This window comes from Argopecten irradians, chromosome 5 (genome assembly GCF_041381155.1).
Source record: "Argopecten irradians isolate NY chromosome 5, Ai_NY, whole genome shotgun sequence".
Classification (NCBI taxonomy): domain Eukaryota; kingdom Metazoa; phylum Mollusca; class Bivalvia; order Pectinida; family Pectinidae; genus Argopecten; species Argopecten irradians.
In genome coordinates this window covers 5,447,525-5,519,613 of record NC_091138.1, presented here as the reverse complement: position 1 = coordinate 5,519,613, position 72,089 = coordinate 5,447,525, and the positions used below count along the sequence as shown (strand labels likewise).

The following is a 72,089-nucleotide window of genomic DNA, read 5'->3' as shown; positions in this document are numbered from 1 at the left end:
ATTTGGTGATTTAGTGATAAGTTACATATGTACCCAATTGTTTTAACGTGATACACGTAGTAACCAAATATGTTTACAATGTCTTTTGGTACACATAATTATTACTATATTATATATAAATTAAAGATCTTTTGATTTGAAGAACATAAGGGATTTTCTCTTAAACATAAAATATATACGGTGTATGTCGTTGCTAAGTTTGGCTTTTTATATATTTCTTACAAATTTTATTTAGCTTAAAGCTTACATTTTATCATGTACTAATTTCTAAATGTACATATATATTATCTACATTTGTATATCATATAAAATATTATATATATTTTCATTAACAGTTTCAGAAAGCCAAAGGAAATAGGTAATATGACGTAACACGATAACAATGGCTGACATACTCCCATTATTAGAGGTAAGAACATCCATTCAGGTATACAGTGCGTGAATGTAACAATACGATTAAGTTAAGGGTTTTCTTCGCTATTGTTCATTTTTGTCTCGGATTGTTCTATTAATATTATTTGTCATCGAGTGAAAGCAGTAATATTTAAGTCCCCATAAATGTTAATATCAATTATAAATTTACGTTCATAATCATATAAATATACATCATTGTAAACATTTTGGTAATCGAAGACCAAGATTTGCCTCCCTTGCATTAGTTCAGCTCTGATCATCGGCTTTATTTCAGAAGAACGAATCGATTTTTTCTTTAATTTTGATTGAGTAAACCTACCAGTTTTCATTCTTTCGATAGCTAACATATCAACTTAAGTTGACCATTGCTTTTTACCATTCACACTTATAAACTTTTGAACATATATTCTAGTATTATTTATAGTTTGAATAATCACTTTATTTTTCTAACGAAATGTTTTTACTAAATAATGCACTTTTATACACACAAAGTAATATTCAATATACATAGGCTAATATAAACAATCTCTGTTCCAAATTGGAACAGAGAAAATAGGCTAATATAAACAATCTCTGTTCCAAATTGGAACAGAGACGGTATATATTACATGTATGTATATCGTAAATTATGTTCCCTTTAAATTATGTACACTTATGAGAAGTTATACAAAGTAATATTGTTAAACAGATATTTATATTAAACTTAGTTTCAATTTTTCAGAATACTTATTTAAGTTTATATGAAATTTGCAACGTTTTGCATGCCATAATTTAATTATTAGTCCCCTGCCGGTGAAACCGGACTATAGTGTTTGTTTCCATCTGTCTCTCTGTCTGTCGATACGATAACTTGAGGGGGGGGGAGTCAACGGATTTTGATCAAACTTCACACAATGGTAACATATGGAATATACAGCTTGGGATTGAATTCGGGGGCAAAAGGTCAGCTACATCTACAAAGGTATAAAGATATCTCAAACCGAGTGAAAGATTATGGCTGGTTAACCCGAGGCTTGCCGAGGGTTGATGGTCAAAATCCTTCACGAGGGTTGAGATGTCCCTGTCCACCTGACAGGCCCATGTTTGATTCTTTTTCTCCCATACTATAACGAGATATTTTGAAGAACGTCGCTGTACGTAAAAATGGTCACCGCATACGGTATATTGATGACGTCACTGTCTAGAGCGTGTGAGCTGACTTTCCCCTACCCCGGTAAAAGACAAAGTTATCTTTTCCCTAGCAACCGCGGGATAACCCTGTCAAGTATGGGAGAAAAGGTATATCAACAGGTACAGGTATCTAACACAGGTGTCTAATGGCACTGTCCATTATCTATATAGGGGTTTTAGTGGTCACACCTGACTGGACGTAATGCACTATAGGCTACTAGTTTATCTGTAGTTTAAATGTAGTACACTCCAGGTGCACTAGGGTGTAAAGGTTAGCTTACACTCAACTCTAACAATCAAACTGATATTTTTACTGTCAATGCTGCATTCCGATTGTTCAAGAGCGAGTGAAAGTATCAAAGTTGATATTTTCACTGGAGTGAACTATATCGCTTTTATGTTCACCGTAAAACCTTATATTTCACTGCGAAAAATGAAAAAGATTAATCATTGTATCTTTCTTCATCAAGGAGTTACCTCCCCTATCTTCATAACCCTCACCATGTATATGTGTTATGTTGGTTTTGTTTCTTTGTACTACAATGTTTATTTCTCGTTTGATTATAAAGATATAATGAATCAGTGTCGTGATTTATTAACCTTTTCATAATTCATTATTCACTTCGTTTATTATTTTATTATTACTTGTCATCAATGTATTAATTTCAATTTTATTCTGTGGCTATAATGACAGACGTTCCAATTACTTCAATAATTCTGTTTCTATTCCCGTATGAACATTTTTGTAATTTTCTTTTATCAAGTAGTAATGAAAAAACAATTGTAACCATTGATGACACTATTTTTTTTTTAATTTCATCGTTTTATGAAATAAAGTCTGTTTGCAAACTTTTGTGCGAATTATCCGCTACTTGGATTCACACAGTTTGTAAAGAAAACTTTTTTCATATGAATAAGGAAATAGCGACATTGATTCTTTAATAATCTATTATCTCTTCAATTTACAGACTCTTCTTGAAAAGCAGAAACAGGTTCAAGAAGCTACAAGGACCAACAGTGTGAATATAGCCAATTTGCGCGGTGAGCTCACCAGCAACCTAGGCGGCATCAAAGCTTTACTTCACGTCCTCAACCATCGAATAGAGACTAACTTATTCTCTCCGTCTGCCTCCCGACATTACGAACCCCATCGTCAGCTACACTCGGCTCCTCCCCGTTCAGGTATAATAGGAGACACTTCCTACAATATTACAAATGTATAGTATCTCCCTAAATCTACAACACACAAACAGGTTCCTTGTGTTGTTAATCAAACTTTTCTATGTGATATACATTTTCTTTTGACAGATTTCACAGTTCTAGAAATAAATATGACGGTAATCTATTAGCTAAAATGTCTGTACAAAATTTAGAATTATTTGTTGTTATAATTGCATTGAACCATGTGTATATAATACGTCAATACAAAGAGCCTTTCAAGAAGAGGCAAGGGAATTTAGTTGATTTCACCTGGTTGCATCGCTACCCATTAAATTACGCTTTATTTAACCAACCCTAAAATATCATATATTGAAATTATACAGTGCCTGGAGTAAGCATACTATGGGTACTGGCAAAAACGTATTGGATTCTCCTAGTTTGCTGATATATTCATGAGCCATAATGAATTAGATGATTTAAAATTTGTCATAATTTTGGTTGTGGATATTGTTTCTCAATTGACACTGTAGAACGTTTATAAAACTTGCATTTGGCGCACAATCAGAATAAACGTCATGTACCGTTTGGAGTTAGAATACTCAACCCAGTAGGATGATGCCACGACACGACGCCATTGCTTTCCTCTTGTGTTCATTCCTAGTTTTAAAGAAAACTCCACCTCTCTTTAAAGATGCTCCACCGCCGACAGAGTATAAATTGTATTTATCATTTGAACAATAATTGGCGTTTAATCGTGTATATATATGTCTAGTTAACATAAAAAAAAAAAAAAAATAATTTGTTTTGCATTTGGTGCATGCGTAATCAGTACTTCATTCCATATAGGATATAGTGCCACGGAATTTTTTCGAAATGCAATTAATTATTTTTCATATTTTTAACTTGAAGTAAAATTAGAAGCTCAAACTTTTCAATAGTGGTAAAAGTGTAAAGTAAGTAACTTTTGTAACTGAAGAAAAATACTAAATCGTCTGCTTCTGTTTTTGATAGTGAAAAAATACCATTTGTCAGCGGTGGAGCATCTTTAACACTACATACATGTACAATGTACATGTGTATTGTTCCCACTTCCAAGAGATGTTATATATGTTATTGACACTTAATGACACAAACATCCTGTGATTTATCATTTGTAGACGGTGGCGGAGATATCAGTGGGAGCGAGGGTGTTCACAGAGAATGTCTACAGGAACATATGGAGTACATCATGAAACAGATGACGATCGACGGCACAACGCTTATTGACGAACTGCATGAAGACAGTTGTCTGACAGAAGGCGAGGTATCCGACATTCGATACCAAAGAGACACCAAATCCAGAATACGGAAGCTCATTTATGCCATTTACTTGAGGGATAAACAAACCTTTGACAAATTCATGAATAGACTCCAAAGCGATAATGCCCATGTTCACGAAAAAATAAAACAAGCTTATTCTGTCAAGTTGAACGAGGGTCCTAGATCATCCGAATGTTTGATGTGCGTTATCAAACGGGACGTTGATATACAACGCGTAGCGTACAAGCTCTGTAGCTATTTTATTATAGACATGGAATATTTAAATACAGTCTTGTCGTTTTCAGACGTTAGTGTACCGGATTTGCGGAAAACATTCTGGACACATGTTTTCTCAAAGATTAACCAGTCATCGTCGAGAGAAGAAATGATTCGACAGCTACGCAATGCATTGTCCGAGGGTAAATACAAAAATCTAGCAGAGAAACTAGAAAATTGGTCTAGCGAAGAATTGTCATGCGGTTGTGAGTTTACCTCAAGACTGCATTTTCAAAAAAACCTTAATGAATCATGCTCTTCTACAAGTATCGGTGATCTGAGCACTACCTCAAATATTCGATCAAAGAGTCAAGTGAGCCTGCAGTCTTTATCTTCCTTGGAGGAAGAAGACTTCTCCCATGGTGGGAACCTACCTTATACAGTTAAATGGGTGAATAGTTCGCCAGCGACAGGAGGTGAGGGTCAACCATGGGAGTATCCAGAGCACCAGGAACAAATGCTTTGCTCACCTCCACTCCAAACAGAGGCAGACCCGGAGTGTGAACGATCTGATAGCATGGGAAATGGAAAAGAGAGTCCGTTTGCATTGAAATCAATTGCTAACGCATTGAATAACGAAGTTGAAACAGAAATACGCGAAATGCGCACTCCACCAGCACTAGCTAATTCAGACGAGGTTAAAACAGTCCCCGCGGACATGTCTACAGATGAGCAGGAACTGACGAAACCCCGTCACCTGAAACTGAACATAAACGAAGCAAATCAAATAAGACAACAACTCTTTGAAGTAATAGTTACGCCTAGTCCTTTACCGGCTGTAGATGCGTACACCGGTAGGAAAAAAGTTTACAAAAAGAAACGGCACACAAGAACCAAATCTGACGACACTTCCAAGATTAGACTCGACCTTGACCTATACAAAAAAGGAGAACATGATAGACTGCGACTGATAAGCGGCTTGGTGGACACTCCACAACGAGGCATATCGGAAAAGTTCTACAGCAATCTGAAAAGTATCCGACCACGACATGTGGAATCTATTCAGAATGGCGCATCAGGGGATTCAACAGGCATTGGAAATCAAAGTGAAATGCGTGCTCAGTCCAGTTACGATAACGAAATACCGGGAACAGTATATGTATCTCCCGAATCCCTATCACAATTACACAAAAACAGCGAGACAACATCCCAAGCCCAACATGTAAAGGGTTCGGATGGAAACAATAATCCGCAGTATGTCACTGACCAGATAATTTTGACCCCGTCCAGATATATTAACCCCCTTTCGTCTGGCTTGGGGACGAGATCAGACCAGACGCGAACACGTAAAAAGGGTAGACAGAAGGAACGATACCAGGATGGCCGTCACAGGCTGGATACCTACTAGCTTGTAAATTTTTGTCAAATTAACTAATGAAATGATCTATTTTTATACACACTACCATTAAATTATGTATTTTAATTGCTTGTAGAATCTTTGTCTCATTTCATATTCGCCGTTTCATAGTTAGGTTATAGACGTCTTCTGACAAGAATAGCTAGCCATAGTCCTAGATTGACCTTTACCAAATAAATAAAAAAAAATATTTCTAATTCGCAGGTAATTCGCAGGTTTTCGGCCTCATTGGAAGTCAGGAGACTTATGGAGAGGCATTGATGGGCTCCGTGATTGCGGTGACTGATAGGGGTTTTTTAACCCCTCCCTACACCGACTAGAAATTGAGTTCCGGTTGCGCGCGCAATTAAAACGTAGTATTTACAGTTCATATAATACAAGTTAAAAATGCTAGTATAGCATATTGAGTGGAGCCGAAGGATATAGATTTGATTTCTCATGAGGTATAATGTCATAATTAATATTTTAAAATATAGTATTTGGCATTAATATATAAATTGGTGGTAATAGTGGCGGGGCTTTCCCCAGACATCTATTGACACCAGTTGGTATAGTAAAGTTTGATAGTGGACACACTTTAACTTAAATTCTAGATTAATTGGGTAGATACTTAAAATTTTAGGCCAGTATTAGATTGTCACTAAAATGATTTGGCCTTATACTTAATTATTTGGAAAACGATCCTTGGTTAACACACAGAATCAGTCGGAGGCGAACTTGCTTGGATGATGTTTCCAATGGTTGTTCAGTCTGCTTTTGAAGATATTGACATTTGGTGCACTCGATACGTCGGTAGGAAGACCATTCCATAGGTTTACCACACGGTTCGAAAAGAAGTTTCTGCTTGAGTTTAGTCTGAAGGACTTCTTAAAGATTTTATTGGCATTTCCTCTAGTAGCTGTGTATGTTGGTTTTTGAAACATCCTTCTTGAGTCTATAGAATCTATTTTATTGATAATTTTGTAGGTTTGAATCAAGTCGGATCTTTTTCTCCTATACCCAGCGTTGGGAGGCCAAGTTTTCTTAGTCTCTCACCATATGGGATGTCCTTTAGGGAGGGTATCCTTTTAGTTGCTCTTCTCTGGACGTTTTCAATAGCTCTTTTGTCTTTCTGGTACATTGGTGACCATATAGTTGAACCATACTCTAGGTGAGGTCTTACAAGTGTCTTGAACAATATATTGAATACATTTGGGTCCATGTAGGTGAATGTTCTGAAGATTACCCCCATGATTTTGTTTGCTTTCGCTGTTGCGTTGTTTACATGTTCAGTAAAAGTTAATTTGTGGTCTATAGTCACCCCGAGGTCTTTTTCAGATGTAGTTTTCTTGATTGTTATCTTCGAGTTGCTATCTCCAATAGTGAATTTTGAATTTTTGATTCCATTTCCGATTTCCATATGTTTGCACTTATCTAGATTGAGTTCCATAAGCCAGGTGTTTGTCCACTTAGTTATGTTGTTTATGCTGCTTTGGAGCTCATGAATATGTGTTATAGTACTTGATGCTGAGTATAATTTGGTATCGTCTGCGAAAAGCTTTGTGATACAGGTAGCAGCTTCTGGTATGTCGTTAACATATATTAAAAATAGTACTGGTCCAAGTACGCTGCCCTGTGGGACTCCACTGCTTACTGTTTGCACATCTGTTCCATTCCAGATAGAAAGTCTTTTATCCAAGATAGTAGCTTCCCTTTAATTCCGTAGCTTTCAACTTTATGGAGAAGCAGACGGTGAGACACTTTGTCAAATGCCTTTTTGAAGTCAAGGTAAATGACGTCGATGTTATAACCGTTATCTAAAGCAGTTATCCAGTCTTCTAGTGTCTCTAGTAGTTGAGTTGTACAAGATCGCCCATGTCTGAATCCGTGTTGTTCTTTAGTGAAAAAATTGTTGGTATCCATATGTTTGATTATTGCGTCACGAATTATACGTTGTAAAACTTATTAATTACTTTACTAAACATTACCACATTAGAGTTACCTCGGCTATCATTGGTTTGATAGTCAGACCACTTGTTTTGACATCTACTATAATGCCTGTGTTACCTCGGCTATCATTGGTTTGATAGTCAGACCACTTGTTGTATCTACTATAATGCCTGTGTTACCTCGGCTATCATTGGTTTGATAGTCAGACCACTTGTTGTATCTACTATAATGCCTGTGTTACCTCGGCTATCATTGGTTTGATAGTCAGACCACTTGTTGTATCTACTATAATGCCTGTGTTACCTCGGCTATCATTGGTTTGATAGTCAGACCACTTGTTGTATCTACTATAATGCCTGTGTTACCTCGGCTATCATTGGTTTGATAGTCAGACCACTTGTTGTATCTACTATAATGCCTGTGTTACCTCGGCTATCATTGGTTTGATAGTCAGACCACTTGTTGTATCTACTATAATGCCTGTGTTACCTCGGCTATCATTGGTTTGATAGTCAGACCACTTGTTGTATCTACTATAATGCCTGTGTTACCTCAGCTATCATTGGTTTGATAGTCAGACCACTTGTTGTATCTACTATAATGCCTGTGTTACCTCGGCTATCATTGGTTTGATAGTCAGACCACTTGTTGTATCTACTATAATGCCTGTGTTACCTCGGCTATCATTGGTTTGATAGTCAGACCACTTGTTGTATATCTACTATAATGCCTGTGTTACCTCGGTTTCATTGGTTTGATGTCAGACCCTTGTTGTATCCTTCGTATCATTGGTTTGATAGTCAGACCACTTGTTGTATCTACTATAATGCCTGTGTTACCTCGGCTATCATTGGTTTGATAGTCAGACCACTTGTTGTATCTACTATAATGCCTGTGTTACCTCGGCTATCATTGGTTTGATAGTCAGACCACTTGTTGTATCTACTATAATGCCTGTGTTACCTCGGCTATCATTGGTTTGATAGTCAGACCACTTGTTGTATCTACTATAATGCCTGTGTTACCTCGGCTATCATTGGTTTGATAGTCAGACCACTTGTTGTATCTACTATAATGCCTGTGTTACCTCGGCTATCATTGGTTTGATAGTCAGACCACTTGTTGTATCTACTATATAATGCCTGTGTTACCTCGGCTATCATTGGTTTGATAGTCAGACCACTTGTTGTATCTACTATAATGCCTGTGTTACCTCGGCTATCATTGGTTTGATAGTCAGACCACTTGTTGTATCTACTATAATGCCTGTGTTACCTCGGCTATCATTGGTTTGATAGTCAGACCACTTGTTGTATCTACTATAATGCCTGTGTTACCTCGGCTATCATTGGTTTGATAGTCAGACCACTTGTTGTATCTACTATAATGCCTGTGTTACCTCGGCTATCATTGGTTTGATAGTCAGACCACTTGTTGTATCTACTATAATGCCTGTGTTACCTCGGCTATCATTGGTTTGATAGTCAGACCACTTGTTGTATCTACTATAATGCCTGTGTTACCTCGGCTATCATTGGTTTGATAGTCAGACCACTTGTTGTATCTACTATAATGCCTGTGTTACCTCGGCTATCATTGGTTTGATAGTCAGACCACTTGTTGTATCTACTATAATGCCTGTGTTACCTCGGCTATCATTGGTTTGATAGTCAGACCACTTTTTGTACATGTATCTACTATAATGCCTGTGTTACCTCGGCTATCATTGGTTTGATAGTCAGACCACTTGTTGTATCTACTATAATGCCTGTGTTACCTCGGCTATCATTGGTTTGATAGTCAGACCACTTGTTGTACATGTATCTACTATAATGCCTGTGTTACCTCGGCTATCATTGGTTTGATAGTCAGACCACTTGTTGTATCTACTATAATGCCTGTGTTACCTCGGCTATCATTGGTTTGATAGTCAGACCACTTGTTGTATCTACTATAATGCCTGTGTTACCTCGGCTATCATTGGTTTGATAGTCAGACCACTTGTTGTATCTACTATAATGCCTGTGTTACCTCGGCTATCATTGGTTTGATAGTCAGACCACTTGTTGTATGTATCTACTATAATGCCTGTGTTACCTCGGCTATCATTGGTTTGATACGTCAGACCACTTTTTGTTGTATCTACTATAATGCCTGTGTTACCTCGGCTATCATTGGTTTGATAGTCAGACCACTTGTTGTATCTACTATAATGCCTAATGTTACCTCAGCTATCATTGGTTTGATAGTCAGACCACTTGTTGTATCTACTATAATGCCTGTGTTACCTCGGCTATCATTGGTTTGATAGTCAGACCACTTGTTGTACATGTATCTACTATAATGCCTGTGTTACCTCGGCTATCATTGGTTTGATAGTCAGACCACTTGTTGTATCTACTATAATGCCTGTGTTACCTCGGCTATCATTGGTTTGATAGTCAGACCACTTGTTGTATCTACTATAATGCCTGTGTTACCTCGGCTATCATTGGTTTGATAGTCAGACCACTTGTTGTACATGTATCTACTATAATGCCTGTGTTACCTCGGCTATCATTGGTTTGATAGTCAGACCACTTGTTGTATCTATCTACTATAATGCCTGTGTTACCTCGGCTATCATTGGTTTGATAGTCAGACCACTTGTTGTATCTACTATAATGCCTGTGTTACCTCGGCTATCATTGGTTTGATAGTCAGACCACTTGTTGTATCTACTATAATGCCTGTGTTACCTCGGCTATCATTGGTTTGATAGTCAGACCACTTGTTGTATCTACTATAATGCCTGTGTTACCTCGGCTATCATTGGTTTGATAGTCAGACCACTTGTTGTATCTACTATAATGCCTGTGTTACCTCGGCTATCATTGGTTTGATAGTCAGACCACTTGTTGTATCTACTATAATGCCTGTGTTACCTCGGCTATCATTGGTTTGATAGTCAGACCACTTGTTGTATCTACTATAATGCCTGTGTTACCTCGGCTATCATTGGTTTGATAGTCAGACCACTTGTTGTATCTACTATAATGCCTGTGTTACCTCGGCTATCATTGGTTTGATAGTCAGACCACTTGTTGTATCTACTATAATGCCTGTGTTACCTCGGCTATCATTGGTTTGATAGTCAGACCACTTGTTGTACATGTATCTACTATAATGCCTGTGTTACCTCGGCTATCATTGGTTTGATAGTCAGACCCACTTGTTGTATCTACTATAATGCCTGTGTTACCTCGGCTATCATTGGTTTGATAGTCAGACCACTTGTTGTATCTACTATAATGCCTGTGTTACCTCGGCTATCATTGGTTTGATAGTCAGACCACTTGTTGTATCTACTATAATGCCTGTGTTACCTCGCTATCATTGGTTGAATCAACTTGTTGTTACTAGCTGTGTACCTCGCTATCATTGGTTTGATAGTCAGACCACTTGTTATCTACTATAATGCCTGTGTTACCTCGGCTATCATTGGTTTGATAGTCAGACCACTTGTTGTATCTACTATAATGCCTGTGTTACCTCGGCTATCATTGGTTTGATAGTCAGACCACTTGTTGTATCTACTATAATGCCTGTGTTACCTCGGCTATCATTGGTTTGATAGTCAGACCACTTGTTGTATCTACTATAATGCTGTAGTATCTGCCTGTGTTACCTCGGCTATCATTGGTTTGATAGTCAGACCACTTGTTGTATCTACTATAATGCCTGTGTTACCTCGGCTATCATTGGTTTGATAGTCAGACCACTTGTTGTATCTACTATAATGCCTGTGTTACCTCGGCTATCATTGGTTTGATAGTCAGACCACTTGTTGTATCTACTATAATAATGCCTGTGTTACCTCGGCTATCATTGGTTTGATAGTCAGACCACTTGTTGTACATGTATCTACTATAATGCCTGTGTTACCTCGGCTATCATTGGTTTGATACGTCAGACCACTTGTTGTATCTACTATAATGCCTGTGTTACCTCGGCTATCATTGGTTTGATAGTCAGACCACTTGTTGTATCTACTATAATGCCTGTGTTACCTCGGCTATCATTGGTTTGATAGTCAGACCACTTGTTGTATCTACTATAATGCCTGTGTTACCTCGGCTATCATTGGTTTGATAGTCAGACCACTTGTTGTATCTACTATAATGCCTGTGTTACCTCGGCTATCATTGGTTTGATAGTCAGACCACTTGTTGTATCTACTATAATGCCTGTGTTACCTCGGCTATCATTGGTTTGATAGTCAGACCACTTGTTGTACATGTATCTACTATAATGCCTGTGTTACCTCGGCTATCATTGGTTTGATACGTCAGACCACTTGTTGTATCTACTATAATGCCTGTGTTACCTCGGCTATCATTGGTTTGATAGTCAGACCACTTGTTGTATCTACTATAATGCCTGTGTTACCTCGGCTATCATTGGTTTGATAGTCAGACCACTTGTTGTATCTACTATAATGCCTGTGTTACCTCGGCTATCATTGGTTTGATAGTCAGACCACTTGTTGTATCTACTATAATGCCTGTGTTACCTCGGCTATCATTGGTTTGATAGTCAGACCACTTGTTGTATCTACTATAATGCCTGTGTTACCTCGGCTATCATTGGTTTGATACGTCAGACCACTTGTTGTACATGTATCTACTATAATGCCTGTGTTACCTCGGCTATCATTGGTTTGATAGTCAGACCACTTGTTGTATCTACTATAATGCCTGTGTTACCTCAGCTATCATTGGTTTGATAGTCAGACCACTTGTTGTATCTACTATAATGCCTGTGTTACCTCGGCTATCATTGGTTTGATAGTCAGACCACTTGTTGTATCTACTATAATGCCTGTGTTACCTCGGCTATCATTGGTTTGATAGTCAGACCACTTGTTGTATCTACTATAATGCCGTGTTACCTCGTATCATTGGTTTGATAGTCAGACCACTTGTTGTATCTACTATAATGCCTGTGTTACCTCGGCTATCATTGGTTTGATAGTCAGACCACTTGTTGTATCTACTATAATGCCTGTGTTACCTCGGCTATCATTGGTTTGATAGTCAGACCACTTGTTGTATCTACTATAATGCCTGTGTTACCTCGGCTATCATTGGTTTGATAGTCAGACCACTTGTTGTATCTACTATAATGCCTGTGTTACCTCGGCTATCATTGGTTTGATAGTCAGACCACTTGTTGTATCTACTATAATGCCTGTGTTACCTCGGCTATCATTGGTTTGATAGTCAGACCACTTGTTGTATGTATCTACTATAATGCCTGTGTTACCTCGGCTATCATTGGTTTGATAGTCAGACCACTTGTTGTATCTACTATAATGCCTGTGTTACCTCGGCTATCATTGGTTTGATAGTCAGACCACTTGTTGTATCTACTATAATGCCTGTGTTACCTCGGCTATCATTGGTTTGATAGTCAGACCACTTGTTGTATCTACTATAATGCCTGTGTTACCTCGGCTATCATTGGTTTGATAGTCAGACCACTTGTTGTACATGTATCTACTATAATGCCTGTGTTACCTCGGCTATCATTGGTTTGATAGTCAGACCACTTGTTGTATCTACTATAATGCCTGTGTTACCTCGGCTATCATTGGTTTGATAGTCAGACCACTTGTTGTATCTACTATAATGCCTGTGTTACCTCGGCTATCATTGGTTTGATAGTCAGACCACTTTTTGTACATGTATCTACTATAATGCCTGTGTTACCTCGGCTATCATTGGTTTGATAGTCAGACCACTTGTTGTATCTACTATAATGCCTGTGTTACCTCGGCTATCATTGGTTTGATAGTCAGACCACTTGTTGTATCTACTATAATGCCTGTGTTACCTCAGCTATCATTGGTTTGATAGTCAGACCACTTGTTGTATCTACTATAATGCCTGTTGTTACCTCGGCTATCATTGGTTTGATAGTCAGACCACTTGTTGTATCTACTATAATGCCTGTGTTACCTCGGCTATCATTGGTTTGATAGTCAGACCACTTGTTGTATCTACTATAATGCCTGTGTTACCTCGGCTATCATTGGTTTGATAGTCAGACCACTTGTTGTACATGTATCTACTATAATGCCTGTGTTACCTCGGCTATCATTGGTTTGATAGTCAGACCACTTGTTGTATCTACTACTATAATGCCTGTGTTACCTCGGCTATCATTGGTTTGATAGTCAGACCACTTGTTGTATCTATCTACTATAATGCCTGTGTTACCTCGGCTATCATTGGTTTGATAGTCAGACCACTTGTTGTATCTACTATAATGCCTGTGTTACCTCGGCTATCATTGGTTTGATAGTCAGACCACTTGTTGTATCTACTATAATGCCTGTGTTACCTCGGCTATCATTGGTTTGATAGTCAGACCACTTGTTGTATCTACTATAATGCCTGTGTTACCTCGGCTATCATTGGTTTGATAGTCAGACCACTTGTTGTATCTACTATAATGCCTGTGTTACCTCGGCTATCATTGGTTTGATAGTCAGACCACTTGTTGTATCTACTATAATGCCTGTGTTACCTCGGCTATCATTGGTTTGATAGTCAGACCACTTGTTGTATGTACTACTATAATGCCTGTGTTACCTCGGCTATCATTGGTTTGATAGTCAGACCACTTGTTGTATCTACTATAATGCCTGTGTTACCTCGGCTATCATTGGTTTGATAGTCAGACCACTTGTTGTATCTACTATAATGCCTGTGTTACCTCGGCTATCATTGGTTTGATAGTCAGACCACTTGTTGTATCTACTATAATGCCTGTGTTACCTCGGCTATCATTGGTTTGATAGTCAGACCACTTGTTGTATCTACTATAATGCCTGTGTTACCTCGGCTATCATTGGTTTGATAGTCAGACCACTTGTTGTACATGTATCTACTATAATGCCTGTGTTACCTCGGCTATCATTGGTTTGATACGTCAGACCACTTGTTGTATCTACTATAATGCCTGTGTTACCTCGGCTATCATTGGTTTGATAGTCAGACCACTTGTTGTATCTACTATAATGCCTGTTTTACCTCGGCTATCATTGGTTTGATAGTCAGACACTTGTTGTACTATATCGTGTACCTCGGCTATCATTGGTTTGATAGTCAGACCACTTGTTGTATCTACTATAATGCCTGTGTTACCTCGGCTATCATTGGTTTGATAGTCAGACCACTTGTTGTATCTACTATAATGCCTGTGTTACCTCGGCTATCATTGGTTTGATAGTCAGACCACTTGTTGTATCTACTATAATGCCTGTGTTACCTCGGCTATCATTGGTTTGATAGTCAGACCACTTGTTGTATCTACTATAATGCCTGTGTTACCTCGGCTATCATTGGTTTGATAGTCAGACCACTTGTTGTATCTACTATAATGCCTGTGTTACCTCGGCTATCATTGGTTTGATAGTCAGACCACTTGTTGTACATGTATCTACTATAATGCCTGTGTTACCTCGGCTATCATTGGTTTGATACGTCAGACCACTTGTTGTATCTACTATAATGCCTGTGTTACCTCGGCTATCATTGGTTTGATAGTCAGACCACTTGTTGTATCTACTATAATGCCTGTGTTACCTCGGCTATCATTGGTTTGATAGTCAGACCACTTGTTGTATCTACTATAATGCCTGTGTTACCTCGGCTATCATTGGTTTGATAGTCAGACCACTTGTTGTATCTACTATATAATGCCTGTGTTACCTCGGCTATCATTGGTTTGATAGTCAGACCACTTGTTGTACATGTATCTACTATAATGCCTGTGTTACCTCGGCTATCATTGGTTTGATAGTCAGACCACTTGTTGTATCTACTATAATGCCTGTGTTACCTCGGCTATCATTGGTTTGATAGTCAGACCACTTGTTGTATCTACTATAATGCCTGTGTTACCTCGGCTATCATTGGTTTGATAGTCAGACCACTTGTTGTATCTACTATAATGCCTGTGTTACCTCGGCTATCATTGGTTTGATAGTCAGACCACTTGTTGTATCTACTATAATGCCTGTGTTACCTCGGCTATCATTGGTTTGATAGTCAGACCACTTGTTGTACATGTATCTACTATAATGCCTGTGTTACCTCGGCTATCATTGGTTTGATAGTCAGACCACTTGTTGTACATGTATCTACTATAATGCCTGTGTTACCTCGGCTATCATTGGTTTGATAGTCAGACCACTTGTTGTACATGTATCTACTATAATGCCTGTGTTACCTCGGCTATCATTGGTTTGATAGTCAGACCACTTGTTGTATCTACTATAATGCCTGTGTTACCTCGGCTATCATTGGTTTGATAGTCAGACCACTTGTTGTATCTACTATAATGCCTGTGTTACCTCGGCTATCATTGGTTTGATAGTCAGTTGTATCTACTATAATGCCCGTGTTACCTCAGGTACCATTGGTTTGATAGTCAGACCACTTGTTGTATCTACTATAATGCCTGTGTTACCTCAGCTATCATTGGTTTGATAGTCAGACCACTTGTTGTATCTACTATAATGCCTGTGTTACCTCGGCTATCATTGGTTTGATAGTCAGACCACTTGTTGTATCTACTATAATGCCTGTGTTACCTCGGCTATCATTGGTTTGATAGTCAGACCACTTGTTGTATCTACTATAATGCCTGTGTTACCTCGGCTATCATTGGTTTGATAGTCAGACCACTTGTTGTATCTACTATAATGCCTGTGTTACCTCGGCTATCATTGGTTTGATAGTCAGACCACTTGTTGTATCTACTATAATGCCTGTGTTACCTCGGCTATCATTGGTTTGATACATCAGACCACTTGTTGTATCTACTATAATGCCTGTGTTACCTCAACTATCATTGGTTTGATAGTCAGACCACTTGTTGTATCTACTATAATGCCTGTGTTACCTCGGCTATCATTGGTTTGATAGTCAGACCACTTGTTGTATCTACTATAATGCCTGTGTTACCTCGGCTATCATTGGTTTGATAGTCAGACCACTTGTTGTACATGTATCTACTATAATGCCTGTGTTACCTCGGCTATCATTGGTTTGATAGTCAGACCACTTGTTGTATCTACTATAATGCCTGTGTTACCTCGGCTATCATTGGTTTGATAGTCAGACCACTTGTTGTATCTACTATAATGCCTGTGTTACCTCGGCTATCATTGGTTTGATAGTCAGACCACTTGTTGTATCTACTATAATGCCTGTGTTACCTCGGCTATCATTGGTTTGATAGTCAGACCACTTGTTGTATCTACTATAATGCCTGTGTTACCTCAGCTATCATTGGTTTGATAGTCAGACCACTTGTTGTATCTACTATAATGCCTGTGTTACCTCGGCTATCATTGGTTTGATAGTCAGACCACTTGTTGTATCTACTATAATGCCTGTGTTACCTCGGCTATCATTGGTTTGATAGTCAGACCACTTGTTGTATCTACTATAATGCCTGTGTTACCTCAGCTATCATTGGTTTGATAGTCAGACCACTTGTTGTATCTACTATAATGCCTGTGTTACCTCAGCTATCATTGGTTTGATAGTCAGACCACTTGTTGTATCTACTATAATGCCTGTGTTACCTCGGCTATCATTGGTTTGATAGTCAGACCACTTGTTGTATCTACTATAATGCCTGTGTTACCTCGGCTATCATTGGTTTGATAGTCAGACATTGTTGTCTATTGACCACTTGTTGTATCTACTATAATGCCTGTGTTACCTCGGCTATCATTGGTTTGATAGTCAGACCACTTGTTGTATCTACTATAATGCCTGTGTTACCTCGGCTATCATTGGTTTGATAGTCAGACCACTTGTTGTATCTACTATAATGCCTGTGTTACCTCGGCTATCATTGGTTTGATAGTCAGACCACTTGTTGTATCTACTATAATGCCTGTGTTACCTCGGCTATCATTGGTTTGATAGTCAGACCACTTGTTGTATCTACTATAATGCCTGTGTTACCTCGGCTATCATTGGTTTGATAGTCAGACCACTTGTTGTATCTACTATAATGCCTGTGTTACCTCGGCTATCATTGGTTTGATAGTCAGACCACTTGTTGTATCTACTATAATGCCTGTGTTACCTCGGCTATCATTGGTTTGATAGTCAGACCACTTGTTGTATCTACTATAATGCCTGTGTTACCTCGGCTATCATTGGTTTGATAGTCAGACCACTTGTTGTATATACTATAATGCCTGTGTTACCTCGGCTATCATTGGTTTGATAGTCAGACCACTTGTTGTATCTACTATAATGCCTGTGTTACCTCGGCTATCATTGGTTTGATAGTCAGACCACTTGTTGTATCTACTATAATGCCTGTGTTACCTCGGCTATCATTGGTTTGATAGTCAGACCACTTGTTGTATCTACTATAATGCCTGTGTTACCTCGGCTATCATTGGTTTGATAGTCAGACCACTTGTTGTATCTACTATAATGCCTGTGTTACCTCGGCTATCATTGGTTTGATAGTCAGACCACTTGTTGTACATGTATCTACTATAATGCCTGTGTTACCTCGGCTATCATTGGTTTGATAGTCAGACCACTTTTTGTACATGTATCTACTATAATGCCTGTGTTACCTCGGCTATCATTGGTTTGATAGTCAGACCACTTGTTGTATCTACTATAATGCCTGTGTTACCTCAGCTATCATTGGTTTGATAGTCAGACCAATTGCCTATCTCAGGATCTTCAACCGGTGCTAAAACCAGAAATCAGAGTAGCAGACAGAGTGATGCTGGACTAGATCCACATTCCCAGAAGAAATCAACAGATGAGAAACTTGAGGAAATTCACAGTATGCTCTCCATGATGGTTACCAAAGACTTTATGGAAGCAAAGATACAGGGCTTGAAATGTGACATCAAGCAGGAGAATAAGGATATGATCGAAAGACTTGAGGGACGTATCTATGATCTTGAGAATGAGAAAGACGATCTGAAGGAACGAGTACGTTTTCTTGAGGAGCAGTTGGATACAATGGAGACCAGAAACAGTGAACTAGAGTCTAAGCAGAATGATCTTGAGCAACACGGCCGGAAAAATTCGCTACGGATTGTTGGACTTAAAGATACGAAAGAAGGAGAAACTGTTGATGAGTGCATCGAGAAAGTGGTGGAGTTTGTATCGGAGACTGTAAAAATTCCGTTAGAATCCAGAGATATTGACATTGCCCACCGACTTGGGAGATACGGGATCAACAGGCCAAGACCGATTATTGTGAAATTCACCCACAGGACCAAAAAGGCAGCTATTTTGCGCGCGCGACGGAACTTGAAAGGGTCAGGGATTGTGATTTTCGAAGATCTTACAAGAGCCAATCAAGGGAAATTAAGTGAAGCTTACAAACTTAACTGTGTGCAGAATACATACAGTTTGGACGGAAAACTTTTTGCTGTTTTGAAAGACGGGAGGAAACGAAGACTTTCATATAACACCGTACTCTCGGAGGAGTATTTGTTAAACAATGCCAACTTTCATCTTAACAAATAAGTGTCGAAGTGTATTCTGTTAGTTCAGCATGTGACTTTAGATACCACATGCCTGGTGTCTGGCTGAACTCATTCCTTGAATAAGCCTTTTTGGCAAGTTGGATATTATGTGCATGAGTGTGATTCGGTGTGAAATTCTTTGTGTTTGGATTATATGGAGTATTATTTCAAAACGTACATAAGTACATGTACTATATAAGGTAAGCCCTGTCCACATACTTGAACCCATTATATATGCTTTTTTTCGTCTTTAAATAACACATATATAATATATTTATTTATACACGATGTACTTGTGGTTTATCCGCTTTTATTCTCTGTCTGATATTGATATACAATATTTACATATATATACATACTGGGATAAATAAAGCATTTAAAACTATTATTAGCGCTTGTAACTGTTAAAGCGTCCGTAAATAGTAAAGCGTCCCTGAGTAAGTTCGATCGCAATTTTCAGGTCCGGTATACGCGGGTGGTCGATATTCTAAGTATATTTATTTTTAATAAAAAATTTTTTTAATTATCCGTATATATCAGCTTCATTTTGTTATGCATTTTGTTTACAGTCAAGGTCGTCTACTAACTTATTTTAAATGATTTGCTTATTTAAATATGTATATGCTTATATTGGCACTAATACAGTTGGACCTTTTCGCATTGCAAGAGTACAAGTATTACAGGCAAGAAATTAATCTTCGTAGTACGAGTTACCTCCCTTGGAAGGGACTCCCCTTTACATTCTCACTAATGTTACATCTCTGTTCGTGAAAGTCTATACGCTAGTTTACCGTAATGTCAATGTTAGTGTTTCCTTTCCATTTATCGGCTTTACTAAGCTTTTCTGATCTTTTTTTTTATTATTATTATTATTTTCTTTTCTCATATGTATTTCCGGAAAAATAGTCGAGCTCCATTTTGCAGTTATAAGTAGTAGTCCTGATCGTGTAAACGCTTGATTTGGGTGCGAGTGCTCTTGCGAATTTGTCAAGAATTCAGGTGATCGAAATTAAATATACTCCATTTTCCGGGACGACGAAGCATGACGAGTCGGTAAAACAAATCAAGAATATCGTGCTTGTGGCGTAGGTGGTAGTGTGTCACCATATCCTCTTTTGATATTGGTGAAATGTTTTACTCTTTCTCTCTCCTTGTTCTTTTCTTTCTTTTCCTTTGTTCTTTTTTTCCTATCTCTGGAGGTACATTGCTAAGTCTGCTTCTGTCTAGAAATTCCTCTTACAAATCTGAATGACATCACAATACTATCGGCAAATTCCCATGGTCTAGGTGATATGCTCAAGAGAAAAGATGTCTTTGCTTACTTAAGAGATAAGAAATATAACATCTATTGTTTACAAGATACTCACTTTACTTTAGAACAGGAAAATATCATCAGGAATGAATGGGGATACCATATTTATTTTAGTTCCTTTAGATCCAATTCTCGTGGGGTGGCTATTCTTTTAAACAATAATTTTGAAGTAAAAGTATATAAAGAGAAGAAAGATCTCAATGGTAATTTTCTTGCCCTTGATATGGACATTGAGGGGTCTAGAATTACTTTAATTACACTATACGGACCTAACAAGGATACCCCGGACTTTTATAATCAAATAACTGACATGGTAGATAGCTTTGGGAACGAGAGAATAATTATATGTGGGGACTTTAATCTAGTTCTAGATCCATTAGTTGATTATGATAACAATTATAGACATGTCAACAATAATGCAGCTAGAGATAAACTTCTTGAAATTATTGATAATCATAATCTTATTGACATATTTAGGGAACAACATCCAGACACCAGACGCTACACATGGCGGCGAACAAATCCAATAAAACAGGCTAGGTTAGATTTCTTTCTTGTATCAGAATCTCTTTTATCAAGTATTAACAAGTCTAGAATAGAACCTGCATACCGCTCCGATCACTCTAGTCCGATTATATCTTTAACTTTGAATGAGTTTAAAAAGGGGAAGGGTTTGTGGAAATTTAACAATTCTCTTCTGTATGATTCTGAATATTTGGACCTAGTGAAAACCTGTATCAAAAACATCAAGCTGCAATATTGTCTTCCTGTCTATAATTTAAATAATCTTAGTTGCATTCTTGATAGTGAATTAGAGTTTTCAATAAATGATCAACTATTTTTAGAAACATTATTAATGGAAATAAGGGGTAAAACAATATCTTATTCTTCATTTAGGAAAAAGCAAAATAATCGCAGAGAAGATGAGCTAAAAAATTCTATTGCACTTCTTGAGGCTGAAGCTAATCCAGATCAGAGGCAATTAGAGGAACTTAAAAAAGATTTGGAATCGATTCGTTTAAAAAAGATCAAGGGGAGCTTGGTTAGATCTAGGGCAAAATGGGTGGAAGAGGGAGAAAAACCTACATCATATTTTTTTAATTTAGAAAATAGAAATTTTACTTCAAAAATTATACCAAAAATTCAAAAAGAAAATGATGAAATTGTTACTAAGCAAGAAGATATTTTAAAAGAAGTAAGGTCATTTTATGAGAACCTATATAAATTTAGGGAAGTAGAAAATACTGACTTAGAAATTCATTTGAGTAATTGTAATGTTCCAAAGCTAGATAACAGTACCTCTGATTGTTTAGAAGGTAGAATAACATTAGAGGAAGCTGGGCAGTTTCTTAAAGGTATGAAAAACAATAAAAGTCCGGGGTCCGACGGTTTTACATCAGAATTTTTTAAAGTTTTCTGGGGATTTTTAGGTAATTTTGTTGTACGTTCATTAAACTATGGTTTCTCAATAGGTCAGTGTTCAGTCACCCAGAGACATGGTGTAATAGTCTGTATACCCAAGGGAAATAAGCCACGCCATTATTTAAAAAAACTGGAGACCAATTACTCTGTTAAATGTCACCTATAAAATAGCTTCTGGTATTATTTCTCATAGAATTAGATCAGTTTTAGGAAAAATTATAAATGAAGACCAGACAGGATTTCTATCGGGAAGATATATCGGGGAAAATATAAGAACAGTATATGATGTAATGCAATATTTAGAGGAACAAAACCTACCAGGTATGTTAATGTTAATAGATTTTGAAAAGGCATTTGATTCAGTGTCCTGGAGGTTTATTGATAGAGTATTAAATTTTTTTAACTTTGGAGAAGACATCAGAAAATGGGTTAAAATATTTCATTATAATGTAAGTGCCTCAATTAATCAAGGTGGCAATATTTCTGAAAATATAGAAATTCAACGAGGATGTCGTCAAGGAGATCCGATTGCACCCTATCTATTTATACTATGTGCGGAAATTCTAGCAGCAAGAATCCGAAATAATATTGATATTAAGGGGGTAGATATTGAAAATGTTCCAATTCTAAATGTTCAGTATGCAGATGACACTGGGCTAATTTTAAACGGCCAAGAGCAATCGCTTAACGAGTCCATTTTCGAGTTGAATAGTTTTGCCAAAATCTCTGGTCTGAATATCAACACCAGTAAAACACAAATTATTTGGATAGGGAGATGCAAATACAGTGATGTAACTTTCCGCCCTGACCTAAACTTACAGTGGGGTAAAGATCAGTTTACTTTCCTTGGAATAGACTTTTCAGTTGACTTGAGTCAGATTCCTAAAATGAACTTTGATAAGAAATTAGTCAAACTTAAATCACTTATAAATACTTGGAAAAGAAGAAGTCTGACTCCATTAGGCAAAATCAATGTCATTAAGTCACTATTAATTTCACAACTAAATTATCTATTTATTACCCTGCCAAATCCACCTGAGAAATATATTAAACAAGTCAACACTCTCCTATTTGATTTTTTATGGAATGGAAAATGTCATAAGATTAAAAAAGATATCCTTATTCAAAATTATGTAGATGGTGGCCTTAAAATGATTGATCTACATACTTTTATTCATTCACTTAAGTTAGGCTGGGTAAGAAGAATAGTATTTTCTTCTGGAAAATGGAATCTGATTCTAAAGTCAAATATAGATTTTAGCAAACTTTTTAAGTGTGGGAAAGAGTATATTAATTTCTGTAGAATAAACTGCCAAAATTTATTTTGGAAAGATGTTTTTAAAGCCTGGAATACTTTAAATAGCACACATTCTATGAGCACTGTTAAACCAGATACTATTTTAAAAATACCTCTTTGGTATAACAAAGATATCTTGGTTAATAACAATTATGTATTCTTTCCAAACTGGTTTAGGGCAGGAATAACTACTTTGAATGATCTGATAAAAAATCCTCGTAATTTAACTTTCTATACTTTTGATGAATTTTTACAACTCTACCAAATTAACACTAACTTCTTGCAGTATCTTGGGCTTGTAAATGTAATTAAACGTTTTCTAAGAAATCTTGAGTTTCAGTGTGAAAGACCTCCACAGCCTAGTATACCTCTTAGGTTTGAAATCTTCTTCAAGAGCAGAAAAGGCTCCAAAGATTTTTATAACTGTATGGTTGCTCCAGTGTCTACACCTACTGGGGCCAGAAAATGGAACCAGGAGTTTGATTTTGATAAGGAAAAATGGTCAAAAATATTTAAATTACCCTTCACAGTAACCAAAAATTCCAAGTTACAATGGTTTCAAGCTAGAATCATTCATCACATTTTGGTAACTAACACTTTTCTTGTTAAAATTAAATTAAAACCTAGTCCATTATGTTCTTTCTGTAATTTTGTAAATGAAACTATTGTCCACTGTCTATGGGAATGTGTAGAGGTTCAAGCACTTCTTCAGAGATTTGAAAACATATTGGACATTTTTCTTATCCCATTTGCTTATAATAAGGAATCATTTCTGTTCGGAATAGTATCGGAACACTGCAGCTATGTTGATAATGAAATATTACTTGTTATTAAACACTATATTTACAAATCTAGATGCCTTAGCAAATCATTAAGTATCAACGCCCTTTTGAATGCAATTAAAAACAATTTTTTAACTCAAAAGTATATAAATAACAGTAAAAATGAAGACGTCAGAAGGCAATTTGATTTAAACTGGAGAAAATGGAAACCTATCCTAGATCTGTAAGATGTTTGTATTATTATACATTTGTATCAGGGTATTTGGTACATGTACATGAATATTGCCATACCACATTATATACATATACATACATGTAGCTATGAGATTTTGCCGATACATTCTACTATAAATAATATATCAAATAATACATCATAACATGTACCTCCCTCTCTCTCTCTCTCTCTCTCTCTCTCTCTCTCTTCTTTCTCGCTTGCTCTCTCTCTCTTGCTTACAAAAAATATTATTTTCAAAAATATATTTGATTGATAGTGTATAAGGGCATGTATGTGAAGGTGTGCGAGTGTGTATATGATGAGGTTTGTGAGGCTTGTGTGGGTGTGATCTGTAAACCTTAGTACTATTGTGAAGTGCGAGTGGTAAAGATACTTATACACATATAGGGGTGTTGGCAATATAATTATATATAGTACGTGAATCAATGTTCCCCACCCACCTAATCCCTATCTCTCGCTCTCTCCTTTTCCTTTTCATCTACAGGTATGTATAAGTAGTGCGAGTGTCGATGCAAGTACCTGAATGAGTGAGACTTGAGTGTGAGTATGGATGGTAGAGTAGAATGCAGTTGTCTGATATAGATTTCCATTTTGTGTTGGTTTTTTTTTTTTAAATAGAAAAAAAAAAAAAAAAATTGTACCTGTATAGTTTTTATCAATTGATATAAGATGTTTTGATGTGAATGATCATAGCTAAGTATTTTATGATGATGAATCTTTATCATGATGTTACAGATGATGATGATGATGATAATGATGATGACTAATGTTTAAAAAATGATGATGATGATGATGATAATGAATCATGATCTACGACAACATGATGGTATGATGATGATTTATGATGATATCAAGATGAAGATGATGATGACTGATTATATGATGGTGATGATGATGATGATGATTGTGATAATGATTCTGTTGATGATTGATGATGATGATGATGATTGTGATGATGATGATGATGATGATGATGATGATGATGATGATGATGATTGATGATGATGATGATGATGATGATGATATCATGATGATGATGATAATGATGAAGATGACATGATGATGATGATGATATCATGTATTGTTTGTGTTCAATATTGATGTAGATATCTATTTGTGAGGATAATTATTGTTTTGTAAGGATGATTGATGATGTGAATGATGGGAATTAATTGATGAGGATGAGGACGATGATGTGTGAATGAGATATTATGTATCAATGAAATTGGAAAAAAATAAAAATTATAAAAATTTTTTTCAAAAATGCGGCTGTAGCGGCCATCTTAGAGTTCGGATCGACACGAAAAATAACAACACTTTGTTCGGACAATGTAAGGATCATTTCATGCAAGTTTCAGCCAAATCGCACAGGTAGAACTTGAAGAGAAGTTTAAAATGTGTTTTCAAGATTGGACTGTGGCGGCCATCTTGGAGTTCGGATCGAACCGAAAAGTAACAACACTTTGTCGGGACCATGTCAGGATCATTTCCTGCAAGTTTCAGCCAAATCGCTCAGGTAGAACTTTAGAATAAGTTCAAAAGGTGTTTTCAAGATGGTGGCTGTGGCGGCCATCTTGGATTTGGGATCGACCGAAAAATAACAACACTTTTTTGGGACCATGTCAAGATCAAATCATGCAAGTTTCAGCCAAAAAGCATCGGTAGAACTCGAGAAGAAGTTCAAAATGTGTTTTCAAGATGGCGACCATTTTGGATTTCGGATCGACCCGAAAAATAACCACACTCTGCCGGGACCATGTCAGGATTATTTCATGTAAGTTTCAGCTAAATCTCACTGGTAAAACTTGAAAAGAAGTTCAAAATGTGAAAAGTTACGCACGGCGCACGGCGGAAGACGACGGACGAAAAATATGACCTAATAAGCAAAAAAGGCTTATTGACAAGATTTTCACATAGCATGATTAATGCATATCTGTGAGCAATTTTGTACAGCGTGAATTATACACAACTATCAGGACTCAATGGTATCGAGTACTCTCATTATATGAACTTGTCAACAATTTTAATCTTCATAAATATACAGATTTGAAAATTGTTAATTGGAGTTGGGAGAATGAAGTGGCACAAATTCCAATAATACATGTATTTAAATTTTGTTAGTGAATTTTCATTGTATGGCAGTTGTTCAAGTCTGTCAATAGGTATCTATCAGTTATACTAATCCGGAGTATTAGTGTTTAAAAAGACAAAGTAATGTTAGGATATTTTGACGTTTGTATCTCAGGTAGGCTTCTAATAACAGCATCTTGTTGTAGCATATCAGACCATGTAATAGGTAATGCTAGAAGGCCAAGTACCTGGTTATATGTAAAGTTCATGTGTGTGTCTCGAGAGTAATAAAAACTAGTTAAAATATATCGGCATGAAATTGCCCTATAACCAGGAATGACGTATATACATGTAACCATGGTTGCTAGATCTTATACCTTTTATACTACAGGTGCATCATCACGTCTTCGAAATTCTTGATAAAAATTTTCGGAGTAGCGTCAACAAAGCCTTTGAATTAAGCATACTACAATGCAAAACAACAGATATTTAGACTTTTTGAGAAGGCGACAAGTATAAATGTGGCACCGGACAGTATTCACCTGATGAATGCTTTATATTACTACCACTCTATCTAAAAACACACACCTCAGGAACTTTAAGGTAGAGTGAGATATATTGTATTATGCACTTAATATACTGTAAAACAGGGCTTTTTCGTTAAAAAACATTTTATTATCCCATGGTTGTTATGAAAACACAAAATCCTAACCATTATATACATGTATATATATATATATTGTAATATTGTATATATATATATATATATATATATATATTCTAATCATAGTGTAATTTGAAAACTTCAGACCATGCGTGAAAATACTCCTGCTAAAAGGTATCTCAATGCTAGAAAAAATATCAGAAATGAGGTTGAGTGAAGTTGAAAAAGTAGCGCTCCTGGAATCGTGTATCTGTTGTGAAATGAGGTTGGTAGTTATTAATGAGAGTTGATATTTCAGCAGTGATGTTAGGGAAATGGTGTCCACTTTTCCTACCTACAACAAAAATTGGATTGTCAAATTGTCTAAATCTTCTTACCAACACTTCATTCTCACAAGAAAAAGGGAAAGTATCAATATTTTCCTATTATCTTATAAGACATGGCAAGACACCAATGTGAATAATGATTATTATCGAAACTATAGACTATAACTTACATTCTTCCACAAAGAAGTCAGCGAAGTACTGTGTAACCTTCACTCCCCTCCTGGTATGGGTCAGAGCGTCGTTGAGATCCCAGTCATACGGCACCTTCTCTGGATGCCATTGGACTCCATAGAACGGGTATTTTATGGCTGGAAAACAAAGCAGAGATGGGGATCTATACCAGACTTAACATTCAACTACAGATTTCACAACAGCAAAAAAATATTTCTTCTAAATGTAACTTTTCTTGGCAATCAATGAGAAGCCATTAATGTAATGTAAGTAATGTGGTATACAAGTATCCAGAATACACGTTGTTAAGTTTTGTTATTGTATGTTTTGGATGAGATCAGCTTACCTTCAAATGTTGATATGAATTCTTTGCCATTATCAGCCACATTTGTCGACATGAATCTGTAAAAGGTCCGGAGGGCCTGGTTCTGGCTGAAAGTCTGGAGTTGATAAATAAAATGTAATTAACATTGTTTACTATCATAGCATGCTTTGTTTTAGATACCATCAAATAATGCTTATAAACACAGTAATAATATAATCTCTTTCCATCTGTGGACTTTATAATATAAGTATAAAGTAATGTAATAGTTGTATATAATGAGAGTTACCTACCGTGGGAGACAGTCCATAGTTATGGTGATTTGCTGTTACATTATATGATATCAGTGAAGTAAGAATATATTTTGGTAGATCTGCAAATAGTCGACTTTGTCCAAAATCTACAAAACAATTTTTCTAAATATTAAATGTGAAAAATATGACTTAAATACAAATATTTCGAATTTGTTTTTTATACAAACCTGAACACCAAATTACTATTATTTGGTAGTACACTCATTAAAAAATAACGAAATATAGAAGGAGTATAATGTGATTCTTTATGTTTTTTTGTTAGATTTAGGTTATCAAAACACCAAAGTGACCAACGTACTGTTTGACGCAAGGTGTAAGGCAATAAGCAGGTTCTTATCAATAAATACGTACTGTGTGTCAGATTGAGAGACATTCTGTGAGACAGTAAGGCAATAAGCAGGTTCTTATCAATGTACACGCACTGTGTGTCAGATTGAGGGAAATCATTCTGTGAGATGGTAAGGCAATAAGCAGGTCATTTTTATGCATACGCACTGTGTGTCAGATTGAGGGAAATCATTCTGTGAGGCAGTAAGGCAATAAGCAGGTTCTTATCAATGCATACGCACTGTGTGTCAGATTGAGGGAAATCATTCTGTGAGGCAGTAAGGCAATAAACAGGTTCTTATCAATGTATACGTACTGTGTGTCAGATTGAGGGCCATCATTCTGTGAGCATGTAAAGCACTAAGCAGGTCCTTTCCTGCAGTAAGAACAGTCAGCTGCTGAAATCCCTGACAGGTGCCCCATAAAGGGAAGTAATCTCCAGCATCATTTGCCTGAAATATTGGGATTGAATAAACAGTACACTTCAAGAGTAAATGCCACTAGAATGTCTTCTGAAAACCTTAACATATAGCTGATACTTCATGGCTAAGATCAAATATGCATGCACACAAATATGGATGAAAATAAAGTATACATAAAAGTTGTTGCTTACTGGTCGTCTTAAGTAATTTTAGACCCTAAAATTGTCTCTGGCAGGAAATAATCAAATTAACAGTATATGCCAACCATTCAAATAGAAGTCCAAATGTATTAAGAGTTCTGACATATTATCACCGTGTTACAGTTAATAACTAACACATATATGTATGTTATAAGTAAATAATGAAGGAATATGTGTTTACCCTCAGAGCCATGTTGTACAGAATCTTCGCTGCCTTAGCGAAGTAGGAAGTCACGATGTTGACCCCACCACCAGGAAATACAACTCTGTGGAGAAATTCATCTAGTAGCATGAACAATACGTCTGACCTCATGATTTCTTCATCTGGGAAACATAACTTTCTGCTCCTACAACTTCAGCTTTAAAGACGACTTATAAGATACTGTAATTATTTTTAAACTTTTGTAATAAAATTCAAACGCGTGTTGTAATGAAGAAGTTTATAAACACATTGTTTAATGTATAAGCCATGCATCATGCATTTACATGTATTATCATTCTTATGTACATGTATTTAAAACTTTCATTTAAATCTATCATGAATAATTCTTATTCTTCAAGCAGCTATACATGTAAATACAAAAAAAATGTTATGAGATAACTAATAATCACACAATACTTTAATCTGACTATATACAGTACATGAAATTTTTAAACAAACAAAAAATTACCCGTTGATACTTTTGAAGAGCTTCTCATAGTATTCACCACTTTTCCCTTACTCTGTAAATAAACAACATGCTTTTCATTAAAAACATTATGGCGCGTTTTGAATATACATTATTGAATGAAAAAAATAGTCATTCCCCCAGTTAAGGCATATAACTTTAAAACTTTCATTTAAATCTATCATGTATATACTTTTTAGACTAAGTCATTATCATAATAATACTACAACTGCTTAGATAACGGAACAAAAACTTTAAAGAAACAAAAAATCTTGATTACTTTTTAGAAGAGCGTCAAATACCCCTTACTCTAAGTACTGGTTTAAATAGCTTAGATTACAGTATATATGTTTTAGAAAATCATTATCATCAATAACTACAACTGCTAATGAACAAAACGTGATCTTATCAAATCTCTACCATCTAATACTCGGAGAACATGAGTTAAGAATTATTTCCCTCGAATAAATATCAAAATAATTATCAAAATTCTCAATTCTACAAAGTATAAAAACTTGATACCCATAAAAGATCATACATAAAGAGTGATAATATACATATCTCGTCCATATAGAATTAAGGTATACTATATAGTTTTGGATCACAATATAACAATGCACTAATGTATACCCAAATGATCACATGACATGTGTATTCACTGATACCATATTTACAAGCCTGGACACGGATCATCTACCTTATGGGTACAACCCTGGCTCCTCCTGACTCCAGCCATTTGACATAGGCACTAGGAATGTATGTGTCCCCATAGTAAGGCTGAGATTTGGGGTCAGAGCTTTGAGCCAAAACACCTGTAATGTCAATATCAAATTCAGACATCTCTTAGTCACTCCTACGTATGTTCCTTCTGAAGGTGAGTCAAGATATTATATTGCCAATAGTTTTATCATTTGTTGTTTCTATGTTTGGCGAGCCAATATTTATATGTAAATGTCAAGAATTTAACTCATCCTCTCATTACCACAAAGAATTTGCGTTATTTAGATGGGATGAGGCAAATACAAAAATCAGAATTACAGTTGGAAATAAAGATAACTAAAAAGTAAATCAGACCAAGTGTATATTTATAATGAATTATTCCATACCAATGATGGGTCTAGAATTGAGGCTTCCGTCACAGATAGAAGGTCCTACACAGATCATGGTGATGAGGCAGATTGTATATAGAGTCGCAACTGGTATCTTTTGTATAATATCCATCATTGTAGGCTACAATGCTGCTCAAATATTAGGTTTAAGATTAGATCAATGTACAAAATATTTGAGACTAATCCAACAAAGTTAGAGGTACATGTATAGAACACGACGAGGCAAAAATGTGTCTAACAAAACAAAACAAGAGGCCCAGTGGCCTTAACGGTCATCTGACTACCTTGGCATTAACCATATAGGAAATAAATTAGATACAGTGTCACGGTAGCTATCTTCGAATTGGGATCAGCCAGAGATGTAACAACACTTTGTCTGGACCATGTCAGGATAATTTCATGCAAGTTTCAACCAAATCGCACTGGCAGAACTTGAGAAGAAGTTCAAATATGTTTTCAAGATGGCGGCTGTGGCAGCCATCTTGGATTTCGGATCGACTCGAAAAATGACAAACTTTGTCGGGACCATGTCAGGGTGATTTCAGGCAAGTTTCAGCTAAAATCGCACCGGTAGAATTTGAGAAGAATTCAAAATGTGTTAAGTTTAAGGTTAAACGTATTATATTGCAAACATATTCACAAAAGGGTCGTGCACAAGTTATTACAACTTATAAAAGCCCTCTCCCAACAACAATGACATATAAATAATTACAATTGCTTTAAATACATATAAAGGTAGATAATGAATAAATATATAAAATATATTTTCATAGAGAGAGAGGGAGAGTGAGAGAGAGAGAGGAGAGAGAGGGGGGAGGGAGGGAGGGAGGGAGGAGGAGAGAGAGAGGAGGGAGAGAGAGAGAGCATTACATCTTTATTATGGATGGGCAAAAATAAATATTTATTATGTGCAAAATAATGCAAGCAACAACGGTATATTTTCAGTATATATTGTGTAACAAACAAAGGTGAATAATCTATTTGACATGTCACAATGGTTACAATATTGATTTCTAAAAACCTTTTGCTGCCCTTTATAAAATGCTGAACTCATATGAATAGTTTCGAATTGGTATTTGAAGATAGTTCTTGACTACCAAATAGCAGTAAGTCAAGATCTAAGGGAATATTCAAATTTAAATTATTTAGTCTCTGAACTCAAATGTTTCTTTCTATATCAAAAAGGACACACTCAAAGAAAAAATGATACGCATTCTCACATAAATGTCCACACAAACAGCTCGGAGTTTCTGCAAGGCCAACTCGAAATAAATCATAATTTAAGGAACTACACTGGTGCCTGAGCTTAGTATGAATAATAATAATTTTGCGGTCGCCGATACCAAAGAAAGGAGGAGGAGAGACATGGTTAATAGGTTTTAGAGAATTTTTGAAAATACTAATTGAAGCTGACGATCTGACAGAATCGTCTAGGGAGTTCCAACAACGAAGTGTTGGCGGTAAAAATGAAGATGAAATTTGACGATAATCTATAATATGGGATTTACATTTCTCAATGGATATCTGACATTATCTTGAACAGTAGAAGGAAGTAGGGAAGAAAAATATTCTGGAGTTTGATCGTTATGCATCTTATACAAAAGTAGAAGTTTTCTTCTCTTTCTTCAATCCGATAAAGTTTCTAAACCAGTTTCAGATTGTAAGACATGAACACAGGCATAAAATGGAAGACCCGTGACTATTCTTGCAACTTCGCGTTGAGCTTTTACGATTCTTTCAGCTTCTAAAATAGTACAACCATCCCACAATTCACAAGCATACTCTAAGATTGGTAAAACAAAAGTTAAGTAAATTCTCAAGAGAGCATCTCTTCTTAATATAAATTTCCTCATAGCATTTATTTTCTTCATAACTGTAGAGTATATAGCTTCGACATGGTCCCCCCATTTTACATTTATATGTATTTACAACAATATAACCATATTTGGTAACAAATGTGCTTCCTGATCCGCTTAAACCAATACCCATACAAGTGCAAAATGGAAATATACAAACCAAGTAACGTTGAACTACTTCGACATACGAACATGCATAGGACTGGGATATTTAGCTCACACATGGATATGACAGCAGGGCTTCTCAGAACACAACACCGTATACATTTATCATTGGAATTTTGCAGTCCAATGTCAGTGGAGGTGTTTAATCGTTAATCTTAAGGAATACTAGGGTTTGTTGTATGGTTAATTGGTGCAACATTTCACCGGTGATCGGGAATGCTTTCATATCATTTATGTTTAAACACTGATTAATGATCTATGTTGGTAAGAATGCGTGTGGGAAGTCCAGTAGTTAATTCAGTCATTGAGCTACTGTTTTAGTATGTTGATCCAAATTTCTCCAAAATATAGAGTTTACTACTGACCAAACGAGTCACGTTTGTTTATTTATCAAGTGATATTAGATTGCATTCAAGTACGCGATCAAATGTACAATGGAGTGATTAGTTAATGTCACACAATATTCAAATCATTAATTAGATATTATTTCTATGGCTACATCAAGTGCAATAAGCTGAACAGTTTTCTGTAATTAGTATCTATTTTAAAAACTCAATTTCTTCAAATATGTCGTAAATGTGCTGATGTAATTAAAAGTAACGGCATATTATTCTTTTAAATACCGCCCGAAAGTCTTTTAAACCCTCTACTAGACATTGTATTGCAGTGCTGCAACATCTAGGAACATCACAATCATAAACTACCCGTCATGTACGTGTTTCACTGACGTTTTATGATTGGGGTAAATACTTTATGATGCGACTTAATGGCATGCCAAATTGTCATTTATTCATGGAGTCATGTGGATCCAAAACAGGACCAAAGTATAGATATATCAATATATCTTATAAGTGCGAGTTCGAGGTCCGGATAGGGCACACGTCATTAAATTGTATTCTTTCGACACTTGTTTTCTCTCATTACATGTTGTTAATCTGAAGTTGAGGTTTTGAATTTCCAGTCGAAATGAGGCACACCTAATGGTCAATAGATCTAATCAGATATTGGCACCATTCACAAGATATTTTTGAACGAGATATTTTTAAAGTGAACAGTCGGGCAAGGATGGATAAAGTCGGTAAAAATGGTGTGAATGTATCCAGAATGGAAAAATAAAAATCTCTCGTCAAAATCTGTCTGCGTACGAAGAAATTAATTTAAAGTATGGAAATTCTAAAACGTCCTCCCGGCTCACTATGTCCGTGGTTACATTTCCACACAGCCTCGTTTTCAATGCTTTCAACTTTTCTTTACTTTAATTGTCAGAACTGGGAAACTAAGCAGAACTTGACCGTCGTATTAATATGCGAGAACTTTTGGAAGGCCAATGAACGCATTTAGACTGGTTTTCTTTGCCCGACTATTCACTTTAATATTTTGTTATGTTCATTGGGCACCTTTTATGAGATAGCTTATATATTTTGGAGAAATTTGGATAAACATACTAAAACAGTAGCTCAATGACTGAATTAACTACTGGACTTCTCACACGCATTCTACCAACATAGATCATTAATCAGTGTTTAAACATAAATGATATGAAAGCATTCCCGATCACCGGTGAAATGTTGCACCAATTAACCATACAACAAACCCTAGTATTCCTTAAGATTAACGATTAAACACCTCCACTGACATTGGACTGCAAAATTCCAATGATAAATGTATACGGTGTTGTGTTCTGAGAAGCCCTGCTGTCATAGCCATGTGTGAGCTAAATATCCCAGTCCTGTGCATGTTCGTATGTCGAAGTAGTTCAACGTTACTTGGTTTCCATTCCTACTTTGTCCAATAGATAAGCGATGGACCCAAATGAATATAATTGCTTCCATTTAGTTTCTCCTCATTTTGCTCTTTACAAAGCTATAATGCATGTTCGTTAGCTGTGTCCAGCATTTCGTCAGTGTTATTCCAAGTAGATATGGTAGTCAGGCACTTTAAAAGCTGAATAATGCAGACAAAATTGGTAACGGTTGCTCCACTCCTTACCATTCCTCTTTGAATCTTACTAATTGGAGATTTGTGTTTGTATACATAGGCAATGCGCATAACGATCTAAAGTAAATCATACTTCATTTGTACCCTGTTTGCACTTGTACGGGTATTGGTTTAAGCGGATCAGGAAGCACATTTGTTACCAAATTTGGTTTTATTGTTGTAAATACATGTAAATGTAAGTCCAGATAGTGCATATGATTCTATTATAGACCTTTGTTCATGTAAATATGATGTTATACTTCCTTGGAAGCTTTCTACACACTGTTTTTTATTAATTAAAAAATAATCTTTTTCTCTGGATCTTCAGATATCTTCATCATGATCAATTATGGATTTTTATTGAAGTCAATATGGTGTTGTTCTTCCTTTGTAGAATTGAAAAAAAAATCGAGGGTGTAGTCCGAAGTCAATATTTTAGATTCTAACAGGGCTTTATAACACTATCACAAAGATATTTTGTGATAAAAAGCGTAGTGCTAAAATTGACTTTGAACTGTTCAAAATACGTTTACTCATAAGACTCTTTGTCAAATATATTTTTAAGACATCACAATAGCTAGTATTCCTACTGTTAATATTATCAAAGTATATAAATAGAGACCGGAAGTCCATGTCAACATTGATCAATTCTTTGTCGTATAGGTATAACAACTCAGCTACCCTGTCCATTACATTACGTAATAGGATTATCATATTAATCCACTGGTCATCTTCATATTGCCTCAGTATAATTTAACACCTATAGGTAAGCGACATATGTCAATCACAATGCTAGAATTGTATTGTCTGTATATGCATTTAACCATGCTATGTTTTATTTGATGTTAGTTAGGTCCAAGACCTTGTACGGAACACAACGGCTACATTCTGGACACTCCAGAATAGCCATCCGTCAAGTCAAACGTATCGTTATTAAATTTTAAAGTTAACTTCAAGAATTCTTACGTCATCATTTCAACTTAGCAAAACGTACGGAACTTTCCGTTGTGATAAATTGGTGTGAGATATCCGGAGTAACTTGCCACATTTATTTGTGTAAGACGAGTTACGCACAAGATTCCTAGAACCTCTACTGCCAAGTGACATTTCCCAAAGGATCATCAGAATCGCATAGACTGGAAAGCAAACCAAGGCTGTGTTCGCCAAATTTTGGAACCCGCCAGAATTACGTTTTTCATGACAGTAACAATCAGGATGGCGAATGTCGCATGTTACAGATACGGTGATCAATTCGTTCCCAATCATGTGTTGTGGTGTCCTGCGAATGGCTGTTACTGTTTCCGGTGTGGAAATATTGGCCATTTATCTCGAATGCGCTTACGTCGGACTAGACATCGTACTGAAAACTTCAGTAATACAGGATCGTCTCCCTGGACTAGACAGCGTCCCAAACCTACTTTACTTCCTGTTCCTGCTCCGAATAAATCTTCGGACAGAGAGTCTAAGAGTCTGACAGCGCCGAGAAAAAAGACCAAATCCACTTCAAAACGGAGGCGAGATTCTGCACGACTCAGGGCATTCCGAGACAATAAGAAGGTACTATCTACATTACCATTCACAAATGTGCTGAACGAAGAACTAAGAAATGTTATTAACTCCGACAACAACAAAATCATTCAGAATTCCTCGAGGGCTAAAATTCGAAAACTGAAATTGGATGTGAACTTTATTACTAGTGAATATGACCAGCAGATGTACGAGAAACTTGTATCGCAACGTGAATTAACAAACATCAAACAAATATCTGAAACCAAAACTTCAAAACCCAAAACCCTGGAATATGAGCTAAAGCAGGCAAGAGACACCATTGAAATCCTGAAAGTGCAAAATGACAATCCATCGACTCAAATTAATAAGTTGAAAAACGAAATGACACGACTGAGAGACGGTGCATGTTTATTTACGTGTTCAGCTCCAACCTTGATACATATGCATAGCGTCCCAACACATTCAGCCAACAGGAGATCTACGAATCGGAATTCCCACATGAACAATAACGGCCAAGAAACAAGCAATTGTACTAGAGCTCGTCAAAACGTCGCGGCGGCTATCCGCGGAATAGCGTACATGTACCTTCCCAATAAATACTTTGAGACGGGGACGTCTCATTTTCCTAAGCCGGAGGAATTTATCATGAAGAATTTTATGATATAAGTGCTACTTTATGTATTTTTTGAACATTGGTTAAAATTTTAATTCAGTATTATTTAATTTGATTTCCACAATCTTTCGTAACTTTATTTTCTTCTTGTGACATGATATTTTAAAGCTACATTTTGTACATGTATCTATTCACTCTGTTTCAGTTAATTACTCTATATATAACACATGGTTTATTGTAATTTATTCATCACGTTTTTATAACTCATCTACCCTTTGAAGTTAATTATCCGAACTGGTCTTACTAGTACTATGACACTTACGACTCAGACAATACATAAGCTAATTATCTCACCTGTCCGTGTACCGACCAGCCATAATAGAGTAATATACATGTCAGGTGTCACCCATGGTATCAATTGTACATTTAATTCCATGTCTCATATTTTGGCATCAGTTAGGATCTTGAGCTCGGTCTCTACGGGTCGATTTTCGGACACTCCGCCTTCCGACTCATAGAAAAGTGATATAATAAATTCGTATTTGAACACCTAATCAACGTCTTTGGATTTTATACCGCGACAAGAAAAATATTACAACTACCGGAAATTCCGTTGTGATAACACGATATAGACCGAATAAAATGTCATCTTTTAATACGCATGTAAATCACAAGAAGAAATGTGGTCTTTGGACACCGAATGAATGTGGTCTTTGGACACCGAATGAAGGAACTCAATGTTTGGACACGGGAAGTTCACGAGCGCAGTATCAACCCTAAGGTGATGTCATAACTGGAATTTTTGCTCGGTCTTTCTAAAAAAAATACCGGAAAGACAGAGTTGACATATCAAATATCTCCCTTCACGTGAGCATATATTAGCCAATGAGAAAAGTGCAAGTCTAATATTGAGTATTTTACTGAAGTTTTGGTAACTGGCAATATTTAATTGTTTGATATTCGAGTGTGTGGCGGGGTTATACCTCTTTTACTCATTGGTTTAAGTCATAAACCCAAAAACTAAAAAAAATCTAGTTTTTGAAATATAATTATATTCTTAATATGTGTCAAAATTTAGAAGATAAAATTATTATTTTTTTTTTTTAATTTATTTTTTTTTTTTTTTTTTTTACATTTGTTCTTATTTCGAATAAATATCTTAATAACAACACTTGGTCGGGACTATCTGAGGATCATTCCAGGCAAGTTTCAGCTCAGTCCCAATGGCGGAACTTGAGAAGAAGTTCAAAGTGTGAAAAGTTTACGCACGGCGCACGACGGACGAAACACGATGGTGTTATGTATGACACTAAATACATGTAGTTATTAAATAAGGGAGATAACTCTTATAGCTATATTATCAATACATCTATTTATATAGGTCATATCATTAATTTAAGTTATAGAACTTTCTAGAATATTATCATGTATAAACATATAAGTTTGTAAACATGTTGATTATAAGTAGGGATCTAGAATGATCTATTTCCAGAACGTTCTGTGTGTTTATTTGTTTACTGTTTTGAGTTTGATATTTCTAGAAGTAGAAGGTTCTCCAATATTCTTGAATTAGGGTTTAGCTATACATACTCCAGCTGCCCAAGGCTAATCAGAACTGTAATGAGACCTGTAACTGGACATCTCAAGAATTGTACAGCGCAATATCAGATTCAATTGGGAGAGCTATTGTGACTTTATCTGTGGAGTGTTACAACGCATTGTGTGGATTTATTCATATTGCCTGGAACTTTACGAATATCTGTGGACATTCATTTTCCTCGTGGAGTTGTGAACAGTGTTAATTAGGAACCTGGAAGGATTAAGAATTATACCAGGACACTCACATACAGATAAGTAACATTTTAAATTCACGTATTACTTTTGTACCACCACCAATTACTTTGGATATTGTGAATCATCTCTGTATAATATTGTATATATAATTAAATAGTGTTTTGAATTTAGCTCATTTCTGTTATTTTTGGTCGTAATATTGACCTCACGATCATTGGAGGTTTTGCGAGAAGGTCTATCGTTCATCCACCGCTTCACTAGTAGCAATATCCGGTGCACTTCTATATGTATACACGAATATTTCTCTGTAATGTCAGATGATCGCATATCGGTGGAGTTACACACGGATATCTTGGTTCTATATCTATTGTCTATTGTTTGCGGTCCTATTGTCTTTGAATTTTATTGTTCTACTCATAAATGACACACCAGCATTGCATAGATTGCATCGATATTACTTTCTATGCCCAATATATTAAAGAAAGTTTCTTCGAAGTACTTTAAGCAGACAAAGTCAAATATACATCTAAAACACTTAATGCTACCTCCTTCGAATGGACTCTAAAAGTATATGAAGTAAAAATCACTTCTCAGACGTCAGACGAAATGATATAGTACATGTAGAACTAAAATAGTCATTTGTTGATGTGTATATGTTATTCGTCAAATGAAATTTATCTGGTGTACAGCGTATTGATTTGTTTGCTTATAAACGGTATGCGACATGTTGCTTTGTATAAATGAACATATAAATACAGTAAAACGCCTTTAAAACGAACACGCATACATCGAGTTCATGGTCATAACGTAGTAATGTTCGTTCCCGTCAAGTTTTCCATAATATGTCTGAAATATTTGTACAAATAACTATGCTTACCACGAATTGATTTCGTTAACAACCAGAGGTTAGTTATAATTTTGGTTTAATGTATACCCTTATATATCATTCGTAGGTAATTGCAGCAAATTAAAATAGGTAAACTTTGATATTCTACCGGCGGAAATACAACACTGAACAATAAAAACGTTGTAACATGATTCAAGAACTTGACAAACTTTACTTCCAATAGCAAATATGAGGGGATATGGAAACGGTGCCATGCTGACTTGTTAAAAACCTGTGCCACATGTGTCAATAATATGGTGGTCGATGATGATGTTTCACCTTGAACGGTAGACTGGGCAAGTTCAACCATCAACAAACACAATAAGAGAGTACATAAGTAGACGACGGATTGTCAGAATTGTGTCAACATTTTTATGACGGTTTACATGCAAAATCCGATCTAAAGAGTAATTGGTCAGCAAAAGTGATTTCCTTAATTCGAGTTGACATTCAAAATCTAAGGAGTCGGATAAAGGTGTTGAATTATACTGAGAAAAATCTTCAGAAGAGGAAGATGATTCAGTCGATCAGAGCTAGTACCGAGCTCGACGACGTTAATCGCAGACAGTCTCACGTCGCGTAGTTGGTGACTTAATATAGCCTTTCACTCCTGTGAGTGAAGATAATTCCAATTGATTTCTGCAGAAAAAAATTAGTTGTTTCCGTCCCGAGCATTGGACAAAAGCTAGCGGACAAAAATCCGTAAAATCGTGAGTGACATACATTGTAACTCAAGAGGTCTTCTTGGCAATGCCATATCTTCGGCCAACAGTAGAGATGTTGGATTCTATCAGCTTCATACCGAGATATGAAAGGACTAGGGTTTTGATATCAACAGCATGATAACAGATATCAGACACAGATCGGCAGAAATTGTCACTAGGGCAGATATAAACAGAATGATGAAAGAGGCCGACAGTATGAGGGTAGACCGCCCACAGAAGGTATATCATACCAAAGATCATACAATGAGAGTTACAACAAATGTGACATACTAGTATATGGAGGGGACCATCACGTGCACGTGACCGTGAGACGGGAGTATGTTCAAGGACAAAAGGTCATTAGCTCCAGAAACGCAAGAGCGGTTGGGGGAACAAAAGGCAAGCAGTGGCAGAATACCATGATTTGAAATACGACGAAAAGAGTGACAGGAAAGATTTAAAACCAAGTTTATGAAGTACTTTTATGCCGAGTCAGCAAATTGGACCGGAAGCTTGTGTCTACACCTTGATAATTGAACGAGAGACCATCATGGAATTGTTTGCTATGATGACAAATAAGCACGCCGTTTTTGTTTTATGGAATTTCCTGAAACGTCCAAGCGAGGTTGAGATCAGCCAGGCAGTACCACAACGAAACCTAGCTGACTGGGCTGACCGGGTCCTATCGTTAGCCACACGTGCCTACAAGGAGCTTCCTGATGAGTATACACTGTATGTACAAGTTGATCATTTGCCAGGATGTGTATGATAAGTAGGTCGTACAATATACTGCCATGGTTAGACTAGAAAGTATATTGACGAAATGTTGGATGAAATGAGATGGTACCAACATAATCGCAAAGCCGTCTTTGGAAGTTCATACAGTTCCAAGCCAGGTGATGATCATGATGAGGCAGCATCGCTAAGTACCAATCGTGCAAGGTTCAAACAACAATTTCAAAAGTGAAGTGGGGGTCAATATAGAAGAAGATGTAAAGTCAGAAATGTAAGGAGGAGACCTGGGTGATGATTCTTTAAACGGGAAAGGAAAAGCATCAAAATACATCGTTAAACTCATCTCAGTCATTTTAAATCGTAATATTTTTTCCTGGGGAGGGAGACACCCGGACCACCCAAACAACAAAATCTCGCGCCTCTAGCGCTCGCAAATTCATCAAAATGCATCGTAAATCACATCTCAGCCATCCTAAATCGTAATTTAGCCCCGAACTCCCAATCACAAAAATGTTATCAAAACACATAATACGCTCGTAAGATATTTTGCGAATTCCTTAATTTTGTGTTCGCGACGCTACTGTCAATAGATGTGTGTATGGATCATATGTAATGATATCGGAATAAGGTATATAAAGTATCTCCTGTGGGTATGGGGCGCAGGGTAGGGGGGTTACAAAATATTACAAAATATGCCCCCCCCCCCTATTTCGTTTCATCTTCCTATGCCACTGCATGTGAGATGTGGATGAGGCAGTACAAGTGGCAACTTTTGCAAACAGAAAAATACTTGAGGAGACCAAATGAGAATTGCCTACTGTATTTCTCTATAGACCAGAAATGCATTATTGCCAACTCTGAGCTGGAACTGACTATTTAGATATCAACAACTGGGTATCAATTAAAACGTTCATGAAGAACCCGACAGACCACATGCACATAAGTGAAGTAAACCTTTCTGGATATTCTGAAGCAGAAAAAAACCATCACAGACCCAGACCTGATCGCACTGGTGGAATGATTAAAAGCAGGAAAAGAAATATTTGAGGTAGTTCTGTTCTTGTATAAAATCGCACAATTAAGTACTATCATATAAATCGGGCAAGGTACTTTCTGGAGAAGGATTGGTCCGTATGGAGGAACCTGGAGGAGAAGGTAGAAGAACCCATTCTGATTGTTCCGGTGAATCAGAGGGAGCAGGTCATCACATGGTGTGTCATGAAATTCCAACTAGCGAACATCCTAATTCCGAAGCATTCCAAACATTCTAGTGATATAAAACATAAACAGTCAACATAGAGAACTTTGTGAAATCTTGTCAACGATACAACATAAAGAAAAAGGCAATGCATAATGTGAAGTGCCTATTAACATTATATCCTGCTGACAAACCAATGGGGTGTGGGTTACAAACCAATGGGGTGTGGGTTACAAACCAATGGGGTGTGGGTTTTGGATCCCCTATGTTATGCTTCACATTCATATCAGCCGAAAGACAGTGTATCACCCTTTCACTAATGGTCAAGCAGAAAGATACAACCGAACACTGATGAACACAGTTTGTTGTTTCATTCATTCTCAAGAAGAATGGTATTAGCATTTGCCCCAAATTGTGGCAGCTTTTAGATATTCAGTAAATTGATAAATAGGATTCACAGCCAAAAAGTTAATTCTGGGACGTGAAACAAATAAGCCACAGGAATCGATGATCTTCCAGAATTTAAAGACTATGTGCCTGGGTTAGAGGTGTCGATTTTGAAGTGTGTTCGTGTGAGTGAGACAGCTAGGAGTGTCCTGAAGAGGCAACAAAGAAATATCATGAGTGATTATGATACACGTATCAATCAAACCATGTACTGTGAGGGAGACTTTGTTTATGTACTTTCAGCCCATATGGAAGGGACCAGGTGTGATCATTGAAGTACTCTCAGACTCTTCATACTTATGTCTGTATACTGTATTAGTCTACAGAACTCACTGGTGGTCATCAATCAGGACTGGCCAAAGAAGTGCCTGTATGGACAAGGGACATCTATGCGTAGCTGAAAACCACCAAACAAGGCTGGGAGGGCTCAATGGACAATACGGTAAACCTCGGTTATATTTGTAACGGACAGGACATTGGCACTCTTATACTTAATTATCATTTGTTTTCATACTCTCTCCGACTTTCTAATTGACAAATTCTTTTTCTTCATACTACTATGAAGAAAAATTCTGAGAATGTCCCTAAAACCGGACATTGTCATGATGTTACAATAAAGATGTTGATGTTGTGTAGTAATTAAGAAAAAATAATTCATTGGAAAATCAATGGAACTGTAGGTTTAAACGTATTAATATTTATCAATTAGTCTGAAAAATAATGCTATAATTCAGTCTAAGATTATATTAAGATTTGCATGTATATCGGAAGCAAACTAGGTCTAATGGAAATTACATAAGTTGCATGATACTGGTTTTACTGTGATATGCCAGATAAGTCCACTGTATAGTGAATTGTAATAATTCTACCAACTCCTCAGTGCATGGTTATATGTATTTTGGCTCGGGTATGGGTACAGCATACATGTTATGCCTGATTACTTAACAATGTCATGGAATTTGTCAATATTTCTTGTTATATGTTTCATAAGCCTAAAGGAATGTAGAATAATACAATTATGTCATATTTTTCTTCGTGGTTATGTAACAGAATTAGCCTCATTGAAATGTCCCTTTAATAACAAGCATTCGTTGATTTAACTATTTATTATTAACTTCTGGTTATGAAATAAATTTTGTTTGCAAAATTTTGTGAGAATCCGCCATGCGGATTCACACATTTTGGGTGCTTGAACCTTCTGAAACAAAGGGCTGGACTAAGCATATGCTTCAAAGTTACATGTATCTATTTTTAGTATTCATACAAATGTAAAAAAAATCATCAAAGTATATAACATTATTCATATTTCATGATGATGTTATTAATTTGATATATTGTTTGACAAAAAAAATAAAAAAAAAACATACAATAAAAACAATCATCAAAGTAAAACTGAAGGCATATGTTTGTTAAAAGTTAAAATTAAGAGAAAATTCTTGATTCAAGAACTGTTTTACAATTCTTTTCAAAATGTGTTTCAATTTAATTAGCGTCACGTTAGTTGCAGATACATTTACATACGTACATGTTATCTTCACTCCGACTCTACTCAAAATCAAAACGAAAGTAAAAGTAAGCTTAATTACAATGTTAACATTCCAGATTTAAAAGTTCACTTACATGCACTTACTTAAAATGTTTCAGTGGATCAAATTACTTCCGATCAAACTGCCTGGAAGGTGTCTTTACCTTCAAAATACACGTCCCTGTCCTTTGTCGAAAAAAGCTAAGTACTTTAATGACAGCCTTGTGATAATGAGACATCAACAAAGTGACTGTATGTGAGTGACCTCCCCTTGCAAACGGTACTACGACTTCCGGCTCTATGTGTCAATATGTTTGTTGGAGATCCAGATGCAGCTCATTATTTTCATGGCCTATGAATACCGTGGTAAGCATGAAGAGTATGTAATTAAACATACAGTTATCAATGATAGCTTCTAAACATCACGCTGATATGAACGAAAAAGCTTCAATAGAATACTGTCAAATGTCACTGCATGTCGTGACATGGGCTAAAGCACAGGGACCTGGCACGATTTTTTTAACTAACAGTATACATATTTATATTATAGTATCAAGGGTATGAACTCGGCGGTCGAGACAAACGGACCTATTTTTTTTAAACCGTGATTATTTTAATAAATGGGTTCTATACAACATTGACGCATATCTTACCTTAAAGAAAAATAATTTATCTTTCCATTGAGTGTTTGATGAACAAAATTGGCCAAGTATTGACGAAGTTATGGCTTGATGAATCGGGAAATTTATGAAAAACATGCTAGGTAGACATTTCCCTGTCCGGTTGAATTGTCGTCTCGCCTCTAATGGGTACCTAAAAATCCAAGCCAAAATCACAAAATCTACGCTTGTGGCGGTAAACAGTATCCATAACTGTGTTCATCCACATTCTCCTTTGGAGGTGTCATGACCCGTACTTTGTAGAATCTCCATTTAAACATCGTGTAGCTCACTAACTTTAACCATCACCACCATTTTCATTTTTACTCTCGGAATGCTTCTCGATTTTACATATCGTGACTACATTATGCAAATTATGTAGTGTTGTGCTTGTCGGTAAAATTGAGGAAAAAAAATGTTAGAGGTTACCACGACGAGATATTTTTTAACTTGCGTCGTGTGACCTCTAACGAACACTCTGACGAGCACGGACATTGATAATCCTGCACGTGTATGAGGTCTTATTCCACCTGATTACATTGGGTGGATATAATGCGCATAAAGTAAAAGTACAATGTTTGGTACTGAAATGGTGTACATCTGCATCCTCGATCCCAGTTGTACATCACACTATTGCTTACTAACCCCAGGGACCATGTAACGCATTTGCTGTGGTTATAATAGACTGGCCACCAGACCCTAAGTTGTTGATAAGACTTTCTCAGCAGAGTTCTTTACTAGATTATCTCCCCCTAGTTTAAAACTTAGAATCAGGCATGTAGTAGGGACAAAAATAATGAACCAAAATTTTAGTGATTTTTTTAATATTCTAGAGACTGGTGGCCAGTCTATGGTTATAATAGATATTCGTAATGCTTACCAATGAACAAGTGTTCAAATTATCAGCACCCTACAGAATTTTGTTAGGCACACGCATACAACTTATAAGAAGGCACTCACATGACCCAAACTTGAATACGGTAAACCTCGGTTGATTCGAACCACCGGATAGTTCGAACACGCAATTTTTCGGATAGTTGGAACCAAGGATTTATAAGTGAGAAGGATTCGTAGCTGTCTCTTTACATTACTAAAAACCACCACGCGAGACGCCTATGAACTGGAAATAAAAACTGTTTTTTTCAACAAATACTTGTCTTATCAAGTCAAACGAAACACCAATGTTAAGTTTATTAAATTTCACAACGTTTATAACTTGTTTTAAGAAGGGAAGATTTAGAGGACATGTCTTAAACTTTCATTAAAAAAGTATGACAGCTCATGAAATTACGGCTCGCTTCAGAAGGTAAGACGGTAACCCTCGCACCGGCAAGCTACATCAAAGGCTGCGCCAGCAGATATCAAAGGAAAATCAGTCGTCTCCCAACGTCACAGTCAGTTCACAAACACAAAAGGTCCTGTGCAACAGCACAGGGGCTAACACATATAATAAAAATGGATGTTGTCATACATTTTTTTTGTATTTGGTGGATGGACTGATGTATATAAATATGACAGTCATGTGAATTTTTTTCTCAGAAAAACGAGATTTGAAAAATTATTTAAAAATGGGGTTAGTTAACTTTAACAGTATATTGTTGCTTATTCAGGACTGGTACGTAGTCGCATGTACTTGGTCAGTTGTGTGCATCGAGTACGATGATATACGTCAAGATATGTGGACGGATTATTGTTTGGATTTGTATTCACTTGTGTTGACATTTTATTTTGACAATCATCTAAGTGACAGTTTAGAGGAGTTGACATGTTTTCTTGCTAAAACAAGCCCTATATAGTTTACAGGTGAGGTCCTTGTTTACCTAATTTGTAGGTGATACACTCTATATGTACATAACTGAGAGCATGAGTTTATATAGAGGTTGAGTTGTCGAATGTAAAACAAAAATGGCTGTCCTCAACATCTTATGTTTTAAAAAACCATTTTAATCATTTTTAACTTGCATTGTCAGCTTTAAGTAAATATACAAATGTGTTTGCCCATTTGTAGGTCTTACTCTTCATGGATCGACTAGAATCATTTCAACTATTTTAATGGAGTATGAATTGAGAACAGCATAATGGAAATGTACAGTCGCCTGAAATACTTTGAGGAGTTGTCACAGGGCCTTGTGTCAATGTGGCAGGCAGGATGTTTTACGGACGTTGAAGTTATGGTGGATGAACACAGTTATCACTGTCACAGATTGGTCCTTGGGGCCATGTCCGATTACTTCAATGCCATGTTTAGCTCAGGTAACTATATTGTACAATTAGTTCACACAGTGGTCCTAGGGGCCATGTCCGATTACTTCAATGCCATGTTAAGCTCAGGTATTTATACAGTACACTGAGTTCACACAGTGGTCCTAGGGGCCATGTCGGATTACTTCAATGCCATGTTTAGCTCAGGTAACTATATTGTACAATTAGTTCACACAGTGGTCCTAGGGGCCATGTCCGATTACTTCAATGCTATGTTAAGCTCAGGTATTTATACAGTACACTGAGTTCACACAGTGGTCCTAGGGGCCATGTCCGATTACTTCAATGCTATGTTTAGCTCAGGTAATTATGCATTACACTGAGTTCACACAGTGGTCCTAGGGGCCATGTCGGATTACTTCAATGCCATGTTTAGCTCAGGTAACTAATTGTACAATTAGTTCACACAGTGGTCCTAGGGGCCATGTCCGATTACTTCAATGCTATGTTTAGCTCAGGTAATTATACAGTACACTGAGTTCACACAGTGGTCCTAGGGGCCATGTCGGATTACTTCAATGCCATGTTTAGCTCAGGCAATTATACATTACACTGAGTTCACACAGTGGTCCTAGGGGCCATGTCCGATAACTTCAATGCTATGTTTAGCTCAGGTATTTATACAGTACACTGAGTTCACACAGTGGTCCTATGGGCCATGTCCGATTACTTCAATGCCATGTTTAGCTCAGGTAATTATACAGTACACTGAGTTCACACAGTGGTCCTATGGGCCATGTCCGATTACTTCAATGCTATGTTTAGCTCAGGTAATTATACATTACACTGAGTTCACACAGTGGTCCTAGGGGCCATGTCCAATTACTTCAATGCTATGTTTAGCTAGTGTAGGGAATCGGTTGTATTTTCATGATCGATCATCATTTCCAAGCAAGTGACTGATAATTGTTTACTTCACTCCAATCATAGATTTTGTTTTTCTTACTTTTCTACGAAATTACCAATCTGCTTTCACTTTTGTTTCTGAGAAAATCCATATGTCATGATGTTTGAGCGGGGATCGTCTTTCACACATTTCATATAGGAAAATGAAGATGTGTTATTGTCAAGTGCTACATTTAATTGAAATTGTTTCCCAGTAAAATGCTGGATCAACCAATGTAGCGCTAGCTTCCTCGGCGAGAAACACCCACCGTGACCCACAAAATTCTTATTATTATGTACATTTTGTAGCAGGTTTTAATTGTACATAGTTATATAGTAATACGGTTGCCTTCTAGCTTTGGGGAGATTTAGAGGCTTTGTTAGAGACAGAACCTGGGTTGGTCTCTGTTCAGGGGCGAACACGTTTGAAAGGGGGTAGTAGTGTAGCAGGTTTTATTTGTACATAGTGATATGATCGCCTTCTAGCTTCGTGCTAGAGAGAATTTTCCTTTAGCTCAGTCAGTAGAGTGGCACACCAGTAAGTCCAGGGTTGCGGGTTCGAGCCCAGCTGGCGGCACACTACTCTAGCCCTGTTACAATTATAATTGTACAAGCATCCGTATTGCTGACTGCTGACAGTATGTGTAATTAAGAAGGTACAATACCCTCCAAATGATGAAAGCCAAAATATTTCCAGATTTTAAAGCACGCATTTAAAAAAAAAATCACTATAGTGTCATACCCCGACATTTTTTTATCCATGACAAAATTCAAAAGACCATTCCGATTGGTCATTGTATTGAGCTATTTAGGCAATCAGTGCCGTTGTGTCACATAGCCTTCAGACTTAAGCTTTCAGTATCTAGACCTAGCTTTCATTGAGATAAAACAGCTCGCTTGATGTCATGAATGATTTTTGGAGGCACTGCTCCACTAGGACACATATATACCAATTCGTACCCAGCCAAAAGGTATAGTAGGCCGGATATGTATATTCGTTCTACTACCAATAATGAGTGGAAAGACTGTCATGTTGAAAACATTTCTTATTAAAATGATGATCTGTTTCCCCAGGTTTCAAGGAGAGTAATGAGAAGAGAGTGATTCTCCAGGGCGTTGACAAAGAAACCTTTGAGATGATCCTATCGTTTCTGTATACTGGTGAGGACCAAATAAACAACGATAATGTCAGCCAGCTGCTCATGGCCTCCGTCATGTTACAGATCACAAGTCTACAGACCATCTGTGAGAACTTCCTTCGTCAGAACCTCAACATCTACAACTGTGTTGGGGTGTGGAGAATAGCCAACGCTCATGGCCTCCAGCATCTCACGAAAACCAGCTGGACATTCATCATGAAGTTCTTCCCAGAAATTTGTGGTGAGGAGGAATTTGATGGCATGACGGCTGAAGAACTAACTGAAATTATCGATAACAAGGATTTGTACACTTCATCAGAGGAACTTGTCTGTGATGCTGTTATTAAATGGGTAAAATCTGATGTTGAAGCAAGAGCATGCCACATGAAAGAAATATTTGGGCACTTGCGATTAAGTTTAATGGACAGCGACTATCTCAAGAAGCTTTTAGTCATGGATGTAATTAGAGAATGTGAGTGTGAGAAGATGGTTCAGGACATACTAGATAAATCTAGTGAGGATGAAGATGGTACAGAAGTAAGTGACTACAGGGAAGAGGAAGTAATATGTATGGTTGGCACGCGGAGCAGAAACCCAGACCCACAGAAGACAGAGATACAGTGTTATAGCTATCGTCATCGCAAAACATTTACACTAATGGACCTTCCTAAGGAAACCGGGCCCTGTTTCGCTGTCTGTACAGACGGTAAAGATATCTTCATATCTGGTGGTTATGTAGAAAGAAAAATCGTTCTTCATTTTATTGCAAAGGAAAACAAATGGGTAGAAAGTTGTATGAATGAAGGTCGTTGGAGCCATGCTATGGCAGCTTGTGGAGAGTCTGTGTACCTTATTGGGGGGATGTCGCACACAAATGCTACAATGTCATGTATTGAAAAGTTTGACATAAACCAAAATTCCTGTACAAAAGTTGGGGACCTGCAGGTTCCTGTTTCATCTTTGACTTTAGCAGTATTAGGGAAAAGGATTTACACCTTTGGAGGTAAACATAGCAACCGTCAACCAGCGACTGTAATACAGTGTTATGATACTCAGACAGGTGCATGTGCTGTGATAGGGGACCTGCCCAGCTCTTGTGCGGGCAGTGTTGGTAGAGCGGTGAGATATGAGGACAGGGTCTATCTGATCCTAAGAGAGGGCCAGATTGTAGAATTTCAGAACCACTGTGCTACACAGGTGTGTGGTATCACAAAGTTTGACCACTTTGGTGCTGTAGAATTTGAGGGTCGTATCTTGATAGTAGGGACCCTGAGTGGGAAGCTGTCTATGTTTATATTTGATCCACAATCTAATGAGGTAGAAGAGTCTCATGTACTCTTCAAAGCAGCCATGTGTAACTTTCACTGCCTCAAGATGGTTCTAAGTAAGAAATTCCTTATATAGCTATAATAAAAAGCTGTATGCTTGACAAACTAACATTCCAAATTGGGTTTTTCCTTTCTTCTTTACGTTTTAAAGTATTAATTTTAACTAGTTTGTTTTTGTAATCAATATATTGACAGTGGTGAAGCAAATATATGGTGTACAAAATATGTAAATTACTCTTCTAATTCAATGACTAGAAAAGTTCATTATGAATTCCCAGGGGTCAATAAGTTAATGAATTAGAGTAGTCGTTCTCACATCAATGTTTGATGGTTTGTCATGATAACTTAAGTGATATATAGTAATTTTCCTTAATAACACATTCAATAGGCCTTGAATTAGAGATTCAGCAGAGAGAGAGTGTTTATTGGGATGAATGCATTACTTAGTTCTTAGTGTTGTTAGACTTAGAAGGATGCATATTCAGAATTTTGTACCGGTACCATATTTAATAAAAAAAAAAGTGCATGTCAGCATTCAGCGAGGCCCATGTGGCCTGTAAATGTTATTGTCATCATGCAGCGTCCGTCATCGTGCGCCGTGCACAGTCCGCTGTGCACCATCCGCCGTACGCCGAGCGTAAACTTTTCATTCAAACGACTTTTTCCCAATAACCGAAAGGCCAAGGGTACGGATATTTGACCTGTAGCATGCTGGGATGAAGGGCTAACAAGTCTGGTAAAATGAATGACCTTGACCTTCATTCAAGGTCACAGGGGTCAAAAGGCTAAAACCTTTAAACAACTTCTTTTCAAGTGAAGGCCCAGGGTACTGATATTGGGCCAGCTGTAGCATGCTGGGATGAAAGGCTACCACGTTTGTTCAAATGAATGACTTTCATTCAAGGTCATAGGGGTCAAATAGGCTAAAATCCTTTAAACAACTTCTTGTGAATCACTAAGATGCCTAGAGCCTGATATTGTGTCCTTGGTATGCTGGGATGAAGAGCTTCATTCAAGATCAAGGGGTTCAAAATGGCTAAAATATTTAAAAGACTTCTTGTGAATAAATAAGAGGCCTAGAGACCTGTTATTAATCCTTTGACATGCTAGGACGAAGGGCTACCAAGTTTGTTCAAATGAATGACCTTGATCTTCATTCAAGGTCACAACAGGAGTCAAATAGGCTTAAATCTTTAAACGACTATGTTGTATTGTGCTGATAGTCAGATGACCTTTAAGACCCATGGGCCTGTTGTAATGTTTTGATATATGTTATTACAGTTTTACTTAAATTTCATTATTGTATAATTGTATATATTGATATACATTGTATTATCATTCAAAGATGTAAACTATTTATAATTATTTAATACAGTGTATGATTTTAACAAAAAATTGTCAATTGTTTTAGAATTATTATATGGTACATTTGTACACACAAATGAAAATGACATCTGGTGCATGATGAATGTAAACATATTGTTATTTCAGATTTATGTAGTGGTATGGTGTCTTCCAAAGAGTTTTGTTGTTAGCTTTTGAAACGAAAAATCATGGTAAAAACTGCTTACCATTTATTTTTTTATGTCAAATAGTTGATAACATTCCTTGAATAAAGCTACTTTTGAATAGATACTAAAGTCTTGAATATGTTAATGTTGCCAAAATAATTCTTGATATGGTTCTTTAAACAATATTTTCCAATTTCGAAGCAGCAATCCTAGTGGTCAACAACCTTATATGCTGAGTATATAAGGGTTGTTGACATAGTTATCAATGACATATTTCATAGAGAATGGTTTTGTGTTAATTCCGTGGCCTTGGCCTTTTGGCAGAATTTACGATGTGTCAAACAATATAGTAAACAAGATTGAATGATTTCTTTCCAATTTCAAAGATACATGAAGTCGCAATATTAGGTACCATAGGTGAGATACAGAAGAGAAAGATCACGTTTTGCTATGGAAATATCTATTTTATAGATATTGAGTAAGGATCAATCATGTAATTAGCATCTGCGGATGAAATTTCTGAAGAGGGATAAATTGCCAAAACGTACATAATCCAATTCTCGGATTCAGCTTTATTATTATCATCTTCTGTCATCACCCAATCCATTGGCCAATAGATGTTAACCAGATCCATGTCAAGGACCGTACCATCTGACTTCCTTGAAACAGCTACTTGAAATAATATTGATTCCATGCATTTTTTTATATATATATTGCGAAGACAAAATTAAGTTGATTACTCCAAATCAACTGACCTAAAAATACCACATCTGGTCAGCATAATTTATCATTCGACGAAATTTTTAATACGGACTCACTTATGGAAATTTGAAATACAAATGTAATTTTTTCATGGAGAAACTACAGTGTAGATGAACCCTATTGTAGCTAATAACAAGCCGACATGAATCAGACTTAGTATAAGTCTATATAAAAGTTGAAAATTTTGCAAGTTTGTAGACAGCTTTTGATTTGGTTTTATGGAACAAAAGGCCCAATAGGCCTGAATCTGTATAGTGTAATAATGGTTATTTTAAAAGAAATTTGAAGAATGGTACATATATATGTATTATCGTTTACATGTTATGTAAAATACATCTTTTACCGGTTGTTTTGTATTTAGATTACTAAAACGTATAAAATGGAAACGATATATAATTCTAATTAATTCTCAGACACATGTTATATGTACTCGCAACTCCAGAAATGGCAATAATACATGATAGTCTGGAAAGAGGCATGAAGCTCTTAAATAATGATGGAAAAGCCTATCTACATGTATTGATGAGGTTTAGGTTAAATGATATGATCGCCAAAATTCTGTTCCTTGCTATTTAAGAGTCGAAAACCATACTGTTTGGCAAACAGCCCTCGTTATCCCTCGACCCATCCTCGATACTCCAGGGGTTCCGTTCACTTACGATCTCTACACCCCTGGACTATATCATAGTGAAATTGAAGGCAGCTCAGCAAAAAACATTTGACCAATCACAGGCTAGCAAAGATTTCCAATGAAGACTACAGAGAGAGCGACGCCTAACATCAAAGCCACACAGTCAACCACAGTGTACCGTTATACGGCTCTTTTGATGTACATCGTCTGACTAAATTACCTGTTCTATTCTGTTGCCTCCAGTTTTACTATGAGATAGTCCAGAGGTGTAGAAATCGTAAGTGATCGGAACCCCTGGAGTATCGAGGATGCCCTCGACCATTCAAGGCTTTTGGGATATACATGTATGTATATAAAGGTAGGCACCGTTGATCACGTGTGCGTCAATGTCCTAGTAACAGCTACTTCATCATAACGTAGATGCGATGGTATCACATACAATTTAGACAAAGGCGTTATGGACATTAATAGAGAGATCGGACCGATATATAATTGAGCGTCTGACTAGACCACAGCAAAGATGTCATCTATTTGTTAAAGTGTTTGATATAAAATGTTTTCTTTGATAAGAATCAATTTAATACAATCGCTATAATCGTTACAGAAACCGTTAATTTACGCGAAAGATATGGCTGACTTTAGTTTAATAGCCTGTTTTGTCTGGTATATCAACAAACAACAAGTCTGGGAGACTACAGCACTAGCGATGGATGGTTATTACAATATGACAGACCATAAGTGTACTCGTGGGAGTTAACAATCCAATAGAACTTCCGTGGTGATACTCATTTACACGTAAGTGACGTCTATAACAGACGCCAATATACTCAATACAAGCGATCTGTGGACATTGTACTGTACGTGTACAGACATCAACTCTTGTATCGGGTTAACGTTGACATCTGTCTGGGTATCTGTATAATAAGTATATATACCGAGGAGCATCATAGCCTTATTATACCACAAGTCGTTGCCTGTCAGACAGCCGTCTAGAATTATGATACTTCTCTTATGCAGTTTAGGTCAATTTCACAAGCCACGTTATTAATTTGTCTTTTAAAGCAATTTTTCCCAAAGACCGATGTGCCGTCGTATTCATACTGGTAATCAATCACTTTTGTATGACTATGCATGAGCTTGTCATTCCATGCTTCTTCTAAAAGACCTGGACCCCTTTAACGTTGTCCTTATTCAAACACGTAACCTTTATTTTAACTAACTCCTACCATCCTATCCTACTTCTGGTGGAGTCAATTGGATTAAGGTCCTTAGAGTGTTCACAGAGGTAATCAAGAGAGAGTCACACAATCTAATCAGGCGTTCGACGATGATTTCGGTATTATGAATAATCACTAAAACCGTAATAAGACTAGAACTGCTGTGGGAAAGGACAGTTCAATTATAGCACAGTATCCTTGGAGAAACATGGTTGAGGGAGAACCTGGCGGAGATAAAAGAAATAGAAACGCTTAAGCTTTGTATTATTCAATACCCAAGAGTTACTGTTTCAAAAGTAATTATTGTGAAATCCATTATCTGAAATAACCGTCGTTTAGCCAAAAAATGTAAAGATATAATGCCTTGAAGTAAGGACGCAGCTTTTGAGAGATATAAGTTAAAGGCATAATAAAAACTTACAAAACCGCTGTTAGAAAGGAGAAAATCCGTTTTACCTGACTTATGTAATGCTCAGTAACTCTAAGTAGACATTATGTTTTGGTTAGAAAGAGGGGAATGCTTACGTGGAATGAAGTTGATATAGATACTTATCTACATCGTTAATTGATATTGGTTGATAACCAGTCACCAGACCTGATTGAATATAGTACCAATATAAACTCGGTCTCGACCATTTCAACGGTTTCCATTGCAACGTGCTTTCTTTAACATCAATCATAACTAAACTTCTATACCCTTACCGATATACAGTATGGCGGACTATGAGAGATTTAAGTAATGGTAATGTTACGTCTTTAACATCAATCATAACTAAACTTCTATACCCTTACCGATATACAGTATGGCGGACTATGAGAGATTTAAGTAATGGTAATGTTACGTCTTTAACATCAATCAACCCTTACCGATATACAGTATGGCGGACTATGAGAGATTTAAGTAATGGTAATGTTACGTCTTTAACATCAATCATAACTAAACTTCTATACCCTTACCGATATACAGTATGGCGGACTATGAGAGATTTAAGTAATGGTAATGTTACGTCTTTAACATCAATGATAACTAAACTTCTATACCCTTACCGATATACAGTATGGCGGACAATGAGAGATTTAAGTAATGGTAATGTTACGTCTTTAACATCAATGATAACTAAACTTCTATACCCTTACCGATATACAGTATGGCGGACTATGAGAGATTTAAGTAATGGTAATGTTACGTCTTTAACATCAATGATAACTAAACTTCTATACCCTTACCGATATACAGTATGGCGGACTATGAGAGATTTAAGTAATGGTAATGTTACGTCTCTAACACAATACTCCTATTAGTTCCCGGCTGATATCTAATGATCCCCCGCATCCGTCACGATGTTAAACTGGAAGTTTAGGTTTTGGTGTGTGTCATCCTCGATAATCCAGCTGTTACTATCACTGTAGCTTTATCCACCCTTGGGACAATTTCATTGTGCACTTGGAGGCGTTTCAGTAGAAAAAAAATCTGACAGTTATAACTCTACATAGACTTCCCTTGAAGACCACTGATAGCGAGCATGCAACTACATATACAAAGTCCTATTATAATAGTGTACAGTTATTCGATTCTTTTGAAGTACAGCTAGGTGCCAAACGTATTCGTACAGTGTACTTATTATTTTTCCCTATACATTCTATGTATTTGAACTTATTCTTTGATTTTTACTGATTTCAGCTATTGACGGATTTAAACCAAATTTGGTTTACTTACAGAGAATTGTCTACACTTTCAGCTCATGTTTTTCCTCAACACTCGGCTCATAATTTTTCTCAAATGTGCTATTTGAGAAAGCCGTATTTTATTACCAAGCAAAACTTTTTCGTTTTCGTTGCCATTTTTGGTGCACAAAAATAATAATATTTTGAAAACGAAAATATCGGAAAATTAAGCAAAAATTATGAGCTGAAAGTGTAGAAAAATTCTACAAGTATGTCTGGTTAAAATCCTTTAATAGATGAGATAAAGAAAATTGAAAGAAAACGTTCGTAGTGCTGTTAAAATCCTTTAATAGATGAGATAAAGAAAATTGAAAGAAAACGTTCGTAGTGCTGTCCAAACGTCCGCTGTACTAATCAAACCGTACTAAATGAGGGCGTGGTAGCATTTACCTTTATCCCTTGCTTACCAGAACTTTTTCTAAAAAAGGTTAAATCTCGCAAAAATGTCTGAAAATGGTGCAATTTGTAGCTCAACATTAAAAATTAAGGGTAGAGGTAGCATATCATTATGTCGTTATTCTAAGAAAAAATGTGAGTCTTGTTGATCCTAACTCCTATATTTTAAAAGAATACCAATGGAAAATAAATTCTGCAAACATCCATGCATATCCGCCACCTCATTAGTAAATTATGGCTTTAATCTCTCGAGTCGTGTATATGGTCAAAATGGCATAATTCCCATAAAATCCAGTATTTTCTCAATTAGATATTTTTGAGAGACTAACGCTCAAACGTGAGCACACGGACATGTTTGAACTCCTCTTTCCAAAAATCTATGCGAGATAAAATTTTAACTTCTCAGATGTGAACACCCTTAAAATTGTATTAACCTCTTCTAATGTGCCATACGTGTATCGTTGTCACAGGGTTTATATTCTTTACTGCCAATCCATTTGTCTTTCGAAAAATGTTCATATCGTTGGTTTTTACAGGAAACTTCTAAGGTACTGGTCAGGAATAGACAATTGTTTATTGCAGTCTGAGAAAATACTGTATTGTAGAGGTTCTGTGTTACGGTCAGGAATAAACAGTTGGTAACGTCTAAGAAGATACTATATATTGCAGATGTTTTGGGCTGCAGGCATTGATAAGGCCATATTTCCGTATGAATGATGTGATGGAATAAATCCTAGACACCAGCACCGCCCTCCTTATCAAATTACAAATGTCAAAGCACATCAGACTTTTGTTTGCTTCGCTTGGTAACACAACCATCAAGGAATGGTAACCTGATGAAGACAATGATCTCTTCATGTATAAACGAAGTTCAATGCTCTAGATATGGCGTTTTAGAGTTTGAGATAGAAGGCACCATCTCGTTATATACATTAGTACAATAGAGAAACAGTATAAATAATGCTTATTTTGTCCTAAACAATGTCTTACAATTTGAGATTTTATATTATCGAATTAGAAATTTTCTGTTTTTCCAAGATGCATGCAAATACATATTAATAGGATGGGATTACAGCCATGTGATCTAGAAATGAATTATGTCATAGAAAGAGGAGGAGCATTGCGTGGGTATGAACAATAAAAAGTTATTTTAAATGATGTTTTATTAAAGTAATTCATACGTTTACAACAGATATTCAATTCAAACGTATACAAATGGAATACGGACGTTAGTGACAAAACGAAATCGGTTGTGTTTTATCCTCCGTTCTTTTGATAGCAATTAAGTTATGCTTTCAGAAACGATACGATTACTTTTACAGAATTCTGATCAAACCAATGTCATTCAAATGATCTGTATATAGAAAGATTCTACAATATCTGTCTGAAGACACTTATGGTAAAGTAAGTTATTTAGCAGTTATCAAAGGAATTATATATATAAGGGAACATGCGTCTCATATGCTTTTAGAAAGCTGGAATTCTTGGTATTGGTAGAACTTATCCAAAATAAAAGTAAACGCATATGTGGTATAGTTACCGTTGTTTCTTTGTGTCAATACATTAAGGGATGCTTATGTGTTGTCGGACTTTAAAATCTCAGAGGTAAAAAGAAAAGTGACTAATTTTGTCTCGTATACTTGAGTACAGTCTGCACACCCTCTAATTTTGCGCCATGATATTTTATCAATGTTGAGGGACATTATTGAGATTGCGAACATGTTATCCACCAAAGTATAGGTTTTATCGTTAGTGAGTAGATTTTATGTACTCTTGTCGTCAGACAGTGATATCTAGATTACTACCGTTATTAGTTGTTCTTAACCGTGGCAATCGCGGGCTACACTGTACATTGCAAGGCATTCTTGCATTTATTCAATACCTCTCCATAAACTGAAGTGACCATTAAATTGGGAGCCGTCCTTTGAAATATGTTGCTTCTTTAAAACAAAACTTAAAGCTTCTTATTAGCGATATTATAAAATATTTACGATAGTAGAAAGTCCACAGGGTTCGGTATATATTTCTGTCACTAAATAATGACAATATATAATTTTAATGTATGTAACTGTAGTAGGTATAGGGAGCGTTTGTTTCTGCGGATTCGACTTAACAAAACATGCACATCGCGGCCTTTTTGGCCTTGTCATGTTAATTGCGGTTTTAAATGTCATGCAAATATAGCATATAGGAAGGCATTTCCATCATCTCAAATACGTCTATTATTTATCTTTGGGGAACGCTGAACATGAACTCCCAATTTTAACAGTTTTAACGCTATTCTCACTATATTCATATGGCGTAATAAAATTGGATCTGTACATTGGTATCAATTAGAACGCACCAATTTATGCCAAATTTGCAAAATTGAATCTACAGCCGCCATTTACATGACAAGGACAAAAAGGCCGCGATGTGTCTGCTTTTGTTAAGTCGAATCCGCACAAACAAGTGCTCCCTGTACCTACATGTACTACAGAGACAGATATTAAAATAAACCTAATGGTATGGCTATTTGGTGACATAAGTATTACCGAATCTTACCAAACTAAATTGTATAATTTCACAAACAACAACTTAATCTCAAAATCAACAGTAGTACTTAAAGTTGTATGGTCTATCACTTTCGCTCTTTTTGTCATAGTGGACCTGCTTGAGAGTTACACACATTTTTCTCTGTCTGTCCGAGGTTTAAACTTTCAAAATTTACCACTTTTTTTATTAAGCTACAGCACTGGAAGTATTTTCAATTATACAAGTAAAAAAATAGACTCGAAAGATGCCGAATCATTCCGAACATCGTCGCGACAATCTCGAAGTATCACGATCGCGAGAGTTGCGAAACCAAGAGAAAATGTCAACAATATTTCGTAAACAAAAATCATCAAGCTACAAGTCCATTTCAAATATCAAATATTTAAGTGACATCGTTACAGTGAAATTAGCATGAAATATATCTGTAAGTATATATTGCACTAATGGTCCAAAGTCAATACAATTTAAATTGATTGTCAAGTTCGTATACAGCTGCCTGGCTACAAAATGATCTCCCCTGTAATGTACTACTATATCATATTTTTGTTAACCGACACAGACATGTGTTTAACAAGAGGCCCATGGGTCTTAACGGTCACCTGAGTTAGAATATATAATTAAACAAATAATGAAACAAATTAAAGACATATAAACACTATATGCTGGGCCTTGAAGTTGGTCAGTGATTTATAAATTTGACTTTTTAGACTATGAAGAGTATTTGCTTCCATCAAACCTGTGAACTTAGAGGTATTTTTTGAAATTTTAATCATTTTGACCCTGTTTGGTCCTGCCTCTCTGGTCCCCCTGGGGGTCATCGAGGACGGATATGGATGTTAAAATGCTATATCTTAGGCTAATAATTCTAATCAAGTTTGACTAATTTCCTACGAAAATTGAGCAAATAATGTTCACATAATTGTTTGAGACCTGAAGACCTTTCCATCTATAATTATTTGAATCTACTATTTCCAGAATTTAAGAAGATTTTTGAAGTTTTAGCCTATTTCACCCTTTTTTAGCCCCGCCCCTCTGCCCCCAGGGGGTCGGACAGGACCAATGTGGATATGATATTAAAATGCTATCTCAGACTAATAATTCTAACCAAATTTGACTCATTTCCTATGAAAATTGAGCAAAAAATGCTCATTAATGTGTTTTTCCTATATAAACTATAGTAAACTTGACCCCCTCCCCAAGGGGGAAACATGAGACCCCAGGGTCATATAATCTACAATTTTTATAAAACAAACTTTAAGACCTTTTCATCTATAAAGTGTATTTGATTCTACCATTTCCAGAATTTTAGAAGAATATTTTTGAAGTTTTAGCCTATTTGACCTTTTTTGGCCCCGCCCCTCTGCCCCTAGGGGTTCGGCCTGGACCAATATGGATATGATGTTAAAATGCTTTCTCAGGTTAATAATTCTAACAAAGTCTGACTCGTTTCCAATGAAAATTGAGCAAAAAATGCTCATAAATGTGTTTTCCCTATATAAACTATAGTAAATTTGACCCCCTCCCCAGGGGGAAACGTGAGACCCCAGGGTCATATAATTCACAATTTTTGTAAAGGACCTTAAGACCTTTCTATTTATGAAAAGTATTTGATTCTACCATTTCCAGAATTTCAGAAGTAGATTTTTGAAGTTTTAGCATATTTGACCCCTTTTGACCCCGCCCCTAAGGCCCCTTGGGGACCCCGCCCCTAAGACCCCTGTTAATAGGATTAAATGGCCATCTCATACTGATAATTCTGACAACATTTGACTCATTTCCTATTACAGATGACCAAATAATGCTCAAAAATCTGTTTTCCCAATATAAACTATAGTAAACTTAACCCCCTACCCAGGGGGAAACTAGAGACCCCAGGTTCATATAATTCACAATTCTTGAAAAGGACCTTAAGACCTTTCTATCTATGAAGAGTATTTGATTCTACCACATCTGTGAGTAGAGAAGAAGATTTTTGAAATTGTACTCAATTTTACCCCTTTTGGCCCCTTCCACAACCCCCTGGGGGGTGGGGACCATATAACTCACAATTTTGATTGGCCTTATGCCTTAGAAGGTTTGTGCAAAATTTCATTGAAATTGATTCAGCAGTTTTGGAGAAGAAGTCGAAAATGTAAATTGTTTACGGACATACGACGCACGACGGACGACGGACCGGACGAGAACGGACAAAAGGCGATTAGAATAGGTCACTTGAGACTTCGTCTCAGGTAACCTAACAAAAGAAGGTCCTCACTACACTTACCATCACATCGACCCGAATATAGAGCCGTCTGTTATGGCTTTACCTTATAGATAAAAGACACAGACACAGAAAATGGACCACGGCTTTAATGACATCCGAAATGGTATTTATTACAATGTCTCCTTAGGTATCGATCAGCCACAAATAAATATCATTTTACATCCATCAATATAACGACTGCTCTTTTTATCTCCTTGTCGTCTCAGCTGATTTTGTTTCATTTTATTACATTATTATGTCAATTATTGAAAATATTAACAATATCAATGCTGTCAACAATTTGTGCAAGTGATATAAAACGACTCAATATCTGATGTTTTTGTCCATTACTACATATTAGGTATCCTACATCCGTTAGAAGGGATATAATGAACCTGAGAGAAGCAAGGCTGTAGAGTTCACAATTGCCTTGAAAAAATGCAATAACTGACTTACTTAATGCTCATAACCCTTCACTATTATGGTATCAAGAATAAATACTTACCTTTCCAAATTAGCACTTCACTACGTCGCTGTACCAGTTATATAATTATTGCTATCGTTGGTTACCTTGGTTCAATGATCATACAGTGATAAGGGAGCACTAGCGAGATAGTCTATGGTTCAATGATCATACAGTGATAAGGGAGCACTAGCGAGATAGTCTATGGTTCAATGATCATACAGTGATAAGGGAGCACTAGCGAGATAGTCTATGGTTCAATGATCATACAGTGATAAGGGAGCACTAGCGAGATAGTCTATGGTTCAATGATCATACAGTGATAAGGGAGCACTAGCGAGATAGTCTATGGTTCAATGATCATACAGTGATAAGGGAGCACTAGCGAGATAGTCCATGGTTCAATGATCATACAGTGATAAGGGAGCACTAGCGAGATAGTCTATGGTTCAATGATCATACAGTGATAAGGGAGCACTAGCGAGATAGTCTATGGTTCAATGATCATACAGTGATAAGGGAGCACTAGCGAGATAGTCTATGGTTCAATGATCATACAGTGATAAGGGAGCACTAGCGAGATAGTCTATGGTTCAATGATCATACAGTGATAAGGGAGCACTAGCGAGATAGTCTATGGTTCAATGATCATATAAAGTGATAAGGGAGCACTAGCGAGATAGTCTATGGTTCAATGATCATACAGTGATAAGGGAGCACTAGCGAGATAGTCTATGGTTCAATGATCATACAGTGATAAGGGAGCACTAGCGAGATAGTCTATGGTTCAATGATCATACAGTGATAAGGGAGCACTAGCGAGATAGTCTATGGTTCAATGATCATACAGTGATAAGGGGGCACTAGCGAGATAGTCTAACGATGAAGCTACCTGGAGTTTTGCTAAGTCGTTATTTTCTTTGTAAGATGCACAAACTGAAGTATACATTAAATAATCTATAATGCCTTTCCCTTTTTACATAAATAGAAAAATATCGTTTAAAAACATTTCATTGTAGACAATTCTTGAATTAATGTGCAAATTGACGTTTCGTTGTAGTATTACACTGTACATGAAAAAACCCACCAGAATGAATTGTTTCAATTCATGACATTTGTAGAAATCTAATATACATCCATTTTACTTGCGTCAAAATGCATGAAAATACAATATCAATATGATAAAAAGGCAATAGTCGACACGGTGTATGACCAATTGGACTTTGACTTAACTTCCTTGCACTGAAACTTATTCAAACATGTTTACATTAGTATGGGAGTTTTGATAATCAAACGCCAGTACAATAAAACATGCGAGGATGCGTTGATATGCAAGGACCAATCTTTGACTGAAGGTAAGTTTGGGGGTTTAAATGTGTGGACACTACATAATATCACGTTTCAAAAGGTTATCATGTTGATACAAAATAATTTGTAATCATTATAATCATTAAAAGAACTAATTAACAAAATCATATCAATTAATATATGTGAAAAAAGGGATGAAATGTTGATTTGTAAGCACATTTCCATCTGTCCGTGAATCATGTTCAAGCTCCAATCGCATAATCTTTCTGCAGAATGTTCTCCAAAACAACTCAGATTTCATACACGAGAGTACAAAGTTAAATAAACACCAATGCACAGATGGTTTTAGGCTATAAATTATAAGGATTGAATGATAATATAAGCCATTCTGCTCGGAAAATATGCCTGCAGTGGCAGGATTTTCGCCTACTTTCCATGAAACCTATCATTTTGAGTCACGTGATTTCGAAGCCTGATATTGTAAGGAATAGAGGATCTTACATGAGTGGCTATGTGATATGGAATTTATCAAACGAGTTCAGTAATTTGATATGCCACGAACCTTTAGGCGAGTGGCATATCAGATTATTTAACGAGTTTGATAAATTTCATATCACATAGTCACGAGTGTAAGATTCTATTTATCACATATGTGTAATGAAATTTATCAAAGTCGTTCCATAATTTGACATGCCACTCGCGTAAAGGCTCGTGCTTATCAAATTATTGAACTCGTTTGATAGAGTCCATATCACATAGTCACTCATGTAAGATCCTCTATTTAACATTCCAAGTTACTTTGAGGTCAGTAAAACAAGCAAAATTTAGTCACGACCAAAGAAAAATGAAATCCGTAACAGTAACTGAAAGTGTAGACTTTAAAATCAATGGTTTTATTTAGCGTTATTGAAATTCAAAATCCTGCACGCTAAACGCATACTGTACATGATTTTGACAGAAAGAAATAACGCATTCACCTTCACATATCACATTGGCGATACATAATCAATAATTGTCAATTAAAACCATCATAAAACACGGTATGATACTTCTATTGTTTACTTTCTTTAAGGCTTGGGATCGCTTTAATCAGATTAACTCAACACTTTTAGAAACTTTGCTTTATGCTTGGCCTGGATTCTATATATAACCTGATAACTATCGGCTTCTTTAAGGTGCTCCACCGCCGACAGAGCATAAATGACACCCATCATTTGAGCAATAATTTGTGTTTAATCGTGTATATATATATATATATGTCTAATTAACACAAAAATTATTTAAAATATTTTGTATTGCTTTCAGTACCTACGCAATCAGTATTGCATTCCATATAGGACATAGTGTCACAGATTTTTTTTCGGGATGCAATTAATTATTTTAGATATTTTTGTCCTGAAGTAAAATTCGAAGCTCAAACTTTTCAATGGTGGTATTGGTGTGAAGTAAGAAAAGAAGGCAAAGAAGGAAGAACAATACTAAATCATCTTCCCCTTTTTTTGATAAAGAAAATAACCATTTGTCAGCGGCGGAGCATCTTTAAACATTCTCAAACAATTACATAGAGAACAATGTTGAGGTAACAGAATCACTTAATGTTTAATTAGTTGCTATCTACAACTGGAACTTTCCTGGGTTTTTTTTCGTTTTAAATAAAGAAAATATTTCGTTTAGCTGATTTATGTTGCTATTTATAGGAGAAGTTATTGGCATGCCGTATGTGTTTCACAGATTGTTGGATGGAAACTTTCTATTTGGAATGTACGAGTACGATAGTTTAGCCGTTGCTACATTAAATCAAAATCATTGATTTTTTTGCTCGATTAACAAAGAAATTGATTTATTGTTTTCGTGGTAGGTTACCTAGCAGAGATATAATATGTTTGATGTTACATCGGATTAGACAATTCAAGGGAGAGTATTAGTCTGCCGAACAATGACCAAACCAGGGAGACTGTTACAGACATTGAGGCATACAATGGTTAGACATGAATCCAATAGTATAAATATATATATCACATATGATAATACTCTAAACATTTAAATAAATACGCATGAAATGCATTTCATCAAATACGCAAAAGTATCATTGTCATAAATATTAAAACATAAAATAATACACATCAAAACGACAAAGATAACACATATATAGGTACTATACTGAATTTGGTGACAAAATACTACATCAATTGCTTGAAGGTATAGCTCTGATGGTAGGCTCTGTTTTAGCATATGACTTTTAAAATATGTGATAACAGTATTGGGATAAAAAAGACATTGCAGTCAGCACTTACACAGCCACATGTTTATAGCTAGAGACATATTGTTAATAACCAATATAATCATGTCTTTGGGAGAAATTATGTATAGAGCATGATAAATATATAAACCGACTAGAAAGTTGGGTAATTATGCTGAACCTGTGGTTAGTAGTCATGGTCATTTAATGATAGAACGAAGAACTAGACGTAAAACAACAAAAAGTAATAAAACAACAGCTATAATATATAAACGTAAAAACTACATTTTTTTGAGATAAATAAAAATTTTCAGAAGACAGGAGAATTTCATGTGAAACCAAGCTCAGGGTAATAGCTCGTCAGTACACGGCAGGATTTCCTTATCTGCTCTGCAAACTATTCTATTGATAATAATATTTCTCCTATACTAAAGAAAATTATAAATTGTATGGCATTCAAAACAAGTTTTCTTACGCGATTATACCAGGGGGTGCCAGTATGCATGATAGGAATTGAGGAGGTTATCGACAGCGTGTTCCATCGCCATACTTACTTAACCGTCTTAACTATCCTAGTATAAGTCAAAGTTTCATTTTCTTAATAAAAATGAAGAAGAAACAATAACTCCTACCACATGTTCACGAAACTATATTCTAAACCATTTTGAATTCAACTAGGTCATTAGCATATGCCATTACAAAGGCCCCACAAGTTTGAACGTCGTAGTTTATTTTGAAGCCAAATAACATCACATGCCTCCGAGAATTGTATCACCAGCTTTAATTGAAGCGTTCATAAGATAAAACAGCAAAACTTTTTGCTAACAGTTGAACAGTAGTATATGTGCAGTAATATTGATTCTCAATGGATGTTGCCACGTTGTAGACTTTTCAATATACGGATACGAATGTATTAAATGATAATACAAGGTCTTACTTATGACATCAGTGGATAAGCGATTCTTAACACAGATCTATATAGAGGATATTCCTGGTTTCTTGATGATTACTAGTTATATGTCATCGAGTGAAATATAAACCTTGATATCTTTATATTTTTCATGAGTAAGAAGCATGAGCGAAATATATAAAAGTTTCCAACTAACGAGGCACGAATGAAAAATATCAAAGTTTCCGTCTCACGAGATGAAATATTACTGGTATTCATCAAGAAGCAAGGAATATTATATTTTTACAGAAGACCATGACTACTAGTTTCGCCAAAGATTACATTAAAATATGACGTCTTTTTTATGCAGAAACTAATGACGTAACAATCAAATGATATTTTCACTGTCAATACTGCATTCCGATTGTTCAAAAGCGAATGAAAATATCACTTATATTTTCACCATAAAACCTTATATTTCACTGCGAAAACAGTAATAAATTATATTTTTAATTTTAATCATTAATTGCCAGTTTATCTAAAAGAGTCGAAACAAAATAATGTATACTACAAGTAAGATTTCATAACACAGTAACAGTCAAATGGAATACATTCTGAACATTAAAATCTTATATTTGTAATATATTGTTTACAGCAAATCTGTGGGGTTTCTGACCAGTATTACATTTTCCGGTAAAGATGTTATACTATCCTTTCGACTGAATGTGTTCAGACGCAGGTCCTCATTGGAATCATTTGTGATAGACTGTGAGATCCTGGAATGTGGATGGTTCACCTTTTTAAATACAAATGACATACCGATTCTCATGTCCTTACTGACTTTTCCTCTGTATTTCGGGTGTATCAGAGCATATAAAATAGGATTCACTGCCGTGGCAATTTTTGCACAAAGACCGATTACAGATATCGACAAAGGTGTAATGTGTTCTATGTTGCCATCGAAACATCCAATCATTGCAACTACTGCATATGGTAACCAGGAGAAACAAAAAACTAAAATTATCCCAAAGACAATCTTGGCTGTTTTAAACTCCCGTTTTTGTTTTCGTCTTTCTCGGGATATATTAGGAAAACATAATTTAGAATTTTGTTCAAGCTTGAATTGATCAATTTCCCGTTCATGGAAAGCCACTTTAAGAAAAATGCTGATATAACACACAAATATGATTATCAAAGGAATGAAGAAACACCCCGTCATAAGGGCTATAGAGAATGAGCGATATCGGGGCTGTTTCGAGATAAAATCAAACGTACACGAAACGTGGGATCCTTCCATAATATATCGTCCCCATCCTAGTAAAGGTGATATGGCCCAAAAGGCAGAATATATCCAAGAAAATCCAGCGAACAACAACACCGTCCTGACTGACGTTCTCTTGTACCAAGGCAGATGGACAATGACAATGCTTCTCTCTATGGCAATCAGGGTGAGAGTTGTGATAGACGCTAGACTGGCTAGACTGCCAATAAACGCGTATATCTGGCAGCCTGAAACACACAATGAAATGTTGTGGAGATGACATCAGAAAGATTACATGTGAATGTTAAAATTCCTTCTTCACTTTCAGAAGTAATATATCAATGTTAAAATTCCTTCTTCACTTTCAGAAGTAATATATCAGAGATCTTATCACAATAGCAGGATATATTTATATGAAAGGGTCAGATTGGTTGTGATTTCAGGTTCTACACTCGACGTTCATATGAAATAAGGAAGAAAACTAATCACAAATAACTAGTAACGAGTATCTAAACGTCAAGCGAGAATAAAGAAAGTTTTTTATGTATGGGTGCCATGTTGAGTCTGTTGGTCAAGAGAGAGGATCTAACGCTCCCATCAATACAGACTATAATAAGTCTCGTTAGGAGACAGATTTTGGTTAGGGTTGTTAAATTTGCATCCTATTACGTCCTAATAGCCAGGGTCATTTATTTAGGACGGCCTTCCGTGTATGTGGGTTGGTGTGTAAGTCCTATTACGTCTAACAGCAGGGTCATTTAAGGACGTCCCGTGTATGTGGTGGTGTTGAGTGTGTAACGTCCTATTACGTCCTAACAGCCAGGGTCATTTAAGGACGGCCTCCCGTGTATGTGGTGTGTTGTGTGTGTAACGTCCTATTACGTCCTAACACAGGGTGTAATGTAGTCGGCCTCCCGTGTATTGGTGTTGATGTGTACGTCCTATAACGTCCTAACAGCCAGGGCCATTTAAGGACGGCCTCCCGTGTTGTGTTGGTGTGGTGTGTTGTGTGTGTAACGTCCTATTACGTCCTAACAGCCAGGGTCATTTAAGGACGGCCTCCCGTGTATGTGGTGTGTTGTGTGTGTAACGTCCTATTACGTCCTAACAGCCAGGGTCATTTAAGGACGGCCTCCCGTGTATGTGGTGTGTTGTGTGTGTAACGTCCTTTTTCGTCCTAACAGCCAGGGTCATTTCAGGACGGCCTCCCGTGTATCTCCCGTGTATGTGGTGTGTTGTGTGTGTTACGTCCTAACAGCCAGGGTCATTTAAGGACGGCCTCCCGTGTATGTGGTGTTGAGTGTGTGAAGTGTGTGGTGCGTGTTTAAGGAGACTGACGTTTATTCGTGTTGTCTTCTTGCGTAGTGGAGCTATTTGCCTTTTTATCATGCTATATCACTTAAGCATGCTTCGAAGATACCAAGCAATAAACCTTATTCGGTTGCATTAGCAGCGTATCGACAAATGGGGAATCATTCACCTCACTCCTGTAATGCTGAGCGCTGAACAGGAACATACACTACAACTTTCATACAGTATGGTGTGGCTTGACCAAGGGATATAAGCCAGAGTCTGTCGCACAGGGACAAACGCTCTACTGAAGGCCAAAAGTGAGACGTTAGGGAGAAGAAAAACAAATAGGAAAATTCTTAACATCATACACTCATTAATACAGTCTCTCGCGATCGGCCAGGGGACAGGATTTAATGTCTTCATCAATACTCTCTATAAATAACACTATTCCGATTATTTTGCGTTTGATTATCAGTAACCTAATCTAGACTAAGAAAGCACGTCACTGATTTGAATGTGTTGTAGACTTAATTGATTACATGAAGCTTAATTTCAGACGTTTCTAATATGCCCCTAAACAAGATAGAGTAATAAAAACATCGATTTGTTATCCCCTTAGCAAAAGATATAAGAGCATGCTGTATTCTGAGGTGATGATACCACAGTTTCTCTGTGGGGAACTACCACGTAATATCACAGACAAAGACCAAATGGCCTGAATTAATCCTTTTATAAAAATATAAATTTTGTTGTTCTCAATCAAGCACACGCAAACATGCCCTAAAGTAAACTGATATATAGAGGATATTCCTTGTTTCTTGATGAATACGAATTATATGTCATCGAGTGACGTGGAAATATTTTTCACAAGTTGGAAGTCCGAGTGAAAAATATCAAAGTCTCCATCTTACAAGAATAACAATTACTTTCCCATTTGAATCCTAAGACATTGCTTACAGTGCGTATAAACGTATGATATCAGAACTAGCTCGACAATTGCTGTACGTTCAACTCTTTATTTTTATGGTTCTCTGTATATTTGCCTTAATTGAAATTTTGACCATTCTTTTTGTTTGTTTGATTCAATTAACGTCCCATTAACAGCTAGGATAATGTAAGGACGGCCTCCCATGTATGTTGTGTGCTGTGTGTATGCTGTGCGATGTGAGTGTTTTGGGAGACTGCGGTATGTTCATGTTGTGTCTTCTTGTATAGTGGAATTGTTGCCCTTTTTATAGTGCTATATCACTGAAGCATGCTGCCGAAGACTCCAAGTACCACACCTCACCCGGTTGTATTATACTGACAACGGGCGAACCAGTCGTCCCACTTCCTTTATGCTGAGCGCTAAGCAGGAGCAGAAACTACCACTTTTAGACTTTCGTGTGTCTCGGCCAGGGGACAGAACCCAGAGCTTTCCTCACAAGGGCGAACGCTCAACTCAAGGCAAAACATGAGGCGGTGCCAAGTGAGGCATTAGGAAAGATAGAGTCGGTTAGGTTAGGAAGAAGAGAAAAGATAAGATCCTAAATTTAGTCGCCTTTTTACGATTATGCAATAGGGGCAGCAGGTACAATTCTAACGCCCTACCTGCAGGGCAGTTTGACCATGCTACTACTTACCTATGTTGTTGAAGACCCATCTCATATTAAAGCTAGCAATGGCGAATGCCGGTAGATTTCCTATGGCCATCATCAAGTCCGCTACCGACAGATTCAGCACCAGAAAATTTGAGGAATTACGCAAACTTCGGAACCTGTAATGAAACGATTAAGTATTAACCCGAGTTTTGTTTCTCGTATTCGATGAGTGTTTTTTTCGGTATAGAATATTCATTTCAGAATCCACAAAAGACTTTTCCTCATATACCATGTCTTCCTTACATAATATTCATTTATATTTCATTGGTATTGAAGATCTGGCCAACATTTAATGACATTTTATCGAAGATAGGCACGTTTCTTGCTTTCCCAGCATGCACACAATTTAATAATCTTATTTATTTTGTCTCTTCATGCACGGTACAGTTATTTCAGCAAACACATTGTTTTACTTCAGGTCCACCTGGAATGAAAGTTTTACTTGTTATACTATTAACTTTCCCGTTACGAACATACCAAAGATTCTGCTTGAGTGATGTACAAAATTAGTACGGTAGAGCAGATCTTGATGACAAAGTATTCGGAAATCAAACCACTTTTCTTCGCATCCACTAAGTACCTACACCCGTGAATTTATTCCAAAATTAAATCGCGTGGGACATTCGTGACATCCACCTCCATTGAACCCTATAAAAACCTTTGGGTGATTTAAACATTTAACGAACCCATCTTCACTTTCTTAATCAGTATAATCAAATACGCGCTCATCAGTCTAATCGCATGAGCAATATTTCTTCTGTCTAATCGCATGAGCAATATTTCTTCTGTCTTTATAATTATCCTGTAATCTGCTTTAGCATTATTATTGATCACCATTAACTATAAAATATTGCCCTTTGTTAAAAGATAACAACCGAACCGAGATATAATCACAAACACAATGTTTGATATTTTTGATTTTAAATTTTTAGCAACTTTCAAGTGATCAATAATAATGCTAAAGTAGAATACAGGATAATCATAAAGACAAAATAAAGTTCTTCCTGATATTATCATATTATATCATCACAAAAGCCAACACTTGATTGATTTTAATAATACACAAATTGATTTACGTATAATACAGAAAACAAACACATTCTAGCGCTTTTCCTAGCAGTATGATTGAGCCAATTTTATTATCTGTATTACATTAGCACAATATGAAGCCATTGCTTGTCGTTTGTCTTTGTCAAATCTAATGACATTAAAATAATATTAATTATATGACATTCTACTTTCACTATACAGAAAGTGATGAAGATATATGTTTGTCAAGTCTATCATGGACGTCTATCAGATGATCTAGAGTACTGCTGTAATACAGATCCTATAATGGGCTTGCTACGACTCTGCTGTGACACCAGTATCTCTGATATGCACTTTAATTGATTTCCCCTTGTGTTCTAAGTATGAATGGTATCATCAAAACATACGTGATACAAAAACCTCATTTGTTTACTACAGTCTGCAAAA

The 72,089-nt window shown here is 36.5% G+C and overlaps 3 protein-coding genes and 1 pseudogene across 4 annotated transcripts in view; 2 read left to right on the top strand and 2 right to left on the bottom strand.

The window, feature by feature from the left end:
- LOC138322715 (uncharacterized) overlaps nucleotides 1–5,748 on the top strand; it is a 6,378-nt gene extending 630 nt beyond the window's left edge. The window contains exons 2-4 of the mRNA XM_069266766.1: nucleotides 336–409; nucleotides 2,553–2,766; nucleotides 3,903–5,748. Coding sequence (XP_069122867.1) covers nucleotides 383–409; nucleotides 2,553–2,766; nucleotides 3,903–5,668 — 2,007 coding nt within the window. The 5' untranslated portion in view covers nucleotides 336–382 and the 3' untranslated portion in view covers nucleotides 5,669–5,748. The remainder of the gene's footprint in view (nucleotides 1–335; nucleotides 410–2,552; nucleotides 2,767–3,902) is intronic.
- A 20,844-nt stretch (nucleotides 5,749–26,592) lies between these two features.
- LOC138322714 (gamma-glutamyl hydrolase-like) lies at nucleotides 26,593–44,471 on the bottom strand (annotated as a pseudogene).
- LOC138322713 (kelch-like protein 6) lies at nucleotides 44,457–52,141 on the top strand. 2 transcript variants are annotated; one of them, XM_069266763.1, is made up of 3 exons: nucleotides 44,457–44,594; nucleotides 46,896–47,140; nucleotides 49,109–52,141. In XM_069266763.1, exons 2-3 carry the CDS (start codon nucleotides 46,966–46,968, stop codon nucleotides 50,575–50,577), a joined length of 1,644 nt encoding a protein of 547 aa, XP_069122864.1. In that variant the 5' UTR covers nucleotides 44,457–44,594; nucleotides 46,896–46,965; the 3' UTR covers nucleotides 50,578–52,141. The 2 variants fall into 2 exon arrangements, with proteins under 2 accessions (XP_069122864.1, XP_069122865.1); XM_069266764.1 differs by lacking the exons at nucleotides 44,457–44,594; nucleotides 46,896–47,140 and adding an exon at nucleotides 47,172–47,841.
- A 12,458-nt stretch (nucleotides 52,142–64,599) lies between these two features.
- Nucleotides 64,600–70,725, bottom strand: LOC138324491 (melanopsin-like). The gene is made up of 2 exons (XM_069269552.1): nucleotides 70,596–70,725; nucleotides 64,600–67,928 (listed from the first exon to the last, which is right to left on the bottom strand). Exons 1-2 carry the CDS (start codon nucleotides 70,666–70,668, stop codon nucleotides 67,069–67,071), a joined length of 933 nt encoding a protein of 310 aa, XP_069125653.1. The 5' UTR covers nucleotides 70,669–70,725; the 3' UTR covers nucleotides 64,600–67,068.
- Nucleotides 70,726–72,089: the final 1,364 nt, after the last annotated feature.

Coding starts and splice junctions, on each gene's coding strand:
- LOC138324491 (XM_069269552.1), bottom strand. CDS start 70,668: ATGATGGCCATAGGAAATCTACCGGCATTCGCCATTGCTAGCTTTAAT. Junction 67,929..70,595: donor ATGGGTCTTCAACAACATAG/GTAAGTAGTAGC, acceptor TGTGTGTTTCAG/GCTGCCAGATATACGCGTTT.
- LOC138322713 (XM_069266763.1), top strand. CDS start 46,966: ATGGAAATGTACAGTCGCCTGAAATACTTTGAGGAGTTGTCACAGGGC. Junction 47,141..49,108: donor CAATGCCATGTTTAGCTCAG/GTAACTATATTG, acceptor CTGTTTCCCCAG/GTTTCAAGGAGAGTAATGAG.